The 71580-nt window shown below is 37.3% G+C and overlaps 6 protein-coding genes across 11 annotated transcripts; 4 read left to right on the top strand and 2 right to left on the bottom strand.

The window, feature by feature from the left end:
- Window positions 1-14417: 14417 nt before the first annotated feature.
- Window positions 14418-15784, top strand: LOC110871839 (NAC domain-containing protein 2). Its single transcript, XM_022120591.2, has 3 exons — window positions 14418-14683; window positions 14786-15066; window positions 15157-15784. The coding sequence occupies exons 1-3, from the start codon at window positions 14518-14520 to the stop codon at window positions 15544-15546; spliced, it is 837 nt and encodes a 278-aa protein (XP_021976283.1). The 5' UTR covers window positions 14418-14517; the 3' UTR covers window positions 15547-15784.
- Window positions 15785-34505: 18721 nt separating this feature from the next.
- On the top strand, window positions 34506-35476 carry LOC110871840 (photosynthetic NDH subunit of lumenal location 2, chloroplastic). The gene is made up of 2 exons (XM_022120592.2): window positions 34506-35063; window positions 35291-35476. The coding sequence occupies exons 1-2, from the start codon at window positions 34539-34541 to the stop codon at window positions 35387-35389; spliced, it is 624 nt and encodes a 207-aa protein (XP_021976284.1). The 5' UTR covers window positions 34506-34538; the 3' UTR covers window positions 35390-35476.
- On the bottom strand, window positions 35406-36632 carry LOC110871841 (casparian strip membrane protein 1). Its single transcript, XM_022120593.2, has 3 exons — window positions 36342-36632; window positions 36135-36258; window positions 35406-35787 (listed from the first exon to the last, which is right to left on the bottom strand). Exons 1-3 carry the CDS (start codon window positions 36560-36562, stop codon window positions 35557-35559), a joined length of 576 nt encoding a protein of 191 aa, XP_021976285.1. The 5' UTR covers window positions 36563-36632; the 3' UTR covers window positions 35406-35556.
- Window positions 36633-37584: 952 nt separating this feature from the next.
- LOC110871842 lies at window positions 37585-40995 on the top strand. Its single transcript, XM_022120594.2, has 7 exons — window positions 37585-37713; window positions 38740-38814; window positions 39389-39451; window positions 39547-39594; window positions 40384-40437; window positions 40589-40652; window positions 40743-40995. Exons 2-7 carry the CDS (start codon window positions 38767-38769, stop codon window positions 40835-40837), a joined length of 372 nt encoding a protein of 123 aa, XP_021976286.1. The 5' UTR covers window positions 37585-37713; window positions 38740-38766; the 3' UTR covers window positions 40838-40995.
- Window positions 40996-41763: 768 nt separating this feature from the next.
- Window positions 41764-47329, bottom strand: LOC110871843 (KH domain-containing protein HEN4). 4 transcript variants are annotated; one of them, XM_022120597.2, is made up of 5 exons: window positions 47221-47329; window positions 45413-46012; window positions 43347-43943; window positions 42267-42416; window positions 41764-42115 (listed from the first exon to the last, which is right to left on the bottom strand). In XM_022120597.2, exons 2-5 carry the CDS (start codon window positions 45986-45988, stop codon window positions 42059-42061), a joined length of 1380 nt encoding a protein of 459 aa, XP_021976289.1. In that variant the 5' UTR covers window positions 45989-46012; window positions 47221-47329; the 3' UTR covers window positions 41764-42058. The 4 variants fall into 4 exon arrangements, with proteins under 4 accessions (XP_021976289.1, XP_021976287.1, XP_021976288.1 ...); XM_022120595.2 differs by having other exon boundaries at window positions 45413-46035; window positions 47221-47320; XM_022120596.2 differs by lacking the exon at window positions 47221-47329 and adding an exon at window positions 46926-47214 and having other exon boundaries at window positions 45413-46035.
- Window positions 47330-49744: 2415 nt separating this feature from the next.
- On the top strand, window positions 49745-53408 carry LOC110871845. Of its 3 annotated transcripts, none has more exons than XM_035976383.1 (5): window positions 49758-49900; window positions 50221-50352; window positions 50707-51268; window positions 52149-52183; window positions 52251-53408. In XM_035976383.1, the coding sequence occupies exons 3-5, from the start codon at window positions 50947-50949 to the stop codon at window positions 53037-53039; spliced, it is 1146 nt and encodes a 381-aa protein (XP_035832276.1). In that variant the 5' UTR covers window positions 49758-49900; window positions 50221-50352; window positions 50707-50946; the 3' UTR covers window positions 53040-53408. The 3 variants fall into 3 exon arrangements, with proteins under 3 accessions (XP_021976291.2, XP_035832276.1, XP_035832275.1); XM_035976382.1 differs by having other exon boundaries at window positions 50133-50352; XM_022120599.2 differs by lacking the exon at window positions 50221-50352 and having other exon boundaries at window positions 49745-49900.
- Window positions 53409-71580: the final 18172 nt, after the last annotated feature.

Genomic DNA, 71580 nt, shown 5'->3' with positions numbered 1-71580 from the left:
CAAGGAAGTCAAGGGCGCAGCAATCCTTGAAAAAATTTTCAATAAATCTCCGGTAGTATCCTGCTAATCCCAGGAAGCTACGAATTTCGGTAGGCGTCTTTGGCTCTTGCCAGTTCATGACTGCCTCTACCTTAGCGGGATCCACTTGGATACCACGCTCACTCACAACGTGTGCTAAAAATTGAACTTCTCGTAGCCAGAATTCACATTTCGAGAACTTGGCGTAGAGTTTCTCACGTTGTAGTAATTCGAGAATGCAACGAAGGTGCTTCTCGTGGTCAGCTTGGTTCTTGGAATAGATAAGGATATCGTCAATGAAGACTATGACGAATTTGTCCAAGTACGGCTTGCAAACGCGATTCATGAGATCCATGAACGCAGCCGGTGCATTTGTGAGCCCAAAAGGCATCACTAGGAACTCGTAATGACCATAGCGAGTCCTAAATGCAGTCTTGTGTACATCTTCGTCTCTGACCCTTAGTTGATGATAGCCCGACCTTAAGTCGATCTTGGAGAAGTAGCTTGCTCCTTGCAGCTGATCGAATAGATCATCGATCCTTGGTAAAGGATATCTATTCTTTATGGTAACTTTGTTCAGCTCACGGTAATCAATGCACAACCGCATTGATCCGTCTTTCTTCTTTACAAACAGAACTGGTGCTCCCCAGGGAGATGAACTAGGTCTGATAAAACCTTTCGCCAGCAGTTCATCCAACTGGGTCCTTAGTTCTTTCATTTCCGTTGGCGCTAATCTGTAAGGTGCTCTTGCTATCGGAGCTGCTCCAGGAATGATGTCAATTCTGAACTCCACTTGTCTATCTGGTGGCAAACCAGGTAGTTCTTCAGGAAAAACCTCGGGGTATTCAGAGATGACAGGAAGATCCTCGATCTTCGGCTTTGGTTCTTCAATTATCACTTGAGCCATGTAAATTACACAGCCTCTGTTCAAACACCTTGAGGCTTTCAGTATAGATACGTCTTCGGGCAATCCGTAATGCGTATCCCCTCGAATGGTAAGAGATTCACCACTCGGAGTCTTTAAAACTATTTGCCGCTTGCCGCAAATGATTTGGGCTTGGTTATGGGATAACCAGTCCATGCCTAGCACGATGTCAAAACCCGCAAGTTTGAAAGGAAGTAGAGATAAAGGAAAAGAATGGTTCCTAATGGATATTTCACATCCTTCTAGAACGGTAGAGACGGTTTCTATTGTGCCGTCTGCTAACTCTACTTCGTATTTCACGTCAAGGGTTTTGATTGGCATATTTAGTAGTTGGCAAAATTTCTGGTCTACAAAGGACTTATCAGCGCCAGAATCGAACAGTACTCTTGCAAATATATTATTTACGAGAAAAGTACCTGTAAGCACATTGTCGTCCTTGACTGCTTCCTTTGCATCCAAGCGAAAAATTCTCGCATTTGATTTCTTAGTCTCTTCTGCCTTCTTGGCATACTTCGGGCAATTACTCTTTATGTGCCCCTTTTCATTACAATTATAGCAGGTTGCGTCCTTTATCTTTTTGCACTCCACTGTCTTATGCTCCTTGGACTTGCATAGCCCACAGGGTGGAGTCCTTTGTTGCGACTGCGAACCAGACGCAAACCTACACTTCCCGGAGTGAGGTTTCTTGCAGACCTTGCAGTAAGGTCTTCCATCAGCTTGCCCCTCCTTCTTTGCCTCCGACCCTCTCTTGCCCTCACCGTTTCCACGGTGCTTTTTACCGGACTTTCGTGAGGTATCATCCTCACGTTTTCGCTTTTCAGCCTCCTTGCTCCTTTGTGCCCTCAGACGGACAGCATCAAGTGTAAGAGACAAGGAGAGGTCAGTAACTGACCTGAAGGTCGTCGGCCTAGAGGCCTTTACGCTGGCCTTGATCGCCGGCTCTAAGCCCCCAATGAATCGGGCAATCCTTCTTGATTCTGGTGTCACAAGATATGGCACCAGGCGTGACATAGTGTTAAAGCTTGTCAGATAAGCTTGACAATCCAGGTTTGTCATCACTAGTGAGACAAAATCAGCCTCAATCTTCTCAACCTCGTGCTGAGGGCAGTAGTTCTCTTTTATGAGGGTAATAAACTCCCCCCATGACATTTTGTACAAGGCAGACTTACCTGAAGCCTGCACCAGAGCTCTCCACCATGCCAGGGCCTCGCCCTTGAATGACTGGGACACAAACTTAACCACGTCCCTCTCAGCGCACCCGCTGATGTCCACAATCGTGTCCATCTCGTCCAGCCAGGTGATACAGTCAACCGCACCTTTCTCCCCTGTAAATTCACGGGGCTTGCATGATACAAAGTATTTGTAGGTGCAACCCTTAGCACTGGACGCATCAGTATATTCTCTATCGCGGTGAACGCTGTGCTCAGTAGACGAATGCTTGTCGTCATCTTTCTTGGGTTCAGAGGGTGGTTTGGAGTGTGTCTTTGGTTTAGAGGGTGGTTTTGACACAGATCTGCCTTGAGACTCAGTATTTTGACGATCAATAGCTGCCTGGACAGCATTGTTGATCAGAGCCTTTAGCTGTGCGCCTGTCAAATGTACTGACGCATTGTCGTAGTCATCTTCGTTTGTGTGGCTGTTCTCTCCATTGGGATCCGCCATTGTAACTTGAATCTGTTACAGAAGATAACAAAATTTTAATTTAGGAGATTATTATGTGATTGTCTTTTATGACAATTTGTCAACCATGGCACAGAGACCATATTCGGTTAACTTATTATCTCATTACATTAAATATTAGGATTTGAATATATCCTATTTTAACTATATAAATAGTATTGGCGGCATAAAGCCTAATCACAATGATGTTTTATAATATTAGCCGAGATTCCAGAGAATCAATAGGCATAGAGAATTGAACCGTAGTTCTTTATCTCTTTCTGACAGAGAGTCATAGACTACTACTGCCTTTTGTCTTATAAGACAATTATTATGGCCCATAGGCACTACACCCCTAATGGATGTCTTAATATGGTTGGCCCGTAGGCACTACATCCCTAATGGATGTCTTTATAATATCAGCCCGTAGGCATTGCATCGCTAAATGGATGTCTTTATAATATTGGCCCGTAGGCATTGCATCGCTAAATGGATGTCTTTATAATATTGGCCCGTAGGCATTGCATCGCTAAATGGATGTCTTTATAATATTGGCCCGTAGGCATTGCATCGCTAAATGGATGTCTTTATAATATTGGCCCGTAGGCATTGCATCGCTAAATGGATGTCTTTATAATATTGACCACCTTCATTGGTGATTTAACCCACGATCTATATATCATTTAGTTGGGTTTTGAAATCCTCAAAGGATTATTGTATAAGAATGACGTGCGTGATTATAACGAATCACATCTGCCATGAATGTTAACATGCGTACAGAGGTTAACAGGGAATCAGAATCTTTTCAGCTAGGTCGTACCATCTTGACTGATCTTAAAAGACCCCAAGCTAGGTTTCACCCCCTTAAGATTCTTTGTTAGGCAGATCAATATAAAAGGAATAGTTTTGATTTATTTTTATATATTTTAAAACAAAACTCATAACATACATTCCAAAATCTCAAATACAATTACATATTGCCCTAAACGGGTCTTTCAAATAATACATACCTCCATAGAGGTTTCAAAATAAGTGACAAGTCCACGCAGGGACTAATATAAGATAGGTGTCCATGCAAGGACTAAAGATAAGTCCACGTAGGGACTGAAATACGATAAGTTGTCCACACAGGGACTTATTTCAAAGTAGAAATTACAGTAGTACAATTATTAAGGGTTAATGGTCACGTTTCTTCTTTTTGCCCTTTAGTAGGTTCGCCAAGCCCTTGAGAAATCCTCGGTGGCTTTTCTTTTCTTCCTCGAACTCTCTTTCCACACGATCTAGTCGATGGAGTATTTCTTCCTGTTCAGGAGGAGAGAATCGTGGTTGTGGCGCTTGATGCGGAACTGGAGGTCTGGGAGGTATTGGATACCCATGAGCTGAGTAATCCGGTGGTCCCATGTTTCCATGTGCTCCGTCAGGGTAGCGCGCATTATATCTTGCCGACACCACATATGGGTCGCGCTCATAGCCGTAGTTGTATTGTGCTTGTGACGGCTCAAACGGGTTGTAAGCCGTTGGACCTGTGTAAGCTGGTATGGGTTGGTCATACCCAAATGGTGGCGAATTTCGTGCAGTAGGTGCGGAGTTCGCTTCTTGTATAGGACTTGAAGGTCCTTCTTCTTGTAGCGGCGGATAGTGGCTGCTACTAGAATGTCGAGGAGTGCTGAAGTGGTTACCCCCTCCTCCTCGTGTAGACATACGAGCATTGGTCCTCCTACGCCTCGGCGGATCAGGTATTACTGGTTGTGCCGGTGGCGGAGGTGGTGGCGTAACTGCCTCAAAGCGTGAATCCTCAGAGGGATCCTGTGGATGTCTCGGTTGCGATGTCTGATGAGATGGTGTGTTGTACCACTCATGTCGGTCAAACAGGGCCATAAAGCTATCTGGGCCTTGATACTGCGGACCATGATATGAAGATCCATCAGATACTTCTATCGGATGCGTGGGCGTACCACGAGCTGGTTCAGTTGGATCCTCATCTTCCTCCATGGGATCTTCAGAAAAATGGTCTTGTGGCCCTAGTGGAACAAATCCTGAAGGTTCCTGTATGTAGTCAGCCGGGTTAAACTGAGCTACGTAGTATGGACTAGGGTCGTCATAATTCCGGTGCGAAACCGAACGTTGTAGAGGTATGAAGGAAGGTTGTGGGTTGTTGGGATTATTTTCTGAATCTGGTCCAAAGGAGTGTCGGTAGGATGGCGTCGAGCTGTGCGAAGTAGAATGCCTCGCTGGTTCGTAAAGATCTCTTCGTCGTTGTGGCTCTTCGCTTCGTGTCATCGAAGGATGTCTTGTACCAGATGGTCCAGCTTCTTGATCGTGATGTGTCACGATTTCTCCTCGGCCTCTACGTCCCCTTCCTCTTCCTCGGAATATAACAGGTGGCATTTTCCTGCTCCAAAACTTATTAAAAATCAAATCGAAAATAAAGACAAAAAGGAGTAATAATCCGAATTTGTCCTAAGTTATTGTCTAGACTCAAGTATGTGCAATTGTGTCACTGAGATTAAACACTATAGGGTAGTGTTTAATTCACTCAATGTTGGCTCTGATACCAACCTGTCACACCCCGATTTCCACGTGTCTCACCGGTGGGCCCGGTGGGGGATTACCGTGACGATGTTGGCAACAATATAGTCAAACCACACAATTATATAATGCACAGCGGAAGCATAAGATAAATATATAAATTTCAACCTCTGATGATAATATCAATGTATTACAGAAGTTGAATATCCACAGTGGATCGTAAATAAAGATAAAGTATTGTTCCATTAGATACTGCAATCAAGCTTGCGAGGCTTATCCCGACGCTAGGGAGCTAATACCAGCCAATTACGTTTAGGTACCTGCACTTAATCTTTTTGGGGAAAATACGTCAGTTTACACTGGTAAATACATTCAACTGACACATTTGAAAATGTTTATTAAAATTGATTTGAATGCACAAGGCACAAACTCTTTTATAACTTGGGAAAATTCATAATGATCTTGTGAACGTTTTACATGTTCTTTTATGCGTTCAGTAGCCCGGGTCGTGCCGGGTTAAAGATTTATAGACACACCACGTTTGCGTAAAACCGTAGTACAGAAACCAACGGCTACGTCTTTTAGTTTTAATGTCGACACTTTATACCGGGTGTACGCCTACACCGGGATGTCGATGGTCGTGGCCATTTCGTAAAATGATGCCGAGGATTTCCGGGACAACGGTCATTAAACCCCCCAAAGGCTTATAAGCAACAAAACTGTTTAAATGAGCCAATCATATTTAATTAATTAACCACCTAAGCGATGGAATTATATAATGCTCAATCAAGCGGTATTAATATACCGTAACCCAAGCCCATATAGGGGAAATAAGTCAAAAGTATTTACCTTTGCAAGTATAATCCTTAATTAAGATCAAGTCACCGATAGCTTTTACTGGGGCTCCTAATCTGGAACGAAGGTTTTAATCAACCTCTTAGAATCCTAACGGTCCTTGTATTAGCCGTAGCTTAAACCGGTTGATTCCGATATATAGATATGGTTAATTCGCACGAAAAGGCGAAAACCGAGAATGGAGTATGATGTGGACCCAACAAGTTCAGTGACTTGTTTTATATGGGTTTATAGTTCATACTCTGGATTTTGGGGTTCAAATAATATAATTTGACCCATATCGGCTATTGCACGAAAACTAGTTCCGTGGGCCGTACCGTGTGCGCAAATAGGCGAAACGGTTAACCATAAGAGTCGTACGCTTATTTCCTAAGTCAATATGCCTTAAAAGTATTTTGGTATCAGTAGGATACCTTCCGTAATGCCCGTAACGAGTTTGAGTTAATATTATGCCCCGTAGGGGCTTTTCGGTCATTTTAAAGACTTTAAAAATGCTTTTCGAGTTCTACAGGAAATCTGAGTTTCCCGAACAGCTTATAAAGCTTAAAACACTTTATTTATTATTTAAAACCAGTGGCAACTGGAATCGGGTCAAAAGACCTTGTAGAACTCCCGTTTTGGCCAAAAAGGGCATATTCGGTATTTACCGAACCGTAGCCATAACCGCAGGTTATGAGCAAGGTAAAATTATTAAAAATCTTTAAAATTCCCAAAATATTATTTTACCACAGTGGGTAAAGGTTTTGGTGACGAAAACTTGGGTTAGATGGGCGTTATGCTAATTGCGCCGTTAATTACAAAACTTTCTTAAAAGTGCGCCTTTTAGCATAACTCTCATTCTAGACCTCGGATAGACGTGAAACTTTAGGGACATGCTTATAATTTAATAAGCAAGGTTTTGGTCCGTTCACGTGTCCGAAATACTCGTTTTAATTTTTAAAAGGCCGTTACGGTCAACTTTTAGGCGAATGACGGAATTGCGCAAAAGACTCGGATAACTCATGAACCGACCACAGAGGCGTATACCAACATGTGACCTGGTCCTAAGAGAGTCCTAAGGTATATTTATACCTCACTAAAACGGGTCAGAACTGAAGTCAAAGCAAAAGTCAAACTTTTGCGACATTCGGCTCCGAACCGGTTCTATACAGTAAATGATCGATTCAAACGAGCGCAAACATGTTTATACACTTATTATCATGTTTTATGATTATCAAAACAGGTTCCATAACATATATATTACAGATTATGCATAAATCGCTAAAATAGCTTTCTGTTGACTTTTTAACCGCACGTTTGACTCGATAATTGACATAGTTAGAGTGGTGATCAGGGGGAACCATTTTAGAGGTTTAATACCCACATAAATACCAACTCATAACCATTTTTGATTCGTCATAAGACTGAATCATTTGCAAGATATTGCAATGACAACCGTTAGTTACGACGGTTGCGTTTATAGGCTATAACTATGGAAATGTGAAACCAAAATGGTTATGAACGACTTACAGAAGTTAACTCTTGATGAGAGAACAGAAGGGAAAGCTAGAGAGCTCTTGAATGATCAGATATAAGTGTTTTTGAGTTGTGTGAATTGTTATGCTTAAGGCATGCTATTTATAGCCAATGCCAAGCTTTGTTGATCATTGCAAGCACTACCATCTGACCAGAGGTAATGGTAGGTGTCCCCTAAGTGATATGGGTTGAGCATAGGGTGCCCATGCCCCATAATTATGTGCATGATCGTTCATAAGTTCCAAAAGCCAAGTAGTTACCATATTTCTGCATCTGGGCACTTTACGCGGCCCGCATGGGACTTTCCATGCTTTTTAACGCGGGTCGCCTAAAGTTCAAATAACAGACGCGAATTAGAGGAGGCTCGCGGCCCGCCTCAACTTATGTTGAAACTTCACGCGGGTCGCCTAAGGTTATATTTTCTGAATTTTTCAAATCTTTTATAATGATTACAGAATCGGGCCATTAATAACGAAATCTTTCGTAATGATTCGCCTGACCTTTCGGATTTGAAGGGGTAACTTTGCGGTTTGGCCCTCGGTTATTTACCGATAGGGGCCTCGTGTTAATTACCCGCATTATTAAGTCCCCGGTTTATTTATTAGTTATATTGGAAAGCCTTAACTTTCACTGTTGACGCTTTTAACCTTTCTTCTACGAATTTGATCGTAACTTTCTCGTTTCATATCGAAACTTCGCGAAATTCATATATATTACTTTAGTGAGGGTATAATACCGTTACAAAGTCTTGGGAACGTTAAAGGGTCACTCAGAGGTATTATTAAACATGTTGACACAGTTAACCCCTGTAGTTTGTAATCTCTCACTTTCTTTCGCGTTTTGTTTTTGTACGATCTATAATTTATTCGTTTGAAGGTTTAAGCATTATTTAGGGATACTATACAGTATATTTACCCTTGTTGACATTTATAACCCTCGAATTTATATACTTTCAAGGTTTGTCAAAATTAGTCCTTTATTTATTATAGATGCCACGTGTAAACAAATGACACGTGTTAACACATCATTGGACACAAAAATTCGAGGTGTTACATCTTTTTTCCCACCACACCACCATCACGACCGCACCACCATCAATATTGTACCTCCGGCACCACCGTAAACACCTCTAACCCTGTTGCTCAACCCCCACCACCGTTGCACCTTTACCACCGTCGGCCGACCCCCGCTGCACAACCCCCACCACTGCCCCTCCAAAATACCCTAGTGAGTCAAGAAGATGATGAAACAGCAGAATGTGATTCTGAAGATGATTTGAGTTCTGCATCTGATCTTCATGCAACTACTGTTAATTCTTGCTCTGAGAATAAAGGTCAAGAAAATGGAAGCAGTTATAATCCAAATTATCAAAATTACTTTGCTCATCCTCCTCCAAATCAAACTCAACCACTAATCAAGAAAAAAAGAAGTCTTCCAGGCAACCCAGGTTAAATCTCTGAAATAATTAATCTTGTTTATTGGCTTTTTCACAATTTTCAAAAAAAAAAGACGAAAAAATGGTGGGTTTTCAATTTTTCATTATTTTTCATTTTTTCAAATGAAAAATATGTTTTTTCAAAGAAAGTATATCATGAATGTTCTAGCAGTTGACCCCCAGGTTGAAAATGGTTAAATCTTTAATCTTTTTTCATGGGTTTTGCCGGTGGATATTTGTACTTTGTAACTCTTAAATCAAAAACATATTTATAAAAAAAAGTAATAATAAATTATGAAATTATGGAATGACAATTGATACAGTTTCTGTCTTTAATAAACTTAAAAATAAATTGTTAAAATTGTTCGGGGCTTTTTGATCTGAATAGTAACTGTTTTTTGTGATGTTATCTGAGAAAAAAAATTCTGGCTATCAATGTGTTAGTATTTATGTCTGGTTAACGACTTAACGGTTATCTTATCTTTTTGTTATTAGGCTGGTGATGGATTCAAGGGAAATAAGATCCAATTCTCGGGACCGTTGGAAAGCTAAGGCAACAAAGGTAGCCGCTGAAAAGCTAAGGCAGACTTTCAAAGGAAGCTCCACCATTTTCTTAGTGCTATGTATTTTTGTTTACTAGTAATATGTAATGTGAGACTCTTCTTGTTTTCTCTAGTATACGATGTTAAAACGGTCTAGACTTAACACATTTTCTGTTGGAGGCGCTCGTATTTGTACCTTTACTGTTACAGTTACTATTGAAGTTTATGCATCCATTCTAGAAGTCTTAACACATGTTATAATAGAGGCTTAACACACGTTATATCAGGTTTACTCTGTTGTTATTAAGTTACTATTGGAGTTTATTCATCCACTGTGGAAGTCTTTACACACATTATAATAGATGCTTAACACACGTTATACATTTCAGTCGCTTAACACATGTTACAGTATGTATATACACATCATGGTGTTTTGGAAACCAATAGCTTATACATGACACCATGTTAGGTTAAACCAAGATTATAACAGAGGGTTAACACATTTTATCCCAAGTATACGGTGTTACGATATTAACTTGTATGTTCCATATTAACTTGTACACGTTTTTACTATCAGTATATGCACATCATAATGTTTTGCAAACCACTTTCATATACATGAATACAAGTCGGGTTACAACAAGATTATAATGGTGGAGGCGCCCGTATTTGTACCTCTACTGTTACAGTTACTATTGAAGTTTATGCATCCATTCTGGAAGTCTTAACACATGTTATAATAGAGGCTTAACACACGTTATATCATGTTTACTCTGTTGTTTTTAAGTTACTATTGTAGTTTATTCATCCATTATGGAAGTCTTAACACACGTTATAATAGATGCTTAACACACGTTATACATTTTCAGTCACTTTAACACATGTTACACTATGTATATACACATCATGGTGTTTTGGAAACCACTAGCTTATACTAATGTATTCAGGTATAACAGAGGCTTAACACATTTTATTCAGGTATACGGTGTTACGATATTAACTTGTATGTTCCATGTTAACTTGTTCACGTGTTACGGTCAGTATATGCACATCATGGTGTTTTGCAAACCACTTTCATATACATGAATACAAGTCGGGTTATAATGGATGCTTACATGTTATCATATGTATACAAGTGGGGTTACAACAAGATTACGATATTAACTAAGCTCCCCATTAAACTCATCGCCCCCGTCGACTGTTTTCACCCTTGTCACATGTTAAGCAATTACATGTTCCGAACAGACAAATTGTAACACATGTTAGATCAGTATATACACATCATGGTGTTTTGTAAACCACTAGCTTATACATGAATACAATATTATATATTCCAAAATTACCGGTACATGTGTTACCATAAATGGCTCGTTTCATATTACACGTTACATCATGGTGTTCTGTTACAGCATGAACCACCAACACATGCTATAAATGAACGAAGACATCTTTCCCAAAGGATGTGACTTATTCAATGTCCCCGCATTAACGTCGCCTACATCCAGCTTGTCAATTCAATATCTTTTATGGATCTGTTTCTGTAAATCAACACACATTATATATCATTCTAACAGGTGCTTAACACATGTTATGGGTCTGTCTCTGTAAATCAAGCAACCCAACAAAAAAAAAAACAATTATTGTTAAGATCAAAAGCCCCAAACCAACAAAAAAACCCGTTCAAAATCTCATCCTAAAGTTTTGGATTTATTTAAATCCATCAAGCTTGTCAATTGAATATCTTTATGGGTTTGTTTCTATAAATTAACACACGTTATATAAGATTCTAACAGGGGGCTTAACACATGTTATGGGCCTGAGTCTGTGAATCAAGCAACCAAAAATAAAAAACACTTACTGTTCAGATCATAAACCCAAACAAGCAACCCAAACCAACATAAGAACAGCTACTGTTAAGATCAAAAGCCCCTAACAAGCAACCAAACCAACAAAAAAAACTCGTTCAAAATTTCATCCTAAAGTTTTTGATTTATTTAAAATACATGAACATTAACCATGGATACCTCATTAACCATTACTAAAACACTTTCAGCACATAAAAACATATTAACAACCATTTCAACAAAAAATCAAGTGTGAAATGATATTTCAAGAACACTTACCGGATCTATACCCGTCCGATGAACACGAAGAAGGGTCTTCAAACCTTCTTCTCTCACACACACTTGAACATTCAAATCTCTCTCTCTCTAAAAAAATAAAGATTATAGATGAACATGATGAAGATTGTTGTTTCTCTCTCTAAAACATCAACTTTCTCTCTCTAAAAACATTTATCTTGTCATCGTTCTCTCTCTAAAGGTTATTGTTTCTCTAATCAACAACACCTGAACACGAAGAAGGGTCTTCAAACCGTCCGGATAAGCTTTTATGGTTGTGGCTATGGTTGTCTTCAAGATCAGGGAAGAAGAAATGGGAAAGAGAAAGAGGAAAGAGAAAGAGGTAAGAGAAAGAGAAGCTTTTATGGTGATTTGATGTTTTGTGTTTTCAAAGTCAATAAAGTTGTTTTTTCATTACCCATATTGCCCTTAATTTGTACTATATGGACTATTATATTATTTTTAAAAGCAAGAATTCTCTAAACAAATGAGGGCCATTGATCTATTTAGATCTATTTGAATCAATGGATGAGATTGGGTTTCCAAGGTTTTCTAAAAAAGATAGGGTTTTTCATATAACCCACCCCTATATATATATATATATATATATCACGTGTCACCTTTGCTTTTACAGATAAGCCTTGGACTTGATCTTGATAAACATAAAAGTCTTGATAAACCACTTAAAATATGCAATTACTTATTCAACATAGGAATAAGCGTAATCTATGTCCCAATTGTTTTTAGATTGTTAAAAGATTTTCAAAACTTGGTTAATAGTTAAAACAACATCCAAACATTACCTCATATTGTATTACAAGTGGCATAATTTTTAATATGCAGCATGGAAAATATGACAACCTTTTTTTATAGGACTTCAGCTGTAAATGCTTCTTTTTCTATAACATCATTTGTGTTAAGAATAAATCAGGCTGTTAAGTAATATTGGATTTTAATAATCTCAATTATTCGTTATTGGCCGGCAACAGTTCCAACTCCAAAAATAATCATTGGCAGTCTCAACTATTGACATATTGGCCACCAATGGACCATGACTAACAGATTCCTAACGCCGTTAGTCTCCGGTCGCCGGAAAACCATTTTTGGCCAGAAAAAGGTTTCTAAATGTCCGATCTAAGGTTACAAAGAGTTTTTGGACGAAAATGTTGAGTTTTCCAGCCAAAAAGAAGTTTTCCGGCAAAAAAAAAAGTTTTCTGGCGATTTCAATAATTGGGGCTTTTACTAGAAAAAGGTTACTAAAGGTCCGTAATAAGGTTAGAAAGATGTTTGGGACAAAAATGTTGAGTTTTTCGGCCAAAAATGAGTTTTCCGGTGAAAAACGTTTTTCCGACGATTGGAGACTAACGCCGTTAGGGTTCTGTTAGTTAGGGTCCATTGGAGCCCAATATCTTAATAGTTGAGACTACCAGTGGTTATTTTTTAAGTTAGGACTGTTGATGGCCAACGACGAATAATTGAGATTATTAAAATCCAATATTCCGGCTGATAAACCAACTTTCCAAGGAATGATAAGACATTATTACCCAATGACATTTTGTTGATAAGACCCAACTAATAAATAAATTAATCAAAATATTACAAGTCTTATATTCATAAAAAAATGTCAATTAGTGAATAAATAATGTTAGATATGATGTTGGTAGTTATTTCAATGAGTGTAGGTAACTTAATTAAGACTTGTCAATTGAGTATGCACATACAAAAGGAGTTTGTTAAAGCAGCACATACTATATATATTAATGTATATTATATGTGTATATATATGTATGTGTATATAGGGGAAGAATATATAGAAAACCCACTTATTGTGAGAAAATCCAGGAAACTCAAAGTTTTCGATTTTTTTTTTTAAATTTACACATGTAATATACATGTTTATAAGGGTTTTGGGCAAAAAAAAAAAATAAAAAAGCGCCGAGTGGACATTTAAAAAAAATAAACAAGTTTTGGTGTAACATATGTTACATTCATCTGACATATGTCACACAGGAACTTGTTTATTTTTTAAAAAAATATCCACTCGGCGCTTTTTTGATTTTTTTTTTTGCCCAAAACCCTTAAAAACCTGTATATTACATGTGTAAATTTTTTCAAAAAAAAAAAAAAAAATTAGGAGATTAGAGTTTCCTAGGTTTTCTCATTTGTAGGAGTTTTCTCCATATACTTACATTGTGTATATATAGGGTGATGTTTATTACAAAAGGTTAAAATGTCACCAGAACGAAAAAAAAAAAAAAAACAAACCTAAATCGTTCATATTTTAAAACTTTTACTTCCTACATATAAATGTTTATAAAATGTTACGTACATATAAGTTGTTCATATATTATTTTTCTTTTTAAAAATTTGCCTGCATATATATAGGTCATATATATAAAATATATAATTTACACATAAGTTCTAAAAATAAACAAACTTTGTTTATATATATTTTTAGAATGTTAAAAGAGATTAACAAGAAATGCATTTCAACTAATTTTTTTATCGTTTTTTTTTTAAATTGGCAAAAGTAATGATGTTGTTTTTTTATATTCTCGCAAAGCCTCCTCTTTCTCTCAATTATATATATTCTCCACATGGGGTATGTATGGTATGGATAATTCCAATTAAATTTAATAATTTTTCGTGTGGTGTGTGTTACCTAATCTTGCCAAGTATGGGCACACGCCAAGTCCCCATTGGAATGCAACAACAAAGTCAAAAGTCAAAACAACCAATAAAAATCAAGAATGATGTAATCTTTTCACAAATGGACAAAAAAAGCTCACAAATAAATTCACATCCCTTCTCCTTGCAAACATTTCAAACACTCTCCCTTCTCTTCTCCATCTTCTTAAACTCTTGATACCATATCTCTAATCTATTTGGCTAACACCCTTTTAATAACTATTAATTAACATGGTTGGAGGGGATAACTCTAGTCTCCCTCCAGGTTTTCGGTTTCATCCGACCGACGAAGAATTGATCATGTTCTACTTAAAAAACCAAGCGTTATCAAAACCGTGTCCTGTTTCTATCATACCCGAGGTTGATATTTACAAGTTTGATCCTTGGGAGTTACCTGGTTAGTACTTTGTATAAAGTTATCTTTTTTTATTTTTGTAGTAAGATTTGTTATGAAGAACATACATATATATGCTAATTGTATTAAACTTATGACACGTAGAGAAAACCGAATTTGGTGAAAAGGAATGGTATTTTTTTACTCCGCGTGATAGAAAATATCCTAATGGGATTCGGCCCAATAGGGCGGCTGTATCAGGATATTGGAAGGCGACCGGGACGGATAAAGCAATCTATAGTGGATCAAAATATGTTGGTGTAAAGAAAGCCTTGGTGTTCTACAAAGGTAGGCCTCCAAAGGGTACTAAGACCGATTGGATTATGCATGAATATCGACTGAATGAGTCAAGATCACAACCGACTAAAAAAATCGGGTCCATGAGGGTAAGCCCGATAATTCCACTATGTGTTTATTATTATTGAATTAGTCCTATTACGATAAGATTTATCTAACTATACATTTTTTTTTCACAGTTGGATGATTGGGTTTTATGTCGAATCTACAAGAAAAAGAGTGCCGAAAGACCTTTGGAACAAAGAGAAGAAAATGTAAATACCCAAACTACCCCTAGTGATGAAAATAACACTAAGGAGATACTATCAATGAAAATACCAAGGACATTTTCACTTGCTCATTTATGGGAATTGGAATCTCTTGGCTCAATTTCTCATCTTCTAGATGATCACGACACAAACTTTGGCAATGATACCGGAATCGAAACCGGAGCTACCGTGGCGCAATCTTCCACTTTTACCCCTGAAACAAGACTATGGGAACATCATTTCATCAAGTTTGAAGACAATCATCAAAATGCTAACTTCAAACAGACAAGTTTTTATAATCCAATGCTTCGATTCCAATGATTCATTGACGAAATCAAAATGACATAGGAAGACAATGTTGAAATAGTGGGCTTGATCATGGGACAGAAATGGCAAAAGGAAATATATTGTGATAATTGTAAAATAGGTCATAAATGGGAGGTGAAATAGGGGTAATATCTCTTTATTATCAATTAAATGTCCAATTTGGACATTTTTGTAAAAATGTTTGAATTTTCTTTAAGTATTTTCGATTTAGTAACAATTTTTTTTTTCCAAATGATGAAATTGACAATTTTATCATTATTTATTGTGTTTGAACCGGATTAACATTACCGATTTTGATGTATAAGAAAGTTGATTAGGCATGTAATTGAATCAGACGTTCAGTGAATCTTTCGCCAACAAATTCGTTTATCTTTACAAATTCGTTTATCTTTGTTTTGAACGGCAAATTCGGATCACTGACGGACCACTGAAGTATCATCGTGTCACCAGCGGAACCACCCGATCATATCCATCTCCACTAGGCATAATGCCTATACACCAATTCAGGAGGAAACCTAATAAATATGGGAAAAACCCCCTTGTGGGAATCGAACTCAAAACCTATTGGTCCCAAAGTCTCATTCCATCCCCAAGATGCCACTAGGCTATAAAGCCATAGACAACAAATTCGTTTATCTAATAAATGAACGAACACGCACAAAATTAATAATGATTAGACGCAATATTTTATTAAGTATACCACAAATTTCGCCAACAAATTAATAATGATTAGGCCCAATATTTTACAAGTGTGATACATCTTGGTTGGGTGATACCAATTACCAATGAAGAAAACTAGAGAAAAAATGTTTGAAATAAACGACGTTTTGACATTTGTTGAGGTGTATATTTTGGACTTTAAAGGCTCACTTTATTTTAAACAAACCCATTTTCTACCCATCAATCTACATGTAAGAAACTTAACAAATAATAATTAGGTTATCTTAATTGAACTTTAATGGATTAGCATACAAACTATGTTCTATTATAATAATCCTTTTTTTGTTGTGCAAAAAGGCAATTTGAGTTTGGTATTAACTAATATATTTTGTAATATTATTCTTTTTATTTTTAACCAGTTTTATTATCTTTTTACGTGGACGCACTTTCTTAAACCACGTATGTGTGATATGTAATATACATACGAATATTAAAACATCTAATACCACTATCAACCATACGTTTTCCATGTTTCGTGTTTGTTTTGATTTGAGTTTGATTAATGATAAAGATTTTGAAATAGACCAAAATGGAAAGCTGGGATGGAGTTTTATGGTGGATTGGTGTGGTAGGTATTGACCAATTAAACTGAAAATAAATAATTGTTAAGTGTCAATTTTTAATTGTGATCGAGTCTTGGAAAGAGTTCATATTATCTCATATTATTATCTAAAGTATTATAGGATATTGTTGTGTATGTGACATATAATCTAATACAAAACTAATTTTGAGTAAAAATTATGTGAATTGCATTAACACCACTATCTATTGCTTAAACCGTAATAAATAAGACGATTACGTAACAGTACAACATTTTTTTTCTCTTTTAGTACATCTAGAGACATCATGTATATTTTTTTGTGCCGTTATCATGATTCTCTACTTAAGATTAATTATATATTTGATAGGGGTGTTAAATGTGTCGAGTTGGGAGGTTACGGGTTAGCGGGTTGACGGGTTAAAATGCGCAACCCGAACCGACCCATATTATTATTCGTGTCAAGGGTTACAATTCTAACCCGCACACACACAAATTTGGGTTAACCCAAACACGATACGTTTAACCCATTTTTTAAATAAGTCATACTTGCTGACGACTTATAAGCAAGTTATTGGGTTGTAGGTGGTTTATCAGTAATGTGTTTAATGGTGAGCGTAAGCAAGACAAGTAGATAATATGGTGTGACAAAACTTGTATTATTATGGCTAACAATATAAAATGGGAAACGGAAAACAAAAAACAAGAATATAAAAGTTATTTTTCTTAATACTTAACTAGGTTAACGGGTCAACCCGTTTTTATACAGGTAAAACTGAACACGGTCTGTTTTTAATACAGATCAACCAGAACCCAACTTGTTTTAAAAATGTCGTATTAGTTGACCAAAAAACTATTCTTTCGTGTCGAGTTCGGGTCAGATATTAGATCGTGTCAAAAATTGACGCCCCTGACTATCATTTAAAATATCTAGAAAAGATTAAAAGTTGAGATAATAATTTGAAGATGCATATAATAAAGTAATAATTTCTATGGCTTAAAAACAGATTCCAAGAATCTTGGTGCAATTCATGGCCCAAAAGGTTGTTATCAATGACGTTGGACTAACCAATTATTTATGGTCACTTCATGCTTAAATCTTTAAAGTTTCGTGAGTGTTACATCTTCTGTGATAGTTTATTTTTCGTTTGAAAGCGGTAACAAATAATATTATAACATATAGTAGTGGTTGTATATACTTTTCTTTTACTAAATGTATAGTGGTTGTTTTATATACTTTTCTTTTACTAATTTCAATGTTTAAAAAACCGGTTTTTAAATCAAACCGGATTAGGCTAAAAAATGGTTCAACCAGTTGAACCAGATTGTACCGAGCGGTTCAACCGTGTTGACTCTAACTCTATAATTTCATAAATTACAAAATCAACTCAAAAGTTAATTCAAAAATGCATGATTACATATTAAAAGATGATCCAAAAGTAAATTCATAATAAAAAATTATCCAATAGATAATCGAAAATCATTCAATTTGCCAACAAGCTCTTTTAAATGAAGTGTACGATATGTTTAAGCCATTTGAGTATTGAATACATCAAGTTCACGATCGCATAAAAGATGAAATTCACTATTATCGTCATCCTTATCAACTAGAGGATAACTTTTTTCGTTTCATGCAATATTAAATAACAACTTTTAGTTACGAATAATCATAATATATAAAAATTACATAAGATAAGTAACATATATAATAAAAATAAGTAACAACCCAAACTAAAATAACCCTGGGCCAGTACCGGTATTACGTTTCAAACCGGTATACCGGATTTTACCGCCGGTACAAACCTTATACCATTTCATTTATTTACCGGGGTGTTTCGTACCGGATTTACATTTGGAAACGATAATACCGGTATAACCGGCCGGTATGTACCGGTTTTTAAAACATTGACTAATTTAACTAAAATATATTTTAAATAAAATTAGAGGCTCAAACTCGAGATGTACGAACGAGGTTCCTAACTCAACTGAAACACGGAATATAACAGAATAGTCTAAACGCGTTAAGATTTATATGAAAGACGAGTTTAACATATACAATGTTGTAAAAGACAAACAGTTGATTGTTAAGTTTATTGGAAAGGAACTAGAAGCACGACATTTGGATGTAACTTGTTCAAAGATTAGCATCAAAGGCTTTAAACTTGTTAAAGAGGATTGTGACTCACCAATACTCCAAAGGTGGGAGGAAGACCAAACTTTGAATATAACTTTAAGCTTAAGTCTATTTCTCCTGATTCTTTAATTAACAAACTCAACTCTTTATAGCCACCCATCTTTTTGGTTTGCTCCAAACTAATCACACTTTGAAAGGCTAGGAACAAGAACTTGACTTTGATGGTAATTTGACTTATTTACCTGTGAATAAATCGGTTTGAGTTGTATTCTTATAATCATCATAAAGAATTAACTAAGGATAACAAGCTAAACATATCAAACGAATTACTATTCAACCATCCAAATTTCAAGATGTATGTGTATATAATGTATATATGTGTGGGCGCTCGGGGGTAAAAGTGAAAGTGCACTAATTTTAATTTTACTAATTTCGTGAAAATAACGTTAAAAGAGAGGGATGGTTAATCATGCATCATGTGGTGACATTGATAGTCGAAAGACAAGGGGGTATATGCACTAATCGACAGTTGTCTCGATTGCTGAGTGTTATGTGTCTTATGTCCAAGGTTTGATGCAAAACTACTATCGCGTCGGGGTCTTCACTGGAAGCAACCTCTCTATTCCTACAAGGTAGAGCTAATGATGTCTACATTTTACCCTCCTTAGACCCTACCTTAGCTTTGCTATTGATGGGATTTAGTGAGTATGATGATGATGTAAATTTTAATATTTCTTAAAAGCTTCACGACTTCAAATTTTGATATTTCTTAAAAGCTTCACGACTTCAAATTTTGATATTTCTTAAAAGCTTCCCGACTTCTTCTTCATGGAAATAAGTGTTAGGGACTCATGATTTTTGGAAAAAAAAAAAAAAAAAAAAAAAAAAAGCAAATCTTTAGGACTAACACCTAACATTTGGAAATAATTTTATGAAAAAGAATACCAAGTTTGTTAAGAAGAATTTAAGCCTTTACAAGATTCTTTTATATCACACTTCCCTCAATTTCCATTCTTCCTAACACTTTCAAATTATTCGTTCAACTAAGTAGCGATTAACTTGTTAACTGACGGATGGATTTGAATCAAAGTGAAGCTATGGATGAAGGGGTAACCCCCTAATTCAGCATGTTTGGAGACATGAGCTCCCAATAGAAAATATATTATGTGTTAACCTCAATAATAAATAATAAGAAGAGTAAATTACGATTTTGGCCCCTGTGGTTATATCACTTTTACGCTTTTAGCCTAAAAACGAATCTTTAATATCTGAGCACCAACGTCTTTTTTTCTAACCCTTTTGGCCCCTAACATCTTTTTTTCTAACCCTTTTGGTCCTAAAAGTAAATTGATGAGGTTAGTGTTAGGGGTCAAAAGGGTTAGAAAAAAAGACGTTGGGGGCTCAGATGTTAAAAGATTCCTTTTGGGGCTAAAAAAGTAAAAGTGATATAACCATAAGGGTCAAAATCGTAATTTACTGTAATAAGAATTAACAAAATCAAACAATTATATAAAAACAAAAAAAATTAACTTAAACAAACATTAAAATATAAACAAAACTATTAGAGAGTTTGTTACTATTAGAGAGTTGTTAGTTAGTTGGGGTAGTTTTCAGATTGTGTATATATACTGAGGTGTGCTCATGTTTTTTTTTTATTATGTTGATTGAGTATAATGATTCTTCTCCATTGAGCTCTACCATTTCCTTTATGGTATCAGAGCAACATACCTAGGGTTCTGACGACTATTCTTCTTCTCCGGTAATCCTTCTGGTGAATTTCCTGCGAATTGCTCCTTTTCCAATCTACTTTGTTTCTCACTTCTTTGTTGTTCTTTTAAAATGTCTACATCATCATCATCTTCTTCTTCTTCTTCTAACAACTTCCTTTGCTTCGAATCAACTAAACACTTTACCGAACATCACCAATTTTCTGTCAATCAAGCTTGATGATCAGAAATTTTTTTAACTAGAAACACCATATCGTTATGATTCTGAATAACACTAGGACTGTTACAGTTCTTGAATAACAACATACATGTTCCACCAATTGGATCTGAAGCGTATGATCTATGGAAGCGTATCTTTCTACGGTTTTTGATACTTTCCCTTATACCGACTCTGAGCATATCATTGTCGGTGATAGTACACCTCTTACTATATCTCATATTGGGTCTGCTTTGCTTCGTTTGTTTGGTTGCACTTTATTACTTCGACATGTTCTTGTGGTTCCTGGTTTAGCCAAAAACATGTTGTCGATTACTCAGCTTGTTATTGACCATCCTATTGCCATTGTTTTCTCAATATATGGTTTATCTATTCAGACTCTTGAAAGTCGGGGCCTCTACCACATGCGAGTTAGTCCTCAACAGCTCTATTCCATGTCTGCCACTTTCTCGGTTTCACGCGAGACTTGGCATTCTAGATTAGGGCATCCTTCTAATCCTGTGTGGTCTAGGCTTTCGTTTTATATTTTAAAAATAAATCTTTGAATAAACCATGTAATTCTTGTTATATTTCCAAATAGTCGATTACCATTTGATTCTATTGTATTTGACTCTATTGTACCTTTGCATGTTATGCATTGTGATATTTGGTGTCACACCCCCAAAATCCACACGTGGAGTACCACCGCTTGGAGGCGTGACATGACCAGGATCAAGCCATCAATCATATTGAACATAGCATAATATAAATAAGATAGTTCGTAAAACCCAATTCAATATAATTGATGTTCTAAACCAAACATAGTATCAATAGCGGAAGCATAATAATGTAAACCCAAAGTAAATCATAAGTTCAAATATTCGAAACGTTAAACATAGTGTTCATGATCTGTGCTCCACAACGACCCGCTCCTCCTTGTGCAAGCTCCATAAGTACCTAAGGTCCTGCAAGGCATGCAGCAGAGAGTCAACAACTAGTTGAGCGAGTTCACAGTTAATAGTTCAGTAATAGTATAGTGTGAGTAGTAATATGTTCGTTTGTTATGTCAGGTATCGTATCAGTTTCCATCGCGGCCTCCCAGGCAGGTATGCGAAGATATTAGGGGATGTTCCTCCCAAGTATTCTAGACTAGGTTTATTTGTATCGCGGCCTACCAGGCAGGTGTGCGAAGATTAGTATGTTTAGTTCGCGGCCTTCCTAAGGCAGGTGTGCGAAGTCAGTCATAATATCGCGGCCAACCCTTGGCAGGTGTGCGAAGATCGGTTCAGTAAGTGTTACTAGTCTAGTTGTGTCATATCGTTCGGTTCTGACAGCTGAGTATGTACAATAATTCAACAAATCCCATTCCCACCCGGGAACCCCATGCCTTGGCTGTGTGAACTCACCTTGGGTTTGCTCGGTATGCTAAGTATGTGCACAAGCAAGTCAGTCACGTCCTAGAGTATGCACGTATACACAATCAGTTTGTACTCATGCAGTTCGCGTATAACCAGCATCAATGATCATCAAGTAGCACGTTGCACGTAATCATAATTACACAAGTATTGTATACTACTTAACAGCAGTTAATTATCACCGTTAACTCTAACAGAAATAAACCAAGTTATATAAACAGGTTAACCTTTGACGAGACACACTTGTTTCGTCGAAGACCTTTGGCGAAACACAAATTCTATTTCGTCGACTACTCTTGGCGAAACACAATCTTGTTTCGTCAAGAGTTCCATTTCGTCAAACATTCACATTCGTCAACATTCTATTTCGCCAAACATTCTAATTCGTCAAGCAACAGTTACGTCAACATGTCAGTTACGCAATCGTCACAGAAAAGCCTAATCATACTAACAGCCGTTATCATCGTTCAACCATACAATCGTTAATCACATAATCATCATCTAATCATCATACAACAATCATTACCCAGAAACATACGGAATCATCATCATATAGAAATCGATCAATACCACACATCATCATCCATTTAACACACAATCAGCAAGGTATAACTATGTACAGATTCATAACATGTAACGCGTATTCATTCCGTATACATCAATAAGTTTTGCAACACTAAATCAACACTATAGACCATAGCCTAGTCAAAACCATCAACCAAAACATGAACACGGTCATAATCTAGCATGATTCTTCATGGTTACAAACAAGAACAGTAATGGATGATATGAACAAGCAATCACACATAGAAAACACTAACCGAAAAGAATCAAGGAAGCAACTAGATCGGTTCTGGGCTTCGGGTATGTGAGATCGCCGTCACAGAGCAAGGGGAGTTCTTAGGGTTTCGGTAGTTTTGTCAAAGTTGTGAAACAGGAGATCGTTTCACGTTTTAAACACGTTTCCACGTTTTGGGCTCGTAATGGGCTTCGGCGAATTTGGGCTTGGCGAAACACCCTGTTTCGTCGAGGTTGGGTTGATGAATCAACCTCCTGTTTCGTCGAGCTTAGGATTGGCGAGATACATGTGATTCGTCGGGTTCATTCAAGTGCTAAACAATGTAAGTTTTCTAAACAAGTTCCTACACGTAACATGTAATAATCACAATACGATTCATCTTAACATCAAGTGCATAGTTACAAGTCAAATAAATCAACACTACACAGTCAAAGTCAATGGTCAAGGTTAACGTGCATTAAATACCAAATGAAAGTCAAAAGTTCGAGTTGTCACATTATCCCCAACTTAAAAGAAATTTCGTCCCGAAATTTGGTACGTACTTACTGAGGAAGCTAGATGGGTTGCATCGTTCACTGGTTTTCCTGGGGTGTCACATCCTCCCCCCGTTGATCTGGAATTTCGTCCCGAAATTCCGTGGTAGTAGCTTCAGCCTCAGCAGTGGTTGTATTGGTTTCGAATAACTGGGGATACTTTTCTGTCATCTGGTCTTCGCGTTCCCAGGTGTACTCTGGGCCACGACGGGAGTTCCAACGAACTCGAACAAGAGGGATTCTCTTGCTTTTGAGGACCTTAACATCCCAGTCCGTGATTTCAACTGGCTCCTCGACGAACTGCAACCGCTCGTCGATAGTGAGTTCCTTAAAAGGAACTATGAGGGTCTCATCTGACAGGCACTTCTTCAGATTCGACACGTGAAAAACATTGTGAACTGCACCGAGTTCAGCTGGTAAGTTTAGCTTGTAGGCCACTTTGCCTATTTTCTCAATGATTTCGAACGGTCCGACATACCGCGGATTTAGTTTGCCCCATTTGCCAAAACGTACCACACCCTTCCAGGGTGAGACCTTAAGTAAAACCCGGTCCCCGACCTGAAATTCCAAAGGCTTTCTACGCTTGTCCGCGTAGGCTTTCTGACGGTCGCGTGCTGCCGCCATGCGTTGTCGTATCTGTGCAATCTTTTTGGTGGCGTCCACTACAATCTCTGGACCCGTGATCTGACTATCCCCCACCTCTGCCCAACAGAGAGGTGACCGGCATTTACGTCCGTACAATGCCTCGAATGGAGCGGCTTGTATGCTGGTGTGATAGCTGTTATTGTATGAGAACTCCACCAAAGGGAGGTGCTTTTCCCAGCCGTTGCCGAAATCAATAACACATGCCCGAAGCATGTATTCAAGAGTTTGGATCGTTCGCTCAGACTGCCCATCCGTCTGAGGGTGATACGCTGTGCTCATGTCTAATCGTGAGCCGAAAGATTTGTGCATCGCTTGCCATAACTCTGACGTGAATCGTGCATCACGATCCGAAATGATGGAAGTGGGCACCCCGTGCCTCGAAACAACTTCTTTAAGATAAACGTCTGCGAGAGTGGAGAACTTATCCGTTTCCTTTATAGCCAGGAAGTGTGCAGATTTTGTGAGTCGATCCACGATCACCCATATGGTATCATTCCCCCGCTGGGATCTAGGTAGGCCTGTAACAAAATCCATGGAAATTTCTTCCCATTTCCATTGCGGTATCTTGGGTTGCTGAAGTAGGCCCGCTGGTTTCTGATACTCCACTTTGACTTTTGCACATGTCAAACACTTGCCAACGTAAGTCGCTATGTGGGCCTTCATGCTAGGCCACCAGTATGTAGTTCTGATGTCATGGTACATTTTATCCGAACCTGGATGTACCGAGTAGCGAGACTTGTGTGCTTCATCCATCACAAGTTCCCGTAGTCCGCCATATAGTGGGACCCAAATACGCCCCGTTACATAGTAGGCGCCGTCTTCCTTTTGTTCCATTCGTTGCCTTGAGCCGCGTAAGGCTTCAGCTTTGACGTTTTCGGGTTTCAATGCTTCTATCTGAGCAGTTCGTATCTGTGCAGGAAGACTGGACTGAATAGTGAGCTGCAAAGCTCGTACACGCCTAGGTAAAGTGTCTTTCCGACTGAGAGTGTCAGCCACAACATTGGCTTTGCCTGGATGATACTTGATGGCGCATTCGTAATCGTTCAGTAGTTCGACCCATCGTCGTTGACGCATGTTCAAATCCTTTTGCTTAAGGATATGCTCGAGACTCCTGTGATCGGTGTAAATCGTGCACCTGGTACCGTACAGGTAGTGTCGCCATATCTTAAGCGCGAAAACAACAGCTCCCAGCTCTAAATCGTGCGTCGTGTAGTTCCGTTCGTGAACCTTGAGTTGACGTGAAGCGTAAGCAATAACCTTATCCCGCTGCATCAATACACACCCAAGACCCTGTATCGACGCGTCACAATAAACCACAAAGTCGTCCGTGCCCTCTGGCAATGAGAGAATAGGCGCGCTGCAAAGCCTATCCTTTAGGTACTGAAAGGCGGTTTCCTGGGACTCTCCCCAGCGGTAGGTGACACCCTTCTGTGTCAGTAGCGTAAGTGGCTGTGCGATATTGGAGAAGTCTTTTATGAATCGTCTGTAGTAACCCGCCAAACCCAAGAATTGGCGTATTTCCGTTGGTGTACGCGGTGCAGGCCAGTTCCTGATCGAATCTACCTTGGATGGATCGAGATGAATCCCATCCCTGTTCACCACATGGCCTAAGAAGTGGACTTCACGAAGCCAGAAGTCGCATTTGGAAAACTTGGCGTACAATTGCTCCTTTCGAAGAAGTTCCAAAATCAATCGTAGGTGATGTTCGTGCTCCTCTTGACTCTTGGAGTAAATCAGAATGTCGTCGATGAAGACAATCACAAACCTGTCCAAGTACGGCTTGCACACCCTGTTCATCAGATCCATAAATACGGCAGGCGCATTTGTTAACCCAAATGGCATGACAAGAAACTCGTAGTGACCTTAACGAGTTCTGAAAGCGGTTTTGGAGACGTCCTCATCCCGGACTCTCAGCTGATGATACCCTGACCTCAAGTCTATCTTCGAGTAGTAACTCGACCCTTGCAACTGGTCGAATAAGTCGTCTATACGCGGAAGAGGATAACGGTTCTTCACCATCACCTTGTTCAGTTCACGGTAATCGATGCACATCCTGAAAGTGCCATCCTTCTTTTTCACGAAAAGTACTGGAGCTCCCCAAGGCGATGAGCTTGGACGAATAAAACCCTTTTCCAAGAGCTCTTGTAACTGCTTTGACAGTTCTTCCAGTTCGGTTGGAGCTAAACGATACGGTGCGCGGGCTATTGGTGCTGCTCCAGGAGCTAACTCAATCTGAAATTCGACTTGGCGGTGAGGCGGTAAACCGGGTAAATCTTCAGGAAACACCTGAGGAAAGTCACGTACGACTGGAATATCCTCCAGCTTCTTTTCCTTTGCTGATACGTCAGTGACAAGTGCCAGAATTGCAGTATGCCCCTTTCGTAAACATTTCTGCGCTTTTAAGAATGAGATGATGCCAACCACAGCACCACTCTTGTCGCCTTGAACTTCAAGAGGTTCTTGACTAGAGCGAAGGATACGAATGATCTTTTCCTTGCATAAAATCTCTGCGTGATGCTGGGACAACCAATCCATACCGATGACAACGTCGAAGCTACCCAAAACTATGGGTATAAGATCAATCGTGAAGGTCTGACCAGCTAACACGATGCTACAACCCTTGATTACATGTGCGGCTTCTACACTTTTACCATTTGCTAACTCTACGACATGTTTGGTGTTTAGGGGTGTTGGTGTACGTTTTAATAATTTACTCATTTTCAAGGACATATAGCTTGTATCAGCACCCGAGTCAAATAAGACAGTAACATAAATATCGTCGAGAAGAAACTTACCCATAACCACATTGGGATCATTCACTGCGTCACCCCGACCTAGTACAAAAGCACGACCCCGAGCTTCGTTGCCATTGTTGTTGTTGTTGTTTCCCCCGTTGTTGTTGTTCCCGTTGCCCTGGTTATTGTTGTTGTTGCGATTCTGGTTCTGGTTCAATTGAGGGCAATCACGTTTGTAGTGGCCTTCAGCCCCATACTGGAAACATCCCCGGTTCCCACGCTGTGGCTGCTGCTGCTGGTTCTGTGGAGCTGGCGGTGGGAGTTGCTGGTTCTGATTTGCTGGCCGTGAGCTTCTACAATCCTTAGCCTCATGACCCGGCTTGAGGCATCTTTGACAACGTTCCCTGCGACATCTTCCACTATGGTGTTTGTTGCACCTACTACACCATGGGTGAGTTCCCCGGTACCCACTCTGCCCCTGACTACCTGATGATTGCTGATTCGGACTCTGGTAGTCATTAGTCTTGCGCTGCTGTGCTTGCGACTGAACAGAAACTGATCCCTTGCTGGAATCCCCCTCCCATTTTCTCTTGTTGTCACTGGGAGTAGCAGAAGTAGTGACAGCAGTAGTGGTAGCACTGATGCGTTTTGGCAGCTTGTTCTGTTCCACTGCCTGATCGGTGAGTCGATGAGCAAGACGCTGAATGTCTTGGATGTTGTTGAGGTTAGCCGACGTCACGTGGCTCTGAATCTCTGGCGCAAGCCCCTTGAGATACAACTCAATGCGCTTAACTGGAGGGTCCACCATCGTAGGACACAAGATGGCCAGTTCATTTGATCGTTTCGTGTAAGCCTCAATCTCTGACCCCGTCATCTTCAAGTGGTATAGCTCATTCTCCAACTTGTGAATGTCGTCTCGTGTGCAGTATTCTCGTTTGATCAGTTCTTTGAAATCTTCCCAGGGTGTGGCGTTAGCAGCTGCCAACCCTAGGATCTGTACTTGCGCGTTCCACCAGGTAAGCGCAATCCCTTCCAACGTGCCAGTGGCATACTTGACCCTGCGAGCCTCAGGGAATTCGCACATTTCAAACACTGACTCTAGCTTCTCAAACCAATGGAGGAGTCCCACTGCCCCCTCGGTGCCACTGAAAGTACTTGGACGACAGTCCATGAAGTTCTTGAAAGTGCAGACAGGTTGCTGAGCGTGTTGGCCTATTGTGTACGAATAGGACAAGGTTAAACACAAGAGTTAATGTAGGATCTAAAGATCCTAGTGTGAGTCTAAACTGCAGGGTATACTACCTGCTTGAGCAGCTGCAAGTGCCGCAGCAACTTGAGCTTGAACGAGAGCCTCTAGCTGGGCTTGAGTCATGTTAATTCGTCCAGACATGATCTTCATAGTAAAAGTAGCATAAGTAAGAAAGGTTCGCGAGTAATGCGATGACAGAAGAGTGTAAGCACATAGGTATTCTCATGTAACGACGTATAGCAAGCAATGAAATCTAGCATACTACGAGCAAAGTTCTATGTAGTTCTAGCAAGCAGGTAATAAACATAAACCTTATTACCTAGGATGTTGAGTCTTGCACGTGCAGCGAAGCGTCGTTGTGGATCGTTGAGAGCACTGTTCTGGTTATAGTCTGGTTTTAATAAAAACGTTTTTCCCATATTAAAACCAAGTTCTCTATAACCAATGGCTCTGATACCAATCTGTCACACCCCCAAAATCCACACGCGGAGTACCACCGCTTGGAGGCGTGACATGACCAGGATCAAGCCATCAATCATATTGAACATAGCATAATATAAATAAGATAGTTCGTAAAACCCAATTCAATATAATTGATGTTCTAAACCAAACATAGTATCAATAGCGGAAGCATAATAATGTAAACCCAAAGTAAATCATAAGTTCAAATATTCGAAACGTTAAACATAGTGTTCATGATCTGTGCTCCACAACGACCCGCTCCTCCTTGTGCAAGCTCCATAAGTACCTAAGGTCCTGCAAGGCATGCAGCAGAGAGTCAACAACTAGTTGAGCGAGTTCACAGTTAATAGTTCAGTAATAGTATAGTGTGAGTAGTAATATGTTCGTTTGTTATGTCAGGTATCGTATCAGTTTCCATCGCGGCCTCCCAGGCAGGTATGCGAAGATATTAGGGGATATTCCTCCCAAGTATTCTAGACTAGGTTTATTTGTATCGCGGCCTACCAGGCAGGTGTGCGAAGATTAGTATGTTTAGTTCGCGGCCTTCCTAAGGCAGGTGTGCGAAGTCAGTCATAATATCGCGGCCAACCCTTGGCAGGTGTGCGAAGATCGGTTCAGTAAGTGTTACTAGTCTAGTAGTGTCATATCTTTCGGTTCTGACAGCTGAGTATGTACAATAATTCAACAAATCCCATTCCCACCCGGGAACCCCATGCCTTGGCTGTGTGAACTCACCTTGGGTTTGCTCGGTATGCTAAGTATGTGCACAAGCAAGTCAGTCACGTCCTAGAGTATGCACGTATACACAATCAGTTTGTACTCATGCAGTTCGCGTATAACCAGCATCAATGATCATCAAGTAGCACGTTGCACGTAATCATAATTACACAAGTATTGTATACTACTTAACAGCAGTTAATTATCACCGTTAACTCTAACAGAAATAAACCAAGTTATATAAACAGGTTAACCTTTGACGAGACACACTTGTTTCGTCAAAGACCTTTGGCGAAACACAAATTCTATTTCGTCGACTACTCTTGGCGAAACACAATCTTGTTTCGTCAAGAGTTCCATTTCGTCAAACATTCACATTCGTCAACATTCTATTTCGCCAAACATTCTAATTCGTCAAGCAACAGTTACGTCAACATGTCAGTTACGCAATCGTCACAGAAAACCCTAATCATACTAACAGCCGTTATCATCGTTCAACCATACAATCGTTAATCACATAATCATCATCTAATCATCATACAACAATCATTACCCAGAAACATACGGAATCATCATCATATAGAAATCGATCAATACCACACATCATCATCCATTTAACACACAATCAGCAAGGTATAACTATGTACAGATTCATAACATGTAACGCGTATTCATTCCGTATACATCAATAAGTTTTGCAACACTAAATCAACACTATAGACCATAGCCTAGTCAAAACCATCAACCAAAACATGAACACGGTCATAATCTAGCATGATTCTTCATGGTTACAAACAAGAACAGTAATGGATGATATGAACAAGCAATCACACATAGAAAACACTAACCGAAAAGAATCAAGGAAGCAACTAGATCGGTTCTGGGCTTCGGGTATGTGAGATCGCCGTCACAGAGCAAGGGGAGTTCTTAGGGTTTCGGTAGTTTTGTCAAAGTTGTGAAACAGGAGATCGTTTCACGTTTTAAACACGTTTCCACGTTTTGGGCCCGTAATGGGCTTCGGCGAATTTGGGCTTGGCGAAACACCCTGTTTCGTCGAGGTTGGGTTGACGAATCAACCTCCTGTTTCGTCGAGCTTAGGATTGGCGAGATACATGTGATTCGTCGGGTTCATTCAAGTGCTAAACAATCTAAGTTTTCTAAACAAGTTCCTACACGTAACATGTAATAATCACAATACGATTCATCTTAACATCAAGTGCATAGTTACAAGTCAAATAAATCAACACTACACAGTCAAAGTCAATGGTCAAGGTCAACGTGCATTAAATACCAAATGAAAGTCAAAAGTTCGAGTTGTCACATTTGGGGACCCGCACTAGTTATGTCTCCATCTGGTTATCGATATCTTATTACCTTCATTGATGATTTTAGTCGGTATACTTGGATGGATCCTTTGACTTGTCGCTCACAGGCTATTGATTCGTTTCAACATTTTCGACCTTTAGTTGAAAATCTTTTCTCTTGTACCATCAAATATTTACTGTGTAATGGTGCGCCTGGGTTTACTCGTGGATCTATGGCTCGTTATCTTTCTGAGTCTGGTATTGCTTATCGGATCTCATGTCTAATGTCCATATACAACCCAACAAAATGGAGTGGCTGAGAGGAAAACCCGACATCTATCTGAGGTTGCTCGAGCTTTGATGTTTCATGCCCAACAACCAAATCGATTTTGGTATGATGCCTATGCGACCACTGCATTTCTTATAACTGACTTCCTACACCAGTACTTCATTTATTTTCACCTTATGAGGTTCTGTTCAGTACTCGACCCGACTATTCTATTCTTCGCACATTTGGGTTTTGTGTTATCCCTTTTTAGTGATACCCACCTGGATAAACTTTCACCTAAGTCCACACTTTGTATATTTGTTGGATACGCTCCTAGTTATCGTGGCTATCTTTGTTATGATCCTTGTACATGTTGTACGTTTATTTCTCGACATGTTACTTTTCATGAGTCTGTGTTTGATATACCCGGGTCTTCTTCTCCATCCGATTCTTCTGATTCTCTTTCGTTTTTCTTCATCCCCCCCCCCCCCGAATTATTCTGTTTCTTTCGATTCTTCCCATTATTCTTCCTCATCATCTCCTCCTCCTCATTCTCCTCCACTCCCCTCTTCATCTTCTCCTCCTCCTACTCCTCGTCATTCTTCTTCTTTGCGTCCGTCTCATCCTGTTTTCACTCGTTCACATGATCATTCTCGTCAACCTAGACAGTTTCCTGATCATGTTACTATAGCTCCCACTTCTGAGCCGACCAATTTTCATCAGGCTCAGTGTTGGCCTGTTTTGTAGGATGCCATGCAATCCGAGATTGGAGCTTTACATGCCAACCAGACTTGGCGTCTCGTTCCGGCTCCCACTGATGCCAATATTGTTAGCTGCGAGTGGGTTTATAGGATTAAGTGTAATCCTAATGGTTTTGTTAGTCGATATAAATCCCGGCTTGTTGCCAAGGGATTTCCTCAGACCGAGGGGGTTGATTATACTAAGACTTTTAGTCCTGTGGTGAAAGCCACTACCATCTGCCTTGTTCTTTCTGTTGCTTTCTCTCATAGGTGCGATATTCGACAGGTCGATGTCAACAATGCTTTTCTTCATGGAGATCTCTCTGAGGTTGTGTATATGGCACAACCTCCTGGCTTTGTTGACTTGTCTCGACCTCATCATGTGTGTCTTTTACAGAAGGCTATTTTGGTCTGAAGCAGGTACCTAGAGCTTGGTTTTCCAAGCTATCTCCTGTTCTTCTTACTAGCGGGTTCACACGGTGTATTTCGGATACTTCTCTGTTTGTTTAGCATCATGATACTATTACATGCTATGTCCTGGTTTATGTTGATGATATTATTATCATCAGGAGTTCTTCGCCGTTTGTCACGGAGTTGATTGCTCGATTACATGCTCAGTTTACACTCAAGGATTCAGGGATTTTATCTTATTTCTTGGGTGTTCAGGCGACATTTTCTGATGATGAGCTATATCTCTCACAGCAGCGTTATTTACTTGATTTGTTGTAGCGGACTGGTTTATCAGAATGCCATTCTCTATCTACCCCTGTATCAGACGCCATTTATCTCGTCATACAGGCACTCCTTTGGCTGATCCTACCTTATATCGGAGTACTGTTGGGGCATTACAGTACTTGATCTTGACTCGACCTGTGATTGCTTATGCGGTCAGTAAGGTGTCTCAGTTTTTACAGTCTCCTACTAATCATCACTGGGTTGCTGTCAAGTGTATTTTGAGGTATCTTCGTGGTATTGTTACACATGGGTTGAAAATTCGTCGGTCAGATAGTTAAGATATTTATGGTTATTCTGATGCTGATTGGGCGGGTTGCCCGAATGATCAACGTTCTACCACATGGTACTGTCGAGTTCCAAGAAACAACACATTGTTGCTCGCTCGAGTACTAAGGCTGAGTATCAAGCTTTGGCACATACAACTGCTGAGATTCAGTGGATTACTTCATTACTACATAAGTTCCATATTCCGCTTTCTTGTCCACCAACTCTTTGGTGTGACAATCTTGGAGCTACTTATCTTGCAGTCAACCCAATGTTTCATCGGCGCACAAAACACATTGAGATTGACCTACATTTTATTCGTGATATGGTGATATCTCGAACTCCCTGTGTTCGTTATGTTTCTACCATGGTTCAGTTAGCAGATTTATTGACCAAAGGGTTGTCTTCTTCTCGTTTTGACACCTTGAGGTCTAAGCTTCACGTGGTTGCGCCCGGTTCAGCTTGAGGGGGCATATTAGAGAGTATGTTAGTATTAGAGAGTTGTTAGTTAGTTGAGGAGTTAGTTAGGGTAGTTTTCAGGTTATGTATATATAGAGAGGTGTGCTCATGTATTTTTATTATGTTGATTGAGTATATGATTCTTCTCCATTGAGCTTTACCATTTCCTTTAAAAACTATTAAAAGTAATAGAAACAAATCAAGTAAAATAGAACTTACAAATGAAGATGTATTTGAGTATATATCTCTCTGTGGTAGGTCCTCTTTCAATTAAAAACGCGCACTCCAATTTATTAAACATTGGGTTACAAACTCAATTTTTAAACCTTTTTTCTTCACTATGTTTGGGCTTTATGGCCACTTAATAAAATGAAACCATAAAAATTCAGAGGGGAAAGGTTGGTGCCAAGTTTCAAACCGCAACCTAATGTATTAACATGGGAGCGTGCAACCATTAGAGCTACAACAATATTATTACTTTATTTGGAAGTACATATTTTTATATATAAATATAACGAAGAAAACTTTTTTAGGGCCCTCAAAAAAATTAAGTTTGTGCTGTGTCATACCCGGCACGCCCTCTGGACCGGCCATGTCGGAGCTTCATGTGAAGTGTACAACTAGAACGATAGGCTCCATAAACAATAGCTCGAGACATCAATTCAATCTTTAACTCCAGACAATTCATGTCGTCATGAACTGACAGGCCGACACGTCCTAACCCTGACATTTAACATATAGTAGAGAGAGATAATGTGAACGCGACTACCACGACAATACATTGAACAAATAGCTACTACGCCTCAACAAGACATAATGCAACATGGATGAAATCACCCACTATACGATCTCACATATGGTGCCTCAGGCATACGACATCTTTAGCTAACAGTCTAAAAACATTCCCCAGTAATTTTTTCCACCTCCTTTATACGATAAAAGGTTAGGTATTCTCACAAATCACATCTCATTATTCACAATACGCCTACTTTTTCATATGTTTTCCCAATGCTCACTCTCACTTGACCAAACTAAGAATTGCTACATGTGCAACCCTTGAAGTAAAAAAATCATAGCTTAAAGTTCACTTTCTCCAATATTGTTACTAAAATCCCAATCCAATACCAAGAACTTGTAGCAACGGTGGAGAAACGAGTGAGTAAATATTCATGTTTTGTAACTTATAACAAAAAGAGAGTAACTTTAAAAATACATGAGTAAAGTAGTAAACCTCAAGGTCCTCTATGAAATTGATTAAAGAAGATAACGAATGCCAAGTCATCAAAAGCAAAGGCCCATGTTGAAACAACGGGCAGCAACACAACCCTGCCCGTAAAACCCTACTCATGCATTACCAAGTGTTTCATCATACTCATCTCCCACCATATCCTAAAACCATGTCCACCATTACAAACCACACCACTTTCTTCCACCTCCATATCACCACCTCCCACCACCGTCATCGCCGCCCTATTCCACCAATACGAGCCACATTATCCAATGATGAAACCCAACCCACCCGCCGGAGACTCATCATAGCCACCTCCATCTCACTATTAGGTTTAAAAACCCTTAATTCTGATGTAGCATTAGCCGAAAACTGGGGCACCAGATCGTTCATTAGGGAGCGGTTTTTCGAGCCGGGGTTGTCACCAGAAGATGCGGTGGCTCGAATTCGCCAGACGAGGGAGGGGTTGCATAGCATTAGAAACATGTTGGAGACAATGTCATGGAGGTATGTCTTGTTTTATATAAGATTAAAGGCGGCGTATCTTTCGCAGGATTTGAAGAATGCGATGTCGATGGTACCGGAATCCAAGAAAAGTTCGTACGTTAAAACTGCTAATGAGTTGGTTGATAACATGTCTGAGGTACCAATCATATGACTTTGTTGATTAACTATAATGATTTAAAATGTTATAGATAAGTTTGTTGCGTAACCAGGGGTTAAGAGGGTTTGCTGACCACGGTCAACATGACTTAGTGGAATTTTTATATATAAAATAAGTAGAAGTAGATTAGTTTCAACTAAAAAGTTCTGGTTCCGCACTGACTATGTATCAATATGTTAGTGACGTGGTGATTTTTTGTGTTGCAGTTTGATTATTATGTTCGGACGCCGAAGGTGTATGAATCTTATCTATACTACGAGAAGACGTTGAAATCGCTTGATGATCTTGTGGCGGTACTAGCTTAGTACCATGTATAAATGATGTCAAATGATCTTGTTTTTTGATGTAAAATGAACATAAAGTACAAGAAAGTTTAAATTGCTTACAATGCATCCAAATATGTCACACGAGATTGAAACACAAGGTAAAATTACACACAAATGTAACCCACATCATAAGATTTGGGAAGAAATCAAAGCACACGTCTTGCTTGTCGAGATAACGCTATGGCACCAAGCAATATTGTTAATATAAGCATGACGATTCCTCCAAACGACCCAATGAGGGAACCGGATGCCATTTGACAAAAGTCCCCGTATTGTTGGCACACCGGTAACCAGTTTGTGGAACTGTTTCCGTTGTGAGCTAGATAAACAATTGATGCGGCGGCAGATGCCCCAGCGGTCAGAAGAGCTAGCATGATCTTTAAAAAAATGATAAATGTTAAATTAAATTTACTTAAATATTTCACAATTTTAAAACATGTATCATGGTGTACCTACCTTAGTCTAGTACAAAACATAGACAAGGTAGGGATACAACCAGTGGCGGAACCAATGAACAAGGAGGGGTAGCCCGGGCTACCCCTCAACTCTCTTTTCGTAGTGTAAAAATACCCTTCAACTTCGTTTACGTAATGTAAAATTTTTATCTTTTTATACAAAAGATACCTCTAATCCCCCCAGAAAAAAATTGGGATACCCCTGAATTTTCGAGCTAGCTCCGCCACTGGATACAACAATTATGCATTGAAGATAAATGTTTTATTACCGTGTCGAGGATAATCAAGAGTATCCTGCTTCCTCTTGCCGCACTCCTCATAATGTGAACGATGGATAACGGAATAGTGAGAACAAAATACGCAGCCAGAATCGCGTTCACAACCACAAACAACCTGACCCAAAGAAGGATGCTTTTAAAGTTATATTTATGTATACATTAAATTAAATTTGATACAAACTATTTGGTAAAACTAACCTGAAAGACCTAAAGTCGTCATATTCTGCGCTAAACTGCACAAACCGAGTGAAGAACGGTAGAGTTTGTTCATTGGTTCCCATAGCAATGGCGGCACTTAAAGTACCCGCGATACCCACAAGACGCAAAATAAGATCAATGATCGAGATCCCTCTGTTTGCTCCAACGGGCACCGGGACCTTGGATGCATCACCCTTTTCCAACCGTCCTGCCTTATCCATTTTCGGTTTTCGACTCTTGAAAACTTTCAACAAGCCTATGCAGCCGGTTAACTAGATATGTTGTAAGATGGTATTGAAATAGTTTGATGAAAAAATAAAGCAAAGTGTGAGAATTTATACAACATGATTAAGCATTGTTGAGTTGGTATAAGATTTATTAAAACATGGTGTGTTAGCTAACTTAACCTGCTCAACTTTGGGTACCAACTTCCTAATTCCTACTCCATCAAATCATCCATTTCTTGAACTTTTTTGCTGGATTTTTAAAAAATACTCTTTTTATCTTTCACTTTATGGGTTTTTATAATTTTTTTTATCCAAATTGGAATAAATATTAAACAACTAAAAACAAGTATAAACTAAACTAAACTTCATGATTGTTGTGTAACAAATTTGTCAATGTTTGTTTGACTATGGTTTGACCTCACATTATTCAAAACATGTTATGGGCACATAGCCCATTCCAATGATGGGCTAAACAAAAGAAAAAAAGAAATTCTCTCAAAATTCTCAACTCCGATGGATACAGATAACTTATTAATTAATTAATAACATAAATTTAGAGTTAACTGTCATTTTCGTCCGTATAGTTGAAAATGTCACTTCAGTCAAATTAAAAATTACGTCAGTTCTGTTCTCAACATTTTTGAAACGTGTCACTTCAATTCAAAAAGATAACGCCTTGCGCCAGTTCTGTCCTCAACGTTTTTAACAGCGCGTTACCTTTTTGGACTGAAGTGGCACGTTTCAAAAATGCTAAGGACGGAATTGACGTAATTTTTTTTTGAATGAAATAGCATTTTCACCAAATCATAGGGACGAAAATGACAGTACAGTTTCCGGGTGAACGCCGTAACCAAGTCTGGCCAACCCAGCGCGGGCCCGGTTAAGACATCGTAAGTCTGGGCAGACTTGGCTAGGACCGCCGATTAGGCGGTGTGACAATCACTCAAAAAGAAAGTCAGCGTTAAAAAAAAAAAGACTAAAATTTAATATTTTTTTATCTTTTCTTCTTGGGAATGAAAACCTTAAAAAAAAAAAAACAGAAAAAAAAACCTTGTCTGAAATCTTGATTTATCTTTAAAAAAGACAGAAAAGAAAAAAAAAATCTTGATTTCCCTTTGCGAAGTTCCTTCATCCCATCGATTCAGGTAAAAAAAAATCAAATCTTGATCTTCAAATCAACTCTTTTTCAAGATTTCTTGTTTGGGTCATAGTTAATTTCACTACAGTTCTTACCCATGTAGTTGAATTAGGTTTTGTTTTAATCTTTATTAAGTTAGTGAAGCAATTATGACTATACTTGTTTAATCTCTGCAATCAATGATGTGGGGTCTTCATTTCTTGAATTATTAGTAACTAAATTCACTTAAAGATTCAAACTTTGGAATCTCTGTTTGATTATTTTTTCTGGGTGTTCAAATTTATGTTAATATTCATCTTCAAATTTGCATAAAGTTTTGGATTATATCTAGATCTGCCAGTTTATGTGCAATATGATCCAGTTGATCCATCCATATATATATATGAAAAACTAGGAACAAGCTCAATACGATTACAAACTAATGGTAGGTAGGCGAGCAACAAGCTGCGCCGCTACCTCCTTCTGAATAGCAAACCCTACCCTGCTAAACACAAAATTCTGCCCCTTAACATGTGCGGTGTTACTGTTTACCACCTGTTGAACCCGCTTTAGGAACCACACCGCGTCAGGGGTGAGAGCGCCAAAGGTATCAAAAGCAAAAGGGACGAACACGTGCTGATTCTCGATGCAAGCTTTTTCGTGTTTAGCTACTTTGCCCGCCTCTGCCTTGGTTATCGCCTGTCCTACCACAAACCCGTGGTCCCTTAGCCCAATGAGGGGGGACACACCTGTCAAATCGACACACGCGTGTTTCCCTCCCTCCCATCCAAAAACAAGAATGTCAGTGGGCCGTAGGGTAGATCTCCCTTCTAACGGATCGGTCAAGAAGTTCACCGGAGCTTCCTTTTTTGCCGAGATCCATCCATTATATGGTCAAAATGACAGATTATGTGATATATGCATCACTCTTGTATCTATATTCACAAATTTGGTAGATCTTGCTTGTGTTTATATATAAACTCGCAATCAAGTTGATATCGTAATTTCGTATTCTTTACTATTAATCAATGCTAAAGGTTTGTGTTCCTTATAGGTGTTGGTCAAACTCGATAAGATCCTAATGTCGGAAACAAATGATGGCAACCCGATGCCCTCAAAGGAGCAAGAGGTATACATAACACTTGAACATTACTATATTTTAGCATTTGTCGAATATAGTTTTAAGATTAGCAACGATGTTATACTTTCTTGATGTGTTATGTGTCATAGTTGTTAAAAGCCATCGCCTCTTGCGCCTAGGCCCGTTTTTCAGGCGAGGCAAGGCAGTTGCGCTTTAAGTCAAGGAATTTGCGCTTTAATCTCCAGGTGATGGTTCAGGCGCACATTCCGGCGAGATTCCTACATTCCGGATAGTTTCCGGCCAAATTTTCTAAATTCGACAAGATTCTAGCCAGATTTCTACTTTTATCTAAGGAAAACTACTTTTCTACACTAATACACTAATATTTTTAGAACTTTTGGTTCTAAATAGATGATATATAGTTTTATATAATAGCTTTTGTTTATTTTATTTGAAGAATAGTATTCTTTTTCTAATACATAATATATTTTTAACTTTTTTTCATTATGCGCTTAATTTTTCTCAGGCCCTCGCTTTTTTTGCGCTTTGCGCCTAGGCCCCAGGCAAGGCCTATGCGCCTTGAGTGTGCTTAGCGCCTTTAATAACTATGTTGTGTGTATAGGAAGCTGTAATCAAGAAAAAGTATGGAGGGTTGTTACCGAAGAAAAACCCGTTGATCTCAAAGGTAAAAAGTTTGCATTTTTTGTGTTTATTTGTATCGTGAAGAAAAACGGGTCATATAGATTATGTTTTGACACCCTTTTCGCCAATCTTGCACAGGACCATGATCGAGCGTTTTTTGATTCGGCTGATTGGGCACTGGGAAAGGTAATTAGTTGATATGTACACTCTAAATGTATATATCGTTATGATTTATTGCATACGGAACCTAATTTATATAGAAAGTTAGATACCAAGTTACCAATTAGATCTTGAAGATTCGTTATCATAATAAGATCATGAACGACACTATAAATGGAAGATTTTCATGGTTTAAAGAGATTGAAGTTTTTATGTGCGCCGTACTTGTCAATAGCAATCGCTACGCTCGCTATAGTGAATAGTGTACCGTATAGCCATATAGGTCTAGTCTCGCTATAGCCCTTGTAGCGATAGATAGCGATGGTAGCGACCTTTAATTTTTTTTAATATAAATATCAATTAAATATAGCTATAAAATAGTTGGATTTTAGGTTTTTGTTAAATACACATGTAAAATAGCGTATATACAAAGTATTTTGATATAATATACGTATAAAAAAATTTTAATTTTTTTTTCTCGTGTATCGCTATTTATAAAATAGTGCCCGCTATTTATCGCTATTCACTATACCAGTGGCGAAGCTTGACATTTCCGACCCGGGGGGGGGGGGGGGGGGGGAATGTATATACCCAAAAAATTCTATAGAACCGGGGGCTCGAAAACGTATATACCAAAAAATTTCTATACGGAAGCTATATACATAACACTACTGAGCGAAAAGTCCGACCCCCCCCCCCCCGGCACTATGCTACATACCTAGCATATAGGTATCTTATCGCTATCTGTCGCTATTCGCCTTAACAATTACGATGTGTGCTTGTTAATACTAAACATGGTTATTTATTGCACAAAAGCAAGGATCCCAGAAGAGTAAAGGACCATTAGAGGCGCTCCGCCCTAAATTACAGGTATTCTATACTTTCTTCATTTGCATATGATGAAATTATGTATTTAAACTGTTCACAAAATACCGTCAAAATATGTCGATAACACCGACCCAAACGACACTTGGTTCCTATGCATAGATGAAACACTTATGAACATTTTTTCATTAATCAGCCAACACCACAACAACAATCGCGTTCAAGGCGCTCAGCTTACGCGCCAGCAGGTGAAGGAGAAGGTATATCTTTCAAAATTAAAAAAAAATAAAAAGTTTAAATTTTTTCAAACAAATTTCTAATCTTTTGGTGTGTATTTTGTTTATCTACAGTGGATGGTGGTAATGCTGACATGGAAGGTAATGCTGACATGGAAAATGATGAAAAAGATCTTTCAAAAGATCAAGAAACAAACCCTTCTCAGTGATTTGGTTTATTTCAAGGATTGATCTTATGATGAATAACATTACTGCATGTGGTACTTTGGGACCATGGGTCTTGTTCATTATTACCATAAGGCATATTGTTGCATCTTTGAAAGTTTTACTATTGGGTAATAATAAAGTACTTGTGTTACTTGTTTAACCGTGTTATATGCATTGTCTGTCATCATCATACTCAGTAAATCTCACCAATAGCAAAGCTAAGGTAGGGTCTGAGGAAGGTAGATGTAGACAGCCTTACATCTACCCCGTAGGAATAGAGAGACTGCTTCCCGTGAGACCCCCGACTCGATTGTAGTTTTATATGCATTGTGTGTGATAGTTATAAATGAGGTTGAGCTTATAAATTATAAATCTTTTAACTCTTGTTTTTAATTTGAGAGTTAAAAGGTTTTACCTCTTTAATTTAGTATAACCTTAACATGACCCACTTAATAAACGGACAAGTCAGGTTAAGACCGACCTTGGGTTGAATCTTAACCTTTTCAAATTTGGTATAACGTTAACATGAACAGTCTACTAAGACCATCTGTAATGGTTAATATCTCCTAAGGGGTATTTTCCATCACGTCGGCGTCATAACACCCCTTCAAAAAATGTGTAATGGTTAACGCCCTTAATGCCGTTTCAGTCATTACTTTCCATTTTTTTCTCCTGGCATTATACTAGAAACGCTCTGATCCCTTCATTCCCCTATAACATCCACGGGGGTGGTGTTGGAGGTGTAATAAATACTCCTCACGCCCCTATAATGCCCATCACGCATGGTCTAAACGTCTTATTCAAGTCAACCCAAACATAACCTATGCATGTCAGACCAACCATCATTAATTTTAGTATAACCTTAACACGAATTTTATTAACTAGTTAGGTCAACCCAAACATGATCCATTCATGTTACACTATCTCAAAATGTAATAATATTTGTATTAGATTTGGGTCATGTTACAGAAATACCATTCCTCTATTACCAAATATTACAATAACCATGCTCACATACATTAATAAAACTGGCTTTGAAGTGTTTATAAAGACAAATTACCATTCCTAAACTAGCTATACCTTTCATGGGACAAAGGTGGTACATTTATAATACACAAAACAGACAGATATCCGATGAAGTGAAAAAAAAACCGCGATTGCTGTTCTCTGAAAAATTTAGACAAAAAACATACATAATTTAAACATCTTTTTAAATCGAACGATTATGGCTTCATACGCCCGGTGTACGCGCCATACGCTCCGTAACCACTTCCACCGATCTGTAAACACATAATTTGTAATCACAGTTTCAACAGAAAGTACGTTTTTTTTTTGGTAAAGGGTTACCCCGGAGATTCTATATATAGACAACAGAAAGTACGCTTATAAAAGTTTATAACTTACATCACGTTATGTGATTTATATCATTACCTGCGAACCACCATAACTACCATAACCGTCAAACTCTGAATCGTATCTCCCAGACGAGGATGCGTATCCGCTGGTCTCGAATATATTAGCTCTTAACCGCGTCGTCACTTGCAGCAGAGCACTGCTCACCACATTGATATCTCCGGTAATCTACCAAACATTACATTAGACCACATTTAACAAGCCATAACCAACATATTCAAACTTAAACGTTAATAATTCATAATATTAGAGTAAATTACAAGAATCGTCTTTTATGTTGGACACCAGATTGCAAACTATGTCCTTTTATCTTCAAAAATTACTAAAAACGTACTCGATGTTTACAAAACCTTGCACATCATGTCCTTTAGCCCTAACTCAGTTAGTTTTCATGATTAAATCTGACCAAGTGAACCCACATGAGGGTATTTTGGTCATTTTACCCTAAATACTAAAATAAATAATCATAAAAATTAATAAATAAAACAATTATGTGGGGTCCATTTGGTCAGATTTAACCATGAAAACTAACTGAGCTAGGGTCAAAGGATGTAACGTGCAAGGGTTTGCAAACATCGAGTATGTTTTTTGAAGGTAAAGGATATAGTTTGCAATCTGTAATCAACATAAAGGACGATTTTTGTAATTTACTCATAATATTATTATATGAGTTAGCTGTCATTTTCGTCCCTGTGGTTTATCCAATTACGCCAGTCCATGCCAAATTTCAAATTTGTACCATTTCCGCCGTCCCTGACATTCTTGTAACATGACAGTTCCGTCCAAAAACTTAACGTCTATTAAAACCTGCCGTTTTAATGAAGGGTAATAATGTCATTTTCTTTTTTTAATTTTCTTAAACCCTATTAATAGGGTTTAGAAAAGGGGGGAATAAAAAAAGGAAAATGACAGTTTCACCCTTCATTAGACAGTAGGTTTTAACAGACGTTAGTTTTTTTAACGGAACTGTCCTGTTCATGTTTCACGAATGTCAGGGACGAAAATGGTACAAATTTGAAATTTGGCCTGAACTTGCATAATTGGACAAACCACAAAGACGAAAATGGCAGTTAACCCATAATAATATTATATATATACCTGAACCATCTCTTCATCTTCAGATGCAACTTTGGGAAGATTTTCTTTACTTAAAATACGAATACTTGCTCTAGTTAAACTTCTCATTTCGGAAATAATCGCACCACCTTTACCAATCAAACAACCGATTCGCGAAGCCGGTACCAACAATCGGGTCGTGAACACAGCATCACCCGGCTCCCTTTCGGTTTTTTCACTGCACCGTGGCTGCAATCGCAAAACCGCATCAATTGTCGGCGACGGTTCTTGAAACGCCTCTTTCGCAGATACCGTTATCAGACAATCATCACCCTCGGATGCTGAGCTGTCAACTTTAATCATCGCACCAGATTCTTGCCGGATTTGTTTGATGATTACGCCGCCTTTACCAATCACACTCCCGATGTTTTCAGTTGGACAAACTAACCGAAGCGAGAATTCCTGTGCAGGGCCCGTTAGAGCAGAATTGGGCACCGCGAAGCCCGCGTAACCACCGCTGGTTTTGTAAAGATTGGATGAGGATGACAAAAGTTGGTGTTGGGATCGCGATGGATTATCGTGAAGCCGACACGCTAATTGAAACAGGGCTTTTCTAACCACTATTGCATCACCACTTATCTATTAAATCATTAACCACCGATAAATTACAGTAAATCAAGTAATTAACAACTAACAAGTGATTTGCAACCGAAGATTATACTTCATATATTATAACTAGCGGGTTATACCCGCACTCCGAGGCGGGCGGCGGGCCTATTTTTTGATAAAATTTCAATGTGAAAAAAAGGTTCAAAGGATAAATTCACTTCCTATTTGTAGTTAACATATTTAGAAACATAAAGGCTTACAAATTGATAAGAAAGTATTTAGTTAAATGAAGTATAGATGTCATATTACAGAGTACAGACTAGTTAGATTTAAATAGTTTGATATAATTTTTTTATCAAACCAAAAAAAAAAAGTTAAAAGATTTAGAAAAGTGGGTACAAAATATCGTACCGAATTTATATCATCTAATGAAAACGTATTATATTTGACCCTACTGGTTTTCCGAATAAAAGTACGTCAAAACGTACATAAAAATAAGCACGAAAATGTATTATATTTGACCAGACATAATTCCGAAGAAAAATTATGTCGAAACGTAAACCAACTTGAATTTATACCGACACGTGCATAAAAATAAGCACGTAAGAAAATAGTGTCTTTCAAGTTAAAGAACGATACCGCACGTTCCGGCGGTGTCAAAACGTAAAGTGCTTGAATGTAGTGAAAACGTATTATATTTGACCCAACTTATTTCCGAAAAAAACTGAAAGTTACGTCAAAATGTAGACCAACTGAAAACGTACATAATAATAAGCATAAGAACATATTATATTTGACCCGACTCATTTCAGGGAAAAATTTACTTTGTAAATCAACTTAAATCTATACCAACACGTACATAAAAATAAACATGTAAAACTCGATTACGAAGTCTTTAAAAAAGTTAAGGGGTATAAGTCCCAACTTGGTTTTAAAAAACGCGCCTGAGGCGCGAGGCGCACTAAGGCGATGCTTCTGGGGCTTTTTCGCTCAGCGCCTTGTGTAATTACAAGAAGCGCCCAAAAGGCGCACATTTTTGGGTTTTTTGGGGGGCTTTTTGGCTTGAGGCGCGCGCTTCATGTATCTGAGGCGTTTTTCTACAGAAAAAAGTTGTACCTTGGGTTTTTTTACTTGTACATGTAAGTAAAATGGTATAAAAGCCTTATTTATGTTAAAACCAAGAGTTAAAGGTTAAAGGAAGTTAAAACCTAAGGGATATGTATGGGATATATAAAAAAATTATATAAACACCTTGCGCCTCAGGTACGAAAAGCCCACCGCTTTTGCGCTTTGCGCTTCGTGCCTCAATTTTAGACCCCGTCGCTTTTGTGCGCATATCACTTTTTAAAACCAAGAGTCCCAATGCTAAAAGTTGAGGGGTTAAAACCTAAAAAGGTATACAAAAATTCAAAAAACACAAAAATGACAAAAAAAAAAAAAAGAAGTCAAACTACTATTCGCAAAAGTTGAGAATTGTAATATAGTTAATTAATTAATACCTGGAGAAGCTCATCAGAAGTTAATGCACAACGTGGCAAATGATCATCACCCAAAATCTTAATCTGAGCGCGTGTTTCATTGCGTATGTTCTGAACAACTTGCCCGCCTTTTCCAATCACACAACCGATCTGATCAGCAGGAACCAACAATCTAACAGTAACTATTTGAAATTCATCAAACTGGTCATCAACCGGTTCTTCAGCAATAATTCTATCATGAACCTTAAACAAAGCATCAAGCGCAGGTGCAACAAGATCATCATTCTCTCCAAACCTATTGGTTTCCTCACTCGAACTATAAATTATCACTACACGCTCCTCACACCCGAGAACCGTGTCGTTAATTCTAATCTTGGCTTGAGTTTCGGACCTTAACTGCTTCACGATATCACCACCTCTTCCTATAATGCTTCCGATTTTCTTATTAGGGCATAGATAACGGTAAACAGTATCTTCAGGTCCTATAGCGTTTGATTCTCGTTCATCTTCGGGATTTCTTCTTTTACCTCCACCGTTAAGAGGATTATCGGATTGATAATGAGATCTTTTCCCGTAATCATTTTTCTGGCCAGACATGAGGACTCACTCTCAATCAAAGGTCTGAAATTAGGTCAAATATTCATCTGAAAAATGAAGTGAAAATGTATCTAATAACATGAATTCAAGCATTCATCAATCATATTCATACGCTATAACATCAACCGTCTGAAATTAGGTCAAAATTTTATCTCAAAAAATGAAATGAAAGTGCATCTAATAACTTAAATTCAAGCATTCATCATTTCATCTAGGGCTGCAAACTAACCAAACGAACGCGAACAAGGCGTTGTTCGTGTTCGTTAAGGAAATAAATGTGTTCACTGTTCATGAACACTTACCGAAATAAGATTTTTTGTTCACTAAGGAATGAACGTGTTCATGTTCGTTCGTTAATTTTAGGTAACAAACACAAACAAACGTTCATGAATAGGAACGAACACAAATGAACGTATATTAAATTTCAAATAAGGTATGTAATATACAATACACTAGATATGTATTAAATATCTTATCAAATGATGTATAACTGGAATTTTGAACTACTTATATAAAATATGATAATTAAAAGCCCTAATTAACTATCATACATGAACATGTTACCGAACGTTCACGAACATAAATGAACCAACACCGCCTCTGTTCATGCTCGTTCATTTAACTAAACAAACAAAACTTTGTGTTCGTGTTCATTCATTTATCAAACAAACGAACACAAACGCACGTCCCGCCGCACGGTTCACGAACGTTCGGTTCAAATGCAGCCCTACATTCATCAATCATATACATACACTATAACATCAAAGTTCTGAAATTAGGTCAAAATTTCATCTCAAAATGGAATGAAATTGCATCTAATAACTTAAATTCAAGCATTCATCAATCATATTCCTACACTATAACATCAAATTAACAAAATTACTGGCGTCAAACTACAAAATCAATAAATCACACACCAAAAAAACCCTAATTTCACCTCAAAGTGCATATCACGAAGTGAGTGTATGAATGATTCAATTCAATTCAATTCAATTGTTCTGTTCACCAATATAACACTCAGATTGCGAACCAAACCTCAAATTTTCAATAGAAATTGAAGATAAATGGATATGAAATTATGAATATGAAATTGTAAGCGTATAGAGGATAAATGGATGAATTGAAGTTTGTAATTATGATTATATGAGATTTGGAAGTTGAATTGCAGTGATATAATGAGTAAATTGTATAAAAAAAGGGAGAATTTAAAGGAGAATTATGGTGAATCTTACTTTAGGGTTTGAAGGGAGCTGAAGAAGAAGAAGATATGGGATAAATTGTGGTGAGTGGGGTTTAGACGTTACCGGCACCGTTAGCCGATATTATTTACTTCACTTTGCTTATTACACGCGCCCTAAATAATATTATCAAACTATATTTTTTTGTTTTTTTTAACAGACACCTTATGTCTGTTCACCGCACTCCTTATATTAGAGAGTCTCGTTGCCTCATTCTTTAACTTCAAAGTTTGGTTTGGGCGTTCACCCGAGGAAACCGTCACAAAGGCATAACTTTCTAGTGTAATAATAGGTGTGATAAAACTCAGGTGGGCTTAGAAATCGAACTGACAGCCTCGTACAAAGTCTAGCTTAAATCCTCCATTACCTTAATACCAAATGTTACATTAATCCTACTCTAAATTACATCAATCCATCATAATCTTCACTGTATGCAAGATATTAAAGTATTGAACCCTGTTCTTCTTATCAAAAGGCAGAAACTCTAACATATTAGCACTCAATTTTTTATTTATGGTTTTCTTCATAAATTATAACTTTGTATATATTTTATGCAGAACTTGGATTTCGTTTGTTCGTTAACGTAAAACTTTATGAAATTTGTGTCATTTATTTTGTAATTTATGTTAACTTAGTCTTGGGTTTCATTTTGGTAGCTCATTTGCAAGATGGGATGTATTGGTAGAGAGTTAGGGTTGCTGTTCATGAGTCGAGTGCAAACTTGAAAAATTGCTCATGAATCGAGCTCAAGCTATAAAAATATAACTTGAAATGAGCCAAACTCGAGATTTCAATCATGTAAGCTAAACGAGTCGAGTTTGGCTCGATTCATTTACACTATGGATTAGCATTTGGTACTTAGCATGGGTACCGAATTTCCCGTACCAATTTTTTGTTAGCGAATCGGTACCCACTTTTTAGCGTTTTCGGCACCAGTACTTTCGGTTCGGCAAGATAGCGGTATTTTACCGAAATTTACCTTCAAACATCGGTACCATACCGATACCACTACCGTACCAAATATTTTCGGTACCGGTACCCAACTTTGATGATTTTCGATAGCTGTACCGAACTCATCTCTAATTTACACCCCTACATAAAACCTCATTAAATCTATCTACTATAATAAAAGAAACCAAGTTTTGGACACGTGTCATTCATTGAAGCCATCTATTTTTATAGATAATTAATATCAATTAAAAGATAATTATACAATTAAATTTAATATAAATTTAAACAATTCATATAGGAGATAATATATATAATATTTTAAAATAGAGTAAATTACAAAAATCGTCCTTTATGTATGTCACTTATTGCAAACTGTGTCCGTTGTCTTCAATAATTACAGAAAACGTACTCGATGTTTGCAAACCCTTGCAAGTTATGTTCTTTAGCCCTAACTCAGTTAATTTAAATGATTTATTTATTTTATTAAACTAAAATAGTTAAGAGTAGAACCTGTTTCAAAGATGTTTAAAAGGTGTGTTATTGGTTCTATATTTATATTTTCGTGTTCAATTCTCAACTCAAATACGGTAATCACTATGTTTACGTGACATTTATAAAAACAATCACCCCAATCACCCCATCCATCGTATATCGAGTATATCCGTTAGTTTTTTTTAAGATATAAATTTTTATTAGATTCATTCAACCCGTGTAATAAACGAGTTTTTTTAAAGAGATAGCATTTTTATTTTTTACTATACAAAAGTACATTTATACAACTCGTGTAATACTCAGGGTTTTAAAAATATAATTTTTTTATTATGTAGTATATAAAATTAGATTTATTCAACACATATAATACATAAGATTTATAAAGATATAACTTTTTATTGTTTGGTATATAAAATTACATGTGTTCAACCCGTATAACACAGCCTCCCGCTTTAGTCTCCCTAACAGTCGAACTTAGTCTCGCTCCTCAGCTCGACGAGGTTCTTAAAAATGTAACTTTTTTATTATTTAATATATAAAATTAAATTTAGTCAACCCGTACAATACACGGGGTTCTTCAAAATATAACTTTTTTATTATTTAATATATAAAATTACATTTATTCAACCAATGTAATAAACGAGATTTTTAACTATATATTGTTTTATTATTTGATATATAAAATTGCATTTATTCAACCCGTGTAATAAACGAGATTTTTAAAGATATATTTTTTTATTATTTGGTATATAAAATTTTATTTATTTAACCCATGTAATACACGGGGTTCTAACCTAGTAGAAAATAAACTAATAACAAGTGATAATAGTGCACTTCATATGACCATTAATACAGTAAAGTAATATTATTGAATATACAATTAAAAATAACGAATTTTGCAAATTGGATTTAAAAAATTCGAACCCGTTGTTTTTGTCTAATAATAATCCTAACTGAGTTTATTCTCGACAGCAGTCCTAATCTTTTCATTTTATTTGTATAATAGTCCACCTTTAAAAAGAACCCGTTTAGATTATTTAAATCCAATCTCCGAAAATGAAGGATATTTATCAAGTAGAAAGAAGAAAAGTGAAAAGGTAGGTAGAGACAGAAGAAAAGAGGAAAAAAAAGGGGGCAATTGAGAAACAGTGCCACTTTCTCCGTCAAATTAGGGTTTCTGAATTTCAACAACATTCCATCAATTCATCTTCCAAACTCGATAATCATCACCGTAAGTACACTCACTAATCATTACTTTATCATTCTTCATCTTTCAACCATTCTTAACACCTAAACATAATAATCCACATCAGTCATTCTACCATTGCAGAATCTCAACTTCATCGTTTTCGTTTCAATTTTCAATTCTGTACTTAGTTTAGTTTAATCCGTAATTAACCTCTGTTCTGTCAATTGATTGAGTTGGTGAACAGTGTATGTTTTTCAAATTTTTAATTTTTTAGTTACAATTTCTGTTGGAAAAGCAAAAAAGGGGCCAAAAAGTGGTCAAAGTTTTCGTCTTTAAACTGAAATGAACTTCAACCAAGACAGAGGGCGGGCAAAGTAGCTAAACACGAAAAAGCTTGCATCGAGAATCAGCACGTGTTCGTCCCGTTCGCTTTCGATACATTTGGCGCTCTCGCCCCTGATGCGGTGCGGTTCCTAAAGCGGGTTCAACATGTGGTAAGCAGTAACACCGCACATGTTAAGGGAGAATTTTGTGTTTAGCTGGGTAGGGTTTGCTATTCAGAAAGGGGTAGCGGCGTAGCTTGTTGCTCGTCTACCTGCCATTAGTTTGTAATCGTATTGAGTTTGAAATTTGCATTTTTTTTTTCTTTAAATTTTTTTTTTTAATTTTTTTTAATGATTGCTTTTGTTTTGATTGTTGTGCATATCATTTTTATGCTCAAACAGATAGTACTAGATATAAAAGCCATACTTTAGTTTGGTTACAAAATAGTTAGCTTATTCATGATTAAAGTTTTCCTTCAACTTTGCTTAAAGTTTTATGTTTTCTTTAACTGTTTCTGTTTGAAGTCTGCTTACATGCGTAAAAACCGTAGTACGCCCGTTGAAGTCTTGAAGATATGTGTGGTATGCGTTGAAAAGGCTTAAGTTTGTATGATCAAGTTTAGTGAGATAGTTAAAGATTCAAGAAAGCCGTGAAAGAAGAACAATCTTTATCTAGTATTATTCCAAACGATAGCTAAAACGGGGTCGCTGTGTTGTGTGGCTGCAAGGCCACATGGGTCAAACGCAGCTAGCGTTGACTGGTCCATGGGCCCACACGAGCCGTACTGGAGAACCAACACAAGCTTCTCGCCTCCACCACCGAGATGGGATATGAGGTATCATTCGGAAGGTCAATCGTTCGGTTCTCAAGAGGGTAGTCAGTTGTACGGATCTTCTACGTCGTCGAATAGTAGAGAAACTAGAAGCTGGTTAAGAGGTGGTTATGTTCCTAATCATCAACATTCGGTTTCTGATGGAGTTGGGCTGTATATTAGTAGCCCGTCTGACTTTTCTCCAGCTCAGCAGTGGACCCCTCCCGCAATTCGAGAAATCGGTGTTGAAGAATTCGGAAATTCGTCTACGAGAGGTAGTTTTTTTATTCACTGTAAGCTGAAGCTTTGGATGAAACTTGTTTTGGGTCAACCCAACTTAGCTTGTATCCATAACTGCCTGTTTTGAGTTTTGACCCCAACCTTAGTTTTAGGGCTGCAAATGAACCGAACATTCAGCGAAAAATTCGTGAACCGTTCGGCGGGAAGTTTGTTTGTGTTCGTTCATTTAATAGATGAACCAACACGAACAAAATATTTTGTTTGCTGTTAAATGAACGAACATGAACAAAGGTCACGTTCGTACATTTATTTTCATGAACATTCGGTAACGTTTTCGTTTGTGTTCTATAGCTCATTAGTGTTTTGCATTTTTTTAATTTTTATCTTTTTATTTAAATACTGCAAAATTACGACAAATAAAATATTTAATAAGTATCAGTGTATTATATATTTTGTTCATGAACACCTGTTTGTGTTCATTGGTTTCCATTTGTGTTCATGAATATTACTTTGTGTTCATGAACGTTCGTTTGTGTTCGTTACCTAAAATTAACAAACAGACACAAACGAACACGAACACGTTCATTTCCCTAACGAACGAACACAGACATAAAATCTCGTTCGGTAAGTGTTCATGAACAGTTCATGAACACATATATTTCCTTGACAATCGAACACGAACATGTTACTATTATTTTATTATTCTTCTTATTAAATTTTTTTTTCGAGTTCACGTTATTCTCCACCTGTTTTTTTTCCTTTAAATTCCTCCCATCCTCACCTTTTTACATGGCATATATTCTTCAACCATATTTTCGTGTGTTGTTTTATCGAAAGAACATCTTATACGATTCGATATCTCTTTATTTCTGCATAACTAATATGTTTTATTTTACCGTTTATTTATTTTTGCAGTTTTAGGGTCTATATCCGTCTCACCAATCATCGAGGTACATTACTATATTAAATATTATCATTTACATTTATGCGGTTTTCGTAACACAATTCGGTCTTCAGGGAATTTCATTTTCAGCCCCTCAGGATAGCCGACCTTCAGTTTCTTCTCTTTCCGACGGTAGCGATTACGAACCAATAGCCAAATCACAATCATCGCACCGAAACTTTACAACACGGCGTTGCTTCATGTCTAAACCGGTCCACCCGTTGACTTTTCCGCCAAAAGAAAACGCGACCGTATGTCACGAACATCGGTTCAGCATGGCTAGTTATGATCTTGATTTTACTGACGTTTCCGAACCGATCGAACCTGATTCGCTTAACCGACCATCCATTAACCAATTGTATGTTTACAAATGTGGTCTATGTGAAAGGTTTCTCTCCCAACGATCACCATATAGCTCTCACCGGATCGTTAAAAGCGGAGACTTTCCGGTCACCGGAGTTCTTCCGTGCCGCCACGTCTTCCATGCCGAATGTTTAGACCAAACAACACCCAAAACCCGTAAAAACGACCCTCTTTGTCCCATATGTGGCAAATCCGATGAGGAAATTACGTCTCCCGAGCAACGGGTTTGTTCGAAACTGAAAAACGGGTTTCCGAAACTTAAACCGTTTCGCGAAGACGGACCATCTAGACCATGGGGATGCACCCAGGCGGGTAATTGTGTTGAAGGGGCTCTAACCGCACCGTCTAAGAACACCATGCTGTTACTTAGCCGTAACCGTGTTAAAAAGAGCCTGTCATTGAAGAGTAACTCGAGTAAGAAAAATGGGTCTAGCGGGTCGCCTGACCCAAGTGCAGTTGGGCCGTCAAAGACGGCATCTTGTTCTGGTAAGAAGTCATAGAATCGGTATCCTGTTAATTCACGAATGCGCGAAATGTGGTTTTAAGTTTTAACATAGTAGAAGAAGTGCATATGAATAGTTTATCACTTTGTGTAGGATGTAAACCATCCATAATGATATTCTAATTGCTGACGTGTCAATGCAAAGTAGTTGGATCTAAAAGCCCGTTGGGCTAAAGTTCGTTGGGTTGGATCTAAAAGCCCGTTGGGCTCAAGTTCGTTCTACCCAGAGTGTCGAGACGGTTTGAGAATTGAAACTAGACAAGTACAAATAGTACATTTGATAGATTTTTAAACGTGATATATATGTCGTTTATCGTTACATTGATATTTACCTTAAGGTCGTAATCAGAAGCGTTAGATATTTTTTTATGTAACTGTACCGTCACATAATAAGTGCTTGATATGAAAGTGAATGTTTTTATTTTCTTCTAACGACGAATGCAACAAACTTAGTATGCAAACTTAGTATGCGTGTTGTGTCGGTGATAATCATGTAATCATCTAGTGTTGAGACGATACAACTTCCGCCCTGGTGTAAACAATGACTAATATAGTTGCTCAAACGATAAAGTAAACACTCTGTTGGTTAAAAAGTTCTGATTCCGTCACTATGGGTGGCTAGCATATGCTAGCATTGTAACGGTTGCTAGTGCCTTACTAGTTTATTTATAATATAACATGTTGGCCGTTAAAAAAAGATTATCTTTTCTTCATATGTTATAAAAACCGTTATCGATTTAAAAATAATTAAAAAAAAAACATGAAAGTGATAAAAAGGTATGGATTTTGTGATTTTACAAAAATGGAGTCAAAAGGAGCACTTAGGTCTAAACGATAGATGAGTGCACTAAGTTTGCTAATGCAAGTCCATGTGAGGTAAGGACCCATTTGTAAAAGCAATTTGGCTTTTTAGTAGTCGATTGTTTGATTTCCCGGCGATTAAGCGTATCGATAATGTGTACCGACACATTTACTTGACTCAAAAGTATGTATGGAAACTTGGCCATAACTCATAAGTAAATACAATATGACTATATGAACACTTATGTAGGGTTTGTACATTTTTTTATTAAGTAGAGTTTTATATAGTCAAAGATGAACTCTAACAAGATACAACTTTTATACATTCAAGTTTAAACTATGGAATTAAATCCCAATTTGTTTAAAACTACTCAAATAGAACTCTTTCATTTTATGATTAAAAATCCTAAATTAGATTGGTCAAACTTTTTTTTTTCAAAGAAAAACAAAAAAAAAAGAGTATTGATCCATTGAAAAAAGGTGGAAACAAAATAAATATGTTTGTAAGAACATATTGGACCAACCATGTGAGTTTGTCAACCAAGAAAGACCTAACTTCCTCTTTCATCATTCTTTGATCCATTGGTTTTTGAGTTGTCACACCATTCAAATTTCACACAAGACAACTTGTTCATTGGATAGTTGAAACAAATTAGTGCACTCTACATCATGCCCTTGTCATTTGGGCACACATGCATAACAAATTAGGGCACTCTACATCATCCCTTCTTGTGAAAAAATGGTAATTGTTTATTATAATAATTTATTTGTTCATTCATATGTTTATTTCCTTTCCCATTTAAAATTAGGAGTGCGGAATCCTAACATGACACAAAAACACGATATAAAGATAACAGGACCTCTGCGACTTTGAGTTTATTATAGACATGTTCAAATCATTTTTGAATCGAACTTGTAAACACGTTTAGCTAAACTGGTGGTGTTTGGGTCATCCTAACGGATTTGCGCATCGACCCGCTTATGTTTATATATATATTTTTTAAATGTATTATATGTCATAGCTTAAATTGCTTAAGTATATTAGGTCATAGTTTAGTAGTTAAACAAGAAATAAAGTTTACGTATAAAAAATTTATGTTCCTGCCAAACTATGAACAAACATGTGGTGTTCAGGTCAACGTGTCTATCTCGATTTTTCTATTGTGTTTAGTTTGTATAAAATTTCCGGATTCAAATCGAGTTTGATCCACTAACTCGATCACAATCTATCTAGCGCTTTAGCTCTAATAGTTAAAATAGATATACGGTTTTTGCATGATAACAAATATCAACTTGTGGATTGTGAAAACTTCTCTCCGCTTCACACCAAGAAACACATACATGTGAAAGCACTATTATTATTATTATTATTATTATTATTATTATTATTATTATTATTATTATTATTATTATTATTATTATTATTATTATTATTATTATGATTATTATTATGATGATGATTATTATTATGATTATTATTATTATTATTATTATTATTATTATTATTATAAACAACTTATTTCATTAAATTTTCCTTAAATATGTCAATTCAAGTAATAATTTGAAACTTGACGTTACATTTCTTTTTTATCTTTTTATGTTGTTACATCAACCAAAACGTTAGAACCCATGTGAGATGCGGCCAAGACTACTAGAGACACTTTAACCACTACCACATGCTTTCTACCATACACTAATTTGCTTTTTTTCCTGTACATGATTACATCTCACAATCATAATCCATCCTCTAATCATATAACTGATAAAAATGGACCCGTATAAAACATCTGATTTAAAACGGGTCCAAATAAGCTACAACCACCTACCGCCACTATTTGATGGGGTTGCCATTGTTATAACCACCTTCACCGCTCCACCACCATAGTCGATCCTGGCACCTACACTGTCACCATTGTGATCACCTCCTCCACCATTGCTACTTTGATCACCGCCGCAACCACATCTACCCCCACCTCCGCTGCCACCACATCATTATCTCTAGTAGTCATCATAAGAACAAATATAGTCAGTGAACCCGTTCTGACCGAACCTGCTTGTATAACATGTTATTATACTTGTTTGTTTTGACTTCAACTCGTGTCGACCCATTACAAAACTTACCCGACCAATTTACTACTCATATACATGACACATTTGACTAAGTTAACTACTTATTTTATGTGTAAAAATGTGAGGCCTTTTTTTATTTTTGATTTTTGTAAAATGGGTTATTATAAAAATTTCAAAATCCTAGATGTAGAGGCAATAATAGAGAAAACAACTAACACATTTCTCCATTAACGGGTGACTTACTTATCAATCTAAATAATTTTGTGAATGTATAAAACTGAGATAAAAACAATAAGAAAAGTGTTTATGAGTAAGATAGAGATAGTGATGGAGAATTAAAATGTGGAAAGTTTTTTTTTTCTTTTAAATAAACAAAGTTTAGAATAAATATGTTTTTTTTAAATATAATAGATGAAGATAGAGATTCTTTTGAGAATGTTGTAAGAGTGTACAACATGATTAAAAATTAAATATCACTCTAATGTGGAAAGTTTTTTTTCTTTTAAATAAACAAAGTTTAGAATAAATATGTTTGTTTTTAATATAATAGATGAAGATAGAGATTCTTTTGAGAATGTTGTAAGAGTGTACAACATGATCACAAATTAAATATCACTCTGGGTCCTATTAAAATCTGGTTGGTTGGTATTACATTTTAATAATTAAACTAGTATTAAACGTTCCCGCGTTGCAGCGGGGGACATAGACCGTGCCAAGTAGCATTAATGCTACACACTTTCAGCGATCAACAACACCGGAAAAACTCGTAAAAATAAAATAAATAAAAAGGAAAAAATAACACCGAACGAAAAGTATACGTAAAATCGTTGAACCACGTATGCCAGTTGTGACATGTTAATTCGAAGAAATTAGACTGAATAGTAAAAATAGAAAAGAGTTACTAAGTCGATCTAAGACCACGCGCGTTGCGACGAACCTGTCAAACATGGAAAAATAGTCGAAAAAACTTTGAAACCCACACGTACGTTACGGCGTTTTTACTCGCAAAATTAGAACGAAACGTAAAACAAAAAAATTGCCAAAAGATGAAACATGCGTGGATCAAAGTTGAAAATAAAAATGTGTTAGGGTTAAATTGTAAAAGATGAAAAGTTTTGAGTTAAAATTGAAAAAAACAAAAAGCTTAAAATGCAAAAAATGTAAACCTTTGGTTAGAAGTGAAAAAACAATTTTTTTTAAAGACTCCCTATGCTTGAAGCACATTCATGAAGCATAAACATCTTCCTAATTTATAATTTATAATATAATTAATTATTGTGAATTATAAAATTATTGTGAACTAGGATTACGACCCGCCGCAATGCGGCGGGGATTCTTTAGTTATAACTAAGTCAATTTAGGACCCGCATGTTATGTTAAACCTGTCAAACGGAGAAATATAGACGATGTAAAAACGTTCACCAACACACGCACGTTGCGTCGTGTTAAGCCACAAAATTTAGAACCAAGCATAAAGCGAAAAATTTGCGGAACATGAAAATTATAAAGGACCAAAGTTGAAAGTAAAAAAAGTTATGAGGATAGATTGCAAAAGATAAAAAGTTTTGGGTTAAAAGTAAAAAAAAAACAAATAGCTTTAAATTAAAAATAATTTATGAAATACTTTTGGGTGAAAAGTAAAAAAAATAATCAATTTTTTTGGAAAACTCCCAAAGCCAACGTTACGACAACCATATGCATAAACATTTTTTCTTTGAAAACCCCACAAAGCACACCCCGCGTTGCGGCGATGCGTAAAATGGTGTCAAATAGTACTAATGTCACACAACCATAATTGACCACCAACACTGACTCGACCTAGGATATGCGTGTTGCGACGAACCTGTTAAACATGGAAAAATAGAGGTAAAAACGTTGAACCACACATGCACGTTGCGTCGTATTAACTCGAAAATTTAGAACTATACGTAAAACGAAAATTTGCGAAAGATGAAAAGTATAAGTGAGAAAAGTTGTGAAGTTAAATTGCAAATAATGAAAAGTTTTGGGTTAAAGTTAAAACGACAAAGTATATAGGGTTAAAATTGTAAAAAGTGAAAACCTTTAGGTTAAAGAAAAAAAAATCAACTTTTTTTTTTGAAAAACACCCAAAGCATAATGTACAAGTGATAATGCATAAGAAAGTTACAAACTAGATGAAAAGTATAAGTGAGAAAAGTTGTGAAGTTAAATTGCAAATAATAAAAAGTTTTGGGTTAAAGTTAAAACGACAAAGTATACAGGGTTAAAATTGTAAAAAGTGAAAACCTTTTGGTTAAAGAAAAAAAATCAACTTTTTTTTTTGAAAAACACCCAAAGCATAATGTACAAGTGATAATGCATAAGAAAGTTACAAACTTATATATGGAATAATTAGGTGTCATTAAATTTGGTCATATAGGGAATTTAGTATACACTTGACTTTTAGGTGAGAAATCAGAAATGTCCTGTTTTTTTGAACCTAACGAGACAGTGTCCTCTAGTTCAAACAAACCACCACAGTCAAGCCAGAGAACATTGAATTGTCCAACCACAAACTATGAACCATCCTGACCCTTGTCAGCCTTAAATGGACGGTCCAGGTTCAATACAACACAATAACATTAAATGTTATTTTCCATGTATTATTGTTATTATTTTTTTTTACGTAGGATGAACTTTTATTATCAATCTTGCATGGAGCTAGAAACCAAAGTGAGTAAAAGAACCTTACAAAAATTACACCAATTACTACTTCAATCACTTGATGGAGAATTTAATACATTCCTCATCCATATACTCCATATGAAACTCAAAACTTTTATTTCTTCACATACCATGAATATGGACATTGGTTTATAATTAAAAATCTTGTTGTTTCTTGTTTTCCTAAACGAATATTGAATTTTAATAATCTCAACTATTCGTCGTTTGTCACTAACAGTCCCAACTTAAAAAATAACCACTGGCAGTCCCAACTATTAACACATTCGCCTCCAATGGACCCTGACTAACAGAACCCTAACACCGTTAGTCTCCGGTCGCCGAAAAACGTTTTTGGCCGGAAAACTCATTTTTGGCCGAAAAACTCAACATTTTCGTCACAAACCTCTTTGTAACCTTATTACGGACCTTTAGGAACCTTTTTCTGGTAAAGGCCCCGATTATTGAAGTTGCCGGAAAACTCCTTTTTCCGCTGGAAAACTCAACCTTTTGGCCGGAAAACTCAACATTTTTGTCCCAACCCTCTTTGTAACTTTAGGTCGGACCTTTAAAAACTTTATTCTGGCCAAAAACGGTTTTCCGGTGACCAGAGACTAACGGCGTTAGGGTTCTGTTAGTAAGGGTCCATTGGTGGCCAATATGTCAATAGTTGGGACTGCTAATGGTTATTCTTGAAGTTGGGACTATTGGCGGCCAACGACAAATAGTTGAGATTATTAAAATCCAATATTCCTTTCATAAACTCAAGCAAGATATTATAAAGAACGCATGTATTACATTGTTTTGAGCCTGCTACAATTGCAATACCTTCAGGGTGTCCAAAAGTTGTGTCACCGATGACAATCAGCCACCAGAAATCGACACCATGACCATACGTGAGCCCAAATTATTTTGGTGTCATGGTGCATCTAGAAAGTTAGGAACGATAAGAGGTTTTCGAACATCGATGTGAAGACAAAAGAGATTATTCCAAATATTAAGTCTTTGGGTTTTTTGTGGTATATAAATCGGTAGAAAGATAGAAAATTTGAGTTGAGAAAGGTGGTGTAAATTTGATGTTTTGTAGTTGTCTTTTGTAGCCGGCCTTGTTTTGGGCCTCGAGCTGTGAATAAAATCTACTTTTCGAAAAAAAAAATATGTTCATTCCAACTAGACAACTAGTTTAATACATTTGTTTTTTCTTAAATTATTATTACATGCTATCGAGTAAATAATTTTCTTTAACGTCTAGTAATCTATGTATTTTTCCTCTAAACTATATCTTGCTCAGATTTGAACATGGGTCTTAGACAACGAGGTTTTAAATAAATAATATTTATATATATTTACTGATGAATTTTCACATAAAATAAATCTTTTTATAAACGGCTTTTTAATCCATCTTGTAGGTTCGTTATTATTTCACAAAGTAAGATAGAAAACATGATATATACTTAAATGAAAGGTGACACACATTGAAAAGTGCCTAGATTTTGGCTGCTTTTAACTGTTCTGAGTTTTGTCTGTATAAAAGATTGTGTTTTGGAGTCAAGTGTATGCATGTGCTCTTGCTACGTTACCGGCGTTATAACCGGCTCAACCGTCACTTTCAATAGAAAATTATAATAAATGATTATTATTTGTATACCTACAACAATAAAAATATATGACTAATAAAATTAAGACACACAACAATTATAAAAAAAATGAGAATCAAGAGAAAATCACCAAAACAATAATCATCTCTCTTTGATTGATCCATAAAAATGAGAGTACTTGTTCTCCTTCATAATCTTCTTCGTGCATATCTCCTCCAACTATTCCCTCAATTTGTAATAATCATATACATTCATGACTCAAGCCACATAGCACTTCCGCCTGTAATCATGTGTGACGCTAATTCATGATTGCCAATGTGAGATAGCGCACTTGGTGGGGGCTCACGCCTCTCAAAGGGAAGATCTTACGTTCAAACGTGGATAAGTGGAATAATTTGGAATTATTGGTGTAAAAGAGTAACATTTGCCATTAAAAAACGTTAATTTATGATTATACGTTTACTTCAGTTGCCCTATTTAACTATATTCCAATCAATACTACCCTATTCAACTATATTCCAATCAATACTGGATAAAACTTTTGACAGGTACTAAACTACGGGCAAAGAGGCTCCTAGAAATAAGAAGTGTACAAAGACACAACGGATCGTAAAATATAACACAATGTCGAAGTCAAAAACACAATGAGTCACAAAAAAAAACATAATGAAACGCAAATATAGAAAAGACACAATCATAAATAAAAAGACACAATGATGTAAACAAAAAAGTCTAAAATCTAAAAGCTAAATATCTAAAAACAAAAACCTAAAATCTCATTTTGTAGATTTCGATTAGACGGTTCCAATGCTGCTTAAATAAGGTCAATCGGAGTCCGTTGGATACCATTTGTACGACTTCTTATTTTTATGAGACTTTGTATTTGATCTTAACCCACCAAACTACTACTTATATAACAATCCTCAAAAATATCCCGAATAAACCCGTAGTCAGAACCTGTAACACCTCGAAAATTTATGTCCAATAATGTATCGACACGTGTCATGGACTTAAAACTTGCAAAGGATTGATTTAGAGGGACTAAAGTTGACAAACAAGGAATCTACGTGTGTAAAAGGGTTCAAAATGTCAACAATGAATAAATATATCTTTCAATAACCCTACATGATGTTTATACTCTTAAACGAATAAATCATGGATCATACGAAGCTAATTGTGAAAGAAAGTGAGGAATTACAAACTATAGGGGTTAAATGTATCAACTGTTTAAAGTATACCTCTGAGTGACCTTTTAGTGAACCCGAAGCTTTGTAATGATTAAATACACTCACAAGAATGTGTGATAAAAATTTCACAAGGTTTCGATAAAGTATGAGAAAGTTATGACAATATTCGTATACGAGGGGTTAAAAGCGTCAATATTGAAATCTAAGGCTTTTCGGGTGATCACAAAGTTAACCAAGGACTTACCAATGTTTAATGAAGTCTTGGAGCCCTTAAAAGTTAAGTTAGAGGGCCAAAAGTGCAAGAAATGAGCTTAAAACCACGTTTGAAGGGACCAGGGGCCAAATTGTAAATAGTTGAAACTTGTGAAACCTGACCTGGGCCTCAATCCAGCCTCGTAAACCCCCTAAGGTTCCTTACGCGGGGCGCCTAAGGTGCCCAGATGCAGAAATTCATTACAGCTGCCTGTTCCAGCCGGTTTAACCGACTTAACTTACCATCTTTTGATACCTGGAGCTTGTTTGATGGTTTTAAAGGGTCTATGGACACTTAGAATGATCCCATAACATCTATAGACTTGTGTGTAATGATCTAAAGGCATCAAGAAACCTATATAAAGGCCATAAGTTGGGTTCTTCATTTGCTCATTCACTTGAAAGTTTCATAACTCACTTCTTGGAGGTTCCTGGAGCTCAATCACCTTTCCTTGTGATCATTAGTTGTGCTTAGGACTATTGTAAGTATACTTAACCTTTCTTAATTCAGTTTTGCTTTGTTTATTAGCTTAAAGTCAAACCGTCGTAATTAAGATTTGACTTTGTCATTAATCTTAATTTCTCCAGTCAAATTTCAATTTGAAAGTACCTATGAGTTGGTATTTATGTGGGCAATAAACCCTTAAAAGGGTATTCTCTGATTCCCACTCTATCTAGGTCAATTGTCGGGTCAAACTTGATTATAAAAAGTCAACAGGAAGCCTATTTTCAAATAAATGCATAATTAGCAATGTAAGGGCTATGCAACCTGTTTTGTCATTAATATAACTTGGTAATTAATGTAAGAACATGTCTAAACATGTTCAACTCGACAATTTTCAGTTTAGGCTCGGTTCGGGACCGAAAGTCGCATACTTTGACTTCTGCTTTGACTTTCAGTTCTGGCCCGTTTGAGCATGATTTAGGAATGCCTTAGAGCTTTAATAGGACCAAGTTACCTATAAGTATAACCCTCTGAGATTATACAACTTGGTTCATTAGTTATCCGATTCATATGCATGATTCCGTTAAATGCTTAAATGTTGACTATTACGCCCTTATCACCTTAAAATGTGATTTTTGAAAAAGCGAAAGAATAGAAACCTTCACTACTGATTTGTAAACTTTTCCCTAGAATTTGACATCAGTTTGAGGTCTAGATTAGGAGTTACGCTCATTAGTGTAATTAAGAAGCTTTTTAGTAATTAAACCGCATAATTAGCGTATAGCCTATCTAAACCCAAATTTTTATACCAAACTTTTTACCCACTGATATAATATAGTATTTTGGGATTTTTGGAGATTTTTATTTATTTTTAGACTGAGCATAACATAGAATTCTAAGCTTGATTCGGTAATTGCCGATTTTGCCCTTTTGGGCTATAAAATGAGTTTTACCAAACCTTTTGATACCAAACTTTTTTCTACTGATCTAATATGATAAATAAAGTATTTTGAGCCTTCTAGAATAATAAAAATATCAGCTTTTCTTTAAAGACCCGGAAATGGCTCCAAATCGCCTTTTTAAGCGTTTTTAACGCATAGTATATATTAAAACCATTTTAGATATATAAGACTTGATACCTATTGATGATTTAAGTAAATTTTCATACTTTAGCAGTAAGCAAAAGTCTTAAACTCAGAATTCCAGTTTTGACCTTTTAAGCCTATGTAAAATTACCAAAATGCCTTTCGGTGCATAGTATGGTTAGAAATGATAAATTTCACATATAGGTTATACCCTATTGGTATAACTTAGTAAATTAAGTATTTTTACTGATTACATCAGACCCGAAACTCAGAATTATATTTAAACTCTTTTATAACATTTTAAATGACCAAAATGCCCTTTCGGGGCGTAATTTGAGTTTAAATTCATTTGGGGCATAATAGAAGATATCTTTCTGATGTCACAACATATTTAAGGCATATTAACCTAGGAAACTTGCATATGACTCTTATGGTTACCCGTTACGCATGTTTCGCGTTCGGATCGGTCTATGTAACTAGTTTGCATATATTAGCCAAAACGGGTCAAACCATATCGTTTTTGTCTCAAAATCCAGAATGTGTTTAAGTTACCCATATTAAACAAGCATTCAAGCTTGTCGGGTCAAAACCACATTCTAAACCGGTATTCGCTTTATCATGCGTATGAACCGTGTCTTCCTTTTGAAAACTAACCGGTCTAAGTCTAAGCTTAATTAAAGACCCGTTAGGATTCTAATAGGTTATTAAAAACCTTCGTTCCAGATTAGGAGCCCAGTAAAAGCTACGTGCACTTGCTGTATTTGATTTATACATTGCTCAGGTAAATACTCTTAACTTATTTTCCCTATACGGGTTTGGGATACGGTACTATAAAAGTACTGCTTGGTCGGGTGTGTAGTCATTTAAATCGTATTGTGATTAATGTATTTACATGACCCGTTTAATATGTATTATTTGGTGTATGGCCTTTGGGGGTTAAATGACCATGTCCCGGATATCCTTGGCATCATTCAAAGAAATGGCCACGACCTAAGCACGGGGTGTAGGCGTACACCTGACAGATGCATTATGTAAAAACTGGTATCCCACTTAAAGGAATCGACCTTGTGGGCATTATACCTGTGGCGTGTCAGTTAACTTAAGTCCGGCCTTACAACCGGCCCTAATGGACGACAAATGAGTAAAACTGTATACAAGATTATTTTGAATAATTGTCCCAAGTTATAAAAATATTTTTGCCGAAGTGCATTCAAATAAATTTTCAAACTCTTTTCAAAATGAGTCAGTTATGTTGTATTTACCAGTGTAAACTGACGTATTTTCCAAAAAGGCTAAGTGCAGGTACTAGACGAAATAGGATGGCTACTCCAGGCATCATTGCTCAAGTCTCGCAAGCTTTAGATGTCAAAGTCTGTTGAACAGTTTTCCTTTTTATTTGATCCGCCTGTGGATCTGTTTCGACTGTTTTGTGATACTTAAACATTACAATTTATTCAGTTGAAATAAATCTATCTTTTGCTTCCGCTGTGCATTTATTATTTGTGTTGTTTGACTTTGATGATATCAACTACGTCACGGTACTCCCCACCGGGCCCACCGGTGACACGTGGAAAATAGGGGTGTGACAGGTTGGTATCAGAGCCAACACTGAGTGAATTAAACACTAGCCTTTTGTGTTTAATCTCAGTTACACAATTGCACATTCTCGAGTCTAGACAAGAACTTAGGACTAATCCTAATTTGTTTTATTTTGTCCTTTATTTATTTTATTGTTATTTTCTGATTGGCCCTTGTATGGGTAATTCATTTCAGTTAGAAGTCCCATTTAGGGCAACCATTCCTATTATAATATCATTCTTTTTATAAGATCTACCATTATGATAAAATGGCAAAATCTAAAAGGACAAGACCTAGCCACGTGTCACCTTGAGACAAGGCCAAGATGGTAGTTCCTCAATTAGATTCAGATCCTTGTTAACATCTCAAATTAGGATTGTTCTGCGTTTAAATATTGAAAAGAATCTTAAAGGTAAAACCTAGCCCAAATGTCATTGCAGACATGGCCAAGATGGTAGAACCTATCTAAAGGATTCAAAACCTTATTAACATCTGAAAGAATATTAACATGCTTGACAAAATGTGATTCGATAAAATCACATAAGTCATTCTTAAAATGGGTTATTCTAAATTCCCTTATTTAAAATAATCATCCCTTAAGGATGAAGTGCCTACGGGCTATAATTGACGTCCTTTGAGACTAAAGACAGTGGTAACCTACAACTCCCTGTCAAGAAAGGTAATGAACTTTGATTCAAACCTTAATGCCTCGATTCCATAAAATCTGGGCTTATAAACTAGACTTGTCCACGTGACTTGACCTTTTTGTGCCATAATTATATTTTAATTAAATCTAGGATGGTTATAATGAAAATCCTGAAAAAAAATAAATATCATTCCTTTACTGCCAGTATATGTATTAAAAAGAATCTTAAAAGGTATAACCTAGCTTGAATGTCATTAAAGACCTGGCTAAGATGGTAAAACCTGTTTAAAAGAGATTCAAATCCTTATTAACACCTGAAAGCGTGTTAACACTCCCGACAACAGTGATGCGATAAAATCACACTAGTCATCTTTATATTAGGAACTTCCAAACCCGTTATTTAGCCTAAATAATCAATAGGAATCATGGCTAATAAGCGTCGAACATGATGTATGCATCTAAACATCCATCTAGGATGTATACCTACGGGCAAAGATGTATGCATGAAAAAGATAGTTTTATTTCATAACTTCTTGTCAAGACAATGAAATATGAAATTTTCCGATCCAAAGGAATCATTGATTATGTTTTAAAATTTCCCTAGTGACAAGGCATCTGTGCCATCAAAAAGTCCTTGGGAACAAGCCCTTGTGCTATATAAAATGTCGGTACGACATTGACAGTCGTGACTGATGTCCTCTGTCTAATAAATATGAAGAATTATATTCCGTTTAAACGCCAAAGATGGTTTATTTAAAAACCTAGGCAAAACATAATCAAATAAATTAAATACTATCTATTAGCCTATATGGTTGATTTACACCATGGCTATTTAATCATGAAGTTCGACAATTCAGCAAATTATTATTACTCGGTTTATAGCCTTAAAAGCTTCACCATGGCTGGCTCATCTGAAGCTCACAATCATCCAGTTGATCAGAATAATGATGCAAGACTGGATTTAACGGGCACCGAGTTACAGGCTATGTTAGATACAGCCGAAAACAAAGCCGTGGACCGAGAATTAAGGATCATAAGCGAAAACACGCATCATGACATCGCGCCACATGTCAGACCTATGCTGGACACATGGAAGACCTATGCCAGGCCGACCGCTCAGGCGCGTCTCGCCATAAACCCTGGTTTCTCCCACAACGGGCGGGAGAATCCAGCCTGAGCTATATATGTAGCAACCCGCACCTTCGTGCGTTGTTACTACTCGACACACTCGTTACGCCTAGCACCGGAGATTCGGATCATAATGAAATCATACCAGTTATATCGCTAAATCGAAGTATAATCGAATAACTACGCATATTCTATCGCTATTACAAACCTATTTTGCATAACACTCACGAAGATGTCGAATAAGGACCTAATCTACCCTTCTCGACGAGCGTGAGATGTCAAAATGTGAGTAATCAACGCTAACGAGGGTTATCGGGTGAGTACTATGACTCTAACCGTCATGACGATGATGGAAATATGAGTAAGTGGTGCCCCGATAATCATTGTGGCACATCACATCGAAGAACGCACTCAAAGGCACGCGTAACTCGATCACCGCACTGAGAATTGGATACATAAATACGTATATACGGCCCTTTTGTGATTAATTATAATAAATAAATTAATAATTATATAAATATATAAAAATATGGCTTAAACCGTCGAAATCGCACCAAAAACGGGATCAAAAGGCTTCCGAACGGATCAATTCGATCAGACTAGTCCAATTGGTCAGACCGGCCCAATCAGATAGGCCAGTCCGATCGGATGGGCCAGTCCGATCGGATGGACCAGCCGATCGGATGGACCAGCCGATCGACTGGGCCAACCGATCGACTGGGCCAGCCGATCGACTGGGCCAGCCGATCGACTGGGCCAGCCGATCGACTGGGCCAGCCGATCGACTGGGCCAGTCGATCCAACTGCTGTTTTGCCTTCCTTTCCCCTTCCTTGCCTATAAATACCCCTCCATTCACTCCCAAACACTTGTGTTGCTGCTCCTAACCGACCAAGACGTTCTAGCCCTCAAATCTCTCGATTTCTTCCGATTCTTGTAAGTTTTCAACCCGAATCTTGTACTTTCTTGATCCAAATGCAATCCTTCATCTTTCTACCTTTCAAATCTCAATTTTTAACCGTGAAATCAACGGATTTGGGGTGTTCTAAGGTGATGTCACCATAAAGTTCTTCAAAGGTGATGTCATCCCATGAAGAACAACTCAGATTCGGATGATTTACGTACGATTCTTCACGAATCTCAACCAAATCAATGCTTTTCTAATCAAAGGGCCACGGATTTGGGATGTTCGGATAGATTTCATCACAAAGTTCTTATGAACTTCAAGTGTTGACCTCATATCATCAAGAACAACTCAGATCCAGGGCATTTCCTAAGTAAAATCAAGGTTTTTACATCAGATCTAGTGATAAAATGATCGATTTCGAGTTAAACACGGAAAAACCGACAAAAACGACCAGTTCCGACGAACGGGGTGATTCCCGGCCGATGAAACAGGTTGGAATTGACGGGATTTCAGTTGCTTAACACCTCATCGTAACGTCCTAACCCAAAACGCCGAAAAACGCTCGAAAGATCATCGAAAACAGCCGAACAGGATGGCCAATCGAGTGGCCCAATCGATCGAACAGCTAGTCGATCGAACAGCTAGTCGATCGAACAGCTAGTCGATCGAACAGCTAGTCGATCGAACAGCTGGTCGATCGAACAGCTAGTCGATCGAACAGCTGGTCGATCGAACAGCTAGTCGATCGAACAGCCATTCGATCGATCAGGCTGTCCGATCGATCAGGACCAAGTCTGTCCGATCGATCAGGACCAAGCCCATCCGATCGACCAAGTCTGTCCGATCGACCAGGCCCACTCGATCGAGTGGCCTGTTCGACTGGGCCAGCCCAATTTCACCATTTTGTCCGATTTTAACCCAATTTCGCCCGATTTCACGCAAATCGATACCGTTTAACGCATAGTAACCTATCACTCACGTAAATTATCTGAAATCAGGATATTCTCCGGCACCGGTTCCGCAAACCTAACCGAAAACGCGCTGTGAGTATACTTGACCCCTTTTATCGAATTTTGGGTGTAACATACGTTCCATAAAAACCAAACTTATCAAACGAATGATTTAATTGGACTATTTATCACTTGCGAATAACTGTTTGCATAGATATACGTGATGCTAGTACATGTATGCTAGGACTTATACTCGTGACGTCCCACCAAGACTAGTATAGTACTATTTCGCCCGACGGGGTCTAGTTATGCCATCAAGAGTCGAGCATCGAGGACTTAGCTGGTAGTATCAGTTTTGTGAGTATATATGTTGTGTATTACGTTTATGCATGTGGAAATTCGCAGCACTTTTAATCTATCACACTATCACATATCAAACCTGTATACTCGCCAATACTTTTGTATTGACAAAGTTTTAACGTATGTTGCAGGTTTAGCCGAAGTTTACATCAAATCAAGCTAGGAAGTCTAGAAACTCATCTAAAATCTAGGTTGTCGGATTTGAATTGTTCGAGAGGACAAGAAATCTGTGATGACTTACGTGATTGTATTGTTTGTTAGTATGGGATGACAAATGTAATAAATATTATCGCAATATAGTTGTTATGGATTCTCTTGAGCAATCTGATTCGCCTAGTGCCGCGCCCCGATGATTCCGCCATCGGTTGGGGTGTGACAATATAAGGCCAGGTCTGGGACAGTTTCAGTGCACAAGCTTCGATCAGAATTCGATACTTCCTTCTCTCTCGAATTACCGTTCAAATACCCGAACCCCTAAACCTCGAAACTCTGCCCCCTGAGAAGTGTACTGACCCTAATCACTTGTACGATACCCTGTCCGGTTGATCTGAAACTAATCAACGGATGTCAAAGTGCTGCCTGAATAAGGCTATACTTTGTTAACTACGTTGAGGTTTTGATCGCGTGATTATCGTTAAAGTTTGAATTGGATTAATACACTAATACGTGTTGCATTGTGTGTTTATTTAGGAACCCATGACTTAAACAAGGAGGCGATAACTAAAAACCCTAATTCTACAATGTGAGTCATTCTCTTTTATGAAATGCTTTCAAAACCCTAAATGTTTTCCAATTGTTACTTATATTTACAGTGATTAAGTTTTTGTATTCTGAAACTACTGCTGGTATGTGGGGTCTTGTATACACTACTTGATAAGCTTTGCTATTAGACAATGGGGCTAATAGTGATATGACCACAGTCACATATTAGCGTTGTTAAATGAATAGTAATCGGTCGAGTGACACATAATGCTATAGTTATTACAATGTGTCTTTTTGTACACAATTGAACGAACTCACCAGTATTTTTCGCTAATCAAATATTTTTAAAACGCGTTTCAGGTGATTTACTGTGAAGAGAAGGAAAAGTGCTACGAGGCACTCAAGCTTAAATAAGTGGCTATGTAACCTGAATAAAACGTGTTTTTTTTTGTAAATTAAAGGTTTATCCATGAGAAAATCCTTTATGTAAATACGAGTTTCATCACACAGTCTATGAAATGAAAACTACGGTGTTTGAAAACTCTGATATTTTTCCTGACACCCGGTCCTGATGAAATTTCCGTTGCTCACAGCTTCCGTCCAGGGTATGGTCGGGAGTTGTGACAACTTACATATCAACTTTCACCCATTTAAGGAAACACAATACTCTTTGTTACATAAATCCATCAAATTTCAACATATATGAAATTAAATATCAGGGACATGGTCAAGGTTGGTTCTAAGAATTTAGGTATCAGGTCTGAGCCCAAAAAAGTGCCCTTAAAGCCTTAACAAAATAGATAATGTAAAAAAAAATTTAAATACCGATTAAAGCTATAGCAATAAACATTGCAATTACCAAAATGACAAAGATAATATTTGTTTATCCAAGTTACCTTAACTATGAGTTAGTGGTATTAAAGGGTCGAACCACGAAGAGTTTGTGGTTTGAGTCGGGACTTGGTCGATTATTTATTTGAGACACTTATGAAGCTTGCAAGTTGATTTATTTCTTTGTTTGTTTGTTGGTTTGAAAAGGTGTCGGAATGTACCGACAATTTGTGATTGACTATAAAACTTGGGTTGTTTGAAATGATGCAAAAACTTGAAAAGTTGATTGAAAACAATAATTTGGAACAAGGTTCACACATAGTTCTCTAATTGTAAAATCTAGGGTTCCTACACTTTTTAGATTCAATTTAGTTGAATTTAGTTTTTAACGGATTTAGGTCACGTGGCTAGGTACCAAGAGCTGTCAACGTCACAATGAACGAACCGCAATGCACTTCGTTACCAAGAACACGTAAATCCTATCCTATGATAAGGCATAATTGCACATATTCGTTTCACAAAGTCAAATTTCATAATTCACTCGACAATTCATGAATTCAACACAAATGCAAGACAATTATCAAAAGATTTAAATTCTAAAACAACTTGTCACAAATCAAATCATAAACATAATGTTGAGACCCTAGAAATTCTTACAAAAACCAACAACCGGGTGAAACCTGGGAGATTAGCCGCTCATGGTGGACGTAACATAATCACCGGATGTTGGAAACATGAACGAGTTCCTCTTGATTCTTGAAGGTTGACCTTGATGATGATGATTGTGGAATTAGGGTTGGGGATGATGAGGGTGAGTTGGATGATGTTGGATTAATGATGTAACGCCCCAAAATCCGAATTTATATATTCGCTAGTATGTTCCAATGTAAAACATAAAACAAAATGACTAGGCTATTTAACCTAGTTAAATAGTTAGTCAAAACAAACAAGGAATGAAATTGGGACAATTATGAACAAGTAACAAACATGAGGGGCTGAACTTAAAGATTTAAGATGAAATTTGTGTAAAATACAAAGTCAGTAGTTTTTGTGTGTGTTGGGTGTGTGTGTCGACACCAACGAAGGGAAGAGGAGGAGAATGCTCAAAAGATGCAATTTGCTCAAATTGAAAGGGGAATTCAACCCAAATCTAATGCATGTACCTGAATTCTTAATCATCTAGCCCTAAAAACCACTTGGTAAGTTGTAATTTTTGATTTGGTGATTTTGATATGAAGTGGGTTTTGATCAATCCACAAATTTGTATGAAATTGAGCATGAATATGTGTTAGTATCATCCTAGGAAACATGTGTTAGGC

The sequence above is a fragment of the Helianthus annuus genome, chromosome 8, assembly GCF_002127325.2.
Source record: "Helianthus annuus cultivar XRQ/B chromosome 8, HanXRQr2.0-SUNRISE, whole genome shotgun sequence".
Lineage (NCBI taxonomy): Eukaryota > Viridiplantae > Streptophyta > Magnoliopsida > Asterales > Asteraceae > Helianthus > Helianthus annuus.
The sequence above is the reverse complement of the archived record's forward strand: the minus strand, read 5'-3'. Positions and strand labels throughout refer to the sequence as shown.

Excerpts from the sequence above, each read along its gene's own strand:
- LOC110871839 (XM_022120591.2), top strand. The coding sequence starts at position 14,518 with ATGGTTGGAGGGGATAACTCTAGTCTCCCTCCAGGTTTTCGGTTTCAT. Across the intron at positions 14,684-14,785 it reads TGATCCTTGGGAGTTACCTG|AGAAAACCGAATTTGGTGAA; the intron begins GTTAGTACTTTG and ends TATGACACGTAG. Across the intron at positions 15,067-15,156 it reads AAAAAATCGGGTCCATGAGG|TTGGATGATTGGGTTTTATG; the intron begins GTAAGCCCGATA and ends TTTTTTTCACAG.
- LOC110871845 (XM_022120599.2), top strand. The coding sequence starts at position 50,947 with ATGGGCCCACACGAGCCGTACTGGAGAACCAACACAAGCTTCTCGCCT. Across the intron at positions 51,269-52,148 it reads CGGAAATTCGTCTACGAGAG|TTTTAGGGTCTATATCCGTC; the intron begins GTAGTTTTTTTA and ends TTATTTTTGCAG. Across the intron at positions 52,184-52,250 it reads CCGTCTCACCAATCATCGAG|GGAATTTCATTTTCAGCCCC; the intron begins GTACATTACTAT and ends TTCGGTCTTCAG.
- LOC110871843 (XM_022120597.2), bottom strand. The coding sequence starts at position 45,988 with ATGTCTGGCCAGAAAAATGATTACGGGAAAAGATCTCATTATCAATCC. Across the intron at positions 43,944-45,412 it reads CTTCTGATGAGCTTCTCCAG|ATAAGTGGTGATGCAATAGT; the intron begins GTATTAATTAAT and ends ATGATTTAATAG. Across the intron at positions 42,417-43,346 it reads AAGATGAAGAGATGGTTCAG|ATTACCGGAGATATCAATGT; the intron begins GTATATATATAA and ends AATGTTTGGTAG.
- LOC110871841 (XM_022120593.2), bottom strand. The coding sequence starts at position 36,562 with ATGGATAAGGCAGGACGGTTGGAAAAGGGTGATGCATCCAAGGTCCCG. Across the intron at positions 36,259-36,341 it reads GACGACTTTAGGTCTTTCAG|GTTGTTTGTGGTTGTGAACG; the intron begins GTTAGTTTTACC and ends TCTTTGGGTCAG. Across the intron at positions 35,788-36,134 it reads TCTTGATTATCCTCGACACG|ATCATGCTAGCTCTTCTGAC; the intron begins GTAATAAAACAT and ends ATTTTTTTAAAG.
- LOC110871840 (XM_022120592.2), top strand. The coding sequence starts at position 34,539 with ATGCATTACCAAGTGTTTCATCATACTCATCTCCCACCATATCCTAAA. Across the intron at positions 35,064-35,290 it reads TGGTTGATAACATGTCTGAG|TTTGATTATTATGTTCGGAC; the intron begins GTACCAATCATA and ends TTTGTGTTGCAG.
- LOC110871842 (XM_022120594.2), top strand. The coding sequence starts at position 38,767 with ATGTCGGAAACAAATGATGGCAACCCGATGCCCTCAAAGGAGCAAGAG. Across the intron at positions 38,815-39,388 it reads TGCCCTCAAAGGAGCAAGAG|GAAGCTGTAATCAAGAAAAA; the intron begins GTATACATAACA and ends TTGTGTGTATAG. Across the intron at positions 40,653-40,742 it reads GCCAGCAGGTGAAGGAGAAG|TGGATGGTGGTAATGCTGAC; the intron begins GTATATCTTTCA and ends GTTTATCTACAG.